This window comes from Anarhichas minor, unplaced genomic scaffold, assembly GCF_050575085.1.
Source record: "Anarhichas minor isolate MPS153535 unplaced genomic scaffold, ASM5057508v1 ptg000025l, whole genome shotgun sequence".
Taxonomy (NCBI): domain Eukaryota; kingdom Metazoa; phylum Chordata; class Actinopteri; order Perciformes; family Anarhichadidae; genus Anarhichas; species Anarhichas minor.
In genome coordinates, this window is record NW_027466471.1 from 3336575 (window position 1) to 3405794 (window position 69220).

Below are 69220 nucleotides of genomic sequence, written 5' to 3' on the forward strand. Positions count from 1 at the left end.
GCCTTCGTCCAAGATGGCAAACTCGAGGCTTCAAAACCTCTTCAAACACTTCCTGGTTTGAATCACGTCATCTAGGTTCTATGAATAATTTTAACCAAGAGGTAAGACACAGCGATATTGTAAAATAAATGCAATTCCATGTTATGAAATGTCTACCAGGTGCCTCGAAGTCAAGGCAGTTATGTTTCTTCAAAAATGTATTTAGTTTGGTTCAGATTATTGATCACGTGCTGCATCACCAGAGGAACTCATGGTGCTCGATCAATCCAATCTTGTAACCTGCATCAATACCTTGAAGTACAGAGAAGAGACAACAATGTCTTGTATTGACGTTCCACCGAGCACAGCCCATTCAATCTCACCAGAAAACTGAGAGAACGCGCCGTACCAGAGCCTCTTTTATTGAGTCATAACGGCGGCAAACAGCGATGAATACAGCATGAGACACTTTGGATTGCTTCTCATCGTCACGACAGGAGGAAGTTGGGTTCCCCAGGAGCACATGAAGCTTTAATTAAAAAGTTGGAGGGCACTGTAAAGATGCACAACAACCCAATCTGGTAGAACCTGAATCCCTATCCCTCAGCTTCATTTCAAATGCAACACATTGACTTGTGTTTTTTGTATTTTTATTTCAGGCGAAACTAGCCAATGGAGATCAATTGAAAAGGAAAAAAATGTCAAGTCAACATGACACTCAAGAAAGTTAACATATTAAAAACATCAGACAAAGACACACATAGAACATTAGTCAAAGAATATAAAAGCTTCTGTTGGGCAGATCAATATTATATACAATATCTTACAAGATCAAGAGACTCCAGAACATCAACATTCCGTATGTTTCGTCCTCGTTTAGGGCAAATCTAAAGGAGAGGATCACATCCACATGAAAGGAAAGATCTTATGCACATATTTCAATACATCATATAAACCGCCTCATCGTGAATTAAGTGGAAACTTGCGAAATAAAAAAGCGGTGTCTCGATGTTTCCTCCCACAAAAGCAGTTCAGCCAGCTGAAAACAGAAGCCGATTAGAGCAGCTGCATGAGAAGAGTCGACACCTTGACGATCGCGTCTTCTTCAACTTTTTACGATCCGAGTGGACTTTTATGGATCCTTGCGTACTGAAACCTGCTCCAACTATGAAAGAGCACATAAACCTTCAGCTCAGGTAAAGATGAGTAACTTAACAAAGTGGAAAATGGAAGATTTTAATATTTTATGCGAGGCCCGAGTCCGAACTAAATTAGTTTTAGTTGAAGACATTTGATACAGGTCGGAACAGGAGGGAAATCCTCCCACACAGAGCAGATTTAGGGATTTTTTCCTCTCAGGTAAAGGAATTTACAGCTTGCCCCCTCTCAAAACGTTCCTCAAGCAAAATAACTGGAAAACACACGGAATCCATCCTCAGCTCTGTGTTCCTGCTTGCTAGAGGATGAAATGTTCAATCAATCCAAGTACAGTTGGGACACGTTGAAGCGGCAGATGAAGCACAGAATGCGGAAGCCTACGATGACGACTCCATGTGGGGATATTTCTGAGACCGTTGCTCAGAGTTTTAACTGGAATGGAGGATTCTTTTTGAGTTACTATGTATGCCAACGATGACTGTATAACTAGGCTGTTACCACAAAAACTAGGAGTGCAGTAGCTGCAGAAAATGTGGATTCCAAGGTACATCGGGAGTTCATTGTATTTTCTATCATTGACTTTAATGAAATTCCCAAACTGGGACCGCAGACCATGTGCTTCACTTTCACACCTGTAGTTCAGCTCAGTTGGTCAGATCGAAGAGAAGAGAAGAGGAACATTGTTGCCTTTTAGTTGTGGTCGTGTTCACACTGGCTATTTTTATGACAGCAAGTCATGCTGCACTTCACTGAGCCTTGTGTGTTATCTGGTGTCCCAAAGAGCTCCTAAAGAAAAAACTGATAATGACTGACCAGTAAAGACTGAAACCGGACGGCGTACATCAGAGCTACAAACAAGTACAGAGGGAGAGCAGTGGGCTAAAATTACATATTTACTACCACTGGACCCTGTGGTTGGTTGTGCTTTCACATCACAAATTAACCACTCTCGAGTCCTCTTGGATCCTCTCTGGTGCGGACTAAACAACTGGACCAGGACCCTCCTTTTTTTCCAGACGGTCCGGTTCCAAGCAGTACAACCACCTGATGTTCTGATGCTGGACGTGTTCATTCAGCACACACTACCTATAGATCCATCTACTGATCGACATCTTAGAAGCATTGCATCTATGTATGTAGTGATTCCCCCCCCCCCCCCCATGTCCTCAGTCACACTCAGTAGTAGGTGCACCAGTTGCTGGAATCACTGGGCATCAGGCCGCCGGTGATGAGCAGAATCAAGTCCACGAACCACCAGATCCCCAGCCCTCCCAGGGTGAGCAGCTTCCCGACGGCGGTGCCGGTGTGGCCCAGGCAGAAGCGGTCGACCCCGAAACAGCCCAGGAAGAAGGAGTACAGCAGCGTGGTGATGAAGTAGTGGCCGGTGTATCTGTGCAAGAGGTCATTGTAACGATATTTAATACCACGAACCTCAATCATTGTGCCGATATTCAAAGATGATACAAACACATTTCAAATGAAGCTAGGAATGCAAAAGTGGGAGGGTGGTGGCTCCATACATTTGTAGACATTGCCCTCTAGTGGCGACGTCCCGATGCCACGGACGTTGGTCTGAATGAACCGGATCACTATTTGTAGATCTGGGAGCATGTACAGTAATACTGCATGTCTTTTCGAGGTAAATCTGTAATCTTGTCCGAGTTGCTCTACCAATACTTTGAGTGCGTGTATCAGTCAAAATATATATACTGTGTATCCTGTGTTCAGTCTCTGCTGCCAGCCATTTTTAACTCATTACCAAAACAGACACCTAAATCTAGCTAGCAGTTATTTGGACAGGCAGCTTTTAGAACTTTAAATGTATCTAGACTGGCCTAAAAAAAAAAAAGGATGTGTTTGCGGGACGTCTTGAAACATTGTTTATGCCTTTTGTGCGAGAAGACATTGTCATCATATAACTGTATGACATTATTGACATTTACCTTTACAGCGTCATTAAGTGGTGAAGCCAAAGAATATGACAAAAAGCAAACAATAATTTCGATTTTACCTGGGTATTAAATTGAAACATCAGCTGATTTAAAAGGTTGTATTCTAAAACGTGAGCATGCATTTCAAATATTCTATTAATTAAGAGAATAAATACTGTTGTGTGTTTTGGGTGCCAGTACAGCCACATGTCCCTTACTTTATGCAGGGCACGTTTCCTCTGAGGAACTCTCTGGATCCGGCACACTCGATACCGTCCAGGGCGAAGCAGAGAACCCGTGTGTGGTTCACCTCTTTCTGAGTCTGGCCCCCCCACTAAAAGACAGAAACAGTAAAAAAATAATTTTTAAAAATCAAGTGCTGGGTGATTAACAATATCACGTTCTTTAAAACAAAGAAAGAAAAAGCAACAACACTTACCCCGAAACAACCGTGGCCCATCTCCAGGAAGGCGCTGTGGTTCTGTGACTGATCGACCGGGTCCTGACAGTAGATGAACTCCTCTGGTCTTCATCATACATCATATGTGTGAAGGAAGATAAAGAGTGAGGGGTGTGAGCTGGTACGCCACTGCCATGAAAATGACACGACAATCATTTGAATTACAGATATCCACAATGAAAAACGCTGCCAGATGTCCGTTGTGTCATTTTGAATATCCACAAAACGTCATTGCAGATTTTCAGATATCCACAGTTGTCTTTTTGATAACTGCAATAGGAGCAACTTCTATATATCCAGTTATTACTACTCATAAGTGACGTGAGTCGTTTTGTCATATTATTATCTATTTTTGGGTGTATCCAGAAAAGATAATCTGTAGTCTGGATATCCTCCAAAAAGATAATATGACAAAACTGCTCACTTCAGTTATGAATAGTAATAACTGGATTGTAGATCTTATAAATATGGGAGTTTTTCCTATTCTATTGCAGTTATCAATAATACAATTGTGGATATCTGAAACTGACAGCCCAATACACATGAATGGAGAGAGTGACGTCATCATGGATATCTAAGCCGACAATTGTGGACAGTAAGAAATGACATTGTGGATGTCTGAAATGTTCTTATTGACCAAGAAGAAATTAAAAGACAGATATCTGCAGTATATATATTGACTCTTGCCATTAAATATTAAAACTAACATTTCAACTTTTCAAGGATTTAAAGACACAGTACAATCAAAGTGTTAGATATCTTGATTAACAATTTATACCAGTAAGAATGTTATTGTGGATATTTTTAATTACAAATTCTGACAGGAGAAATTGTATTCTCTCTATATATATATATATATATATATATATATATATATATATATATATATATATATATATATATATATATATATATATATATATATATATATATATATATATATAATATTAATACAGAAAGGGGTGTGGTTTTATTCAATGTTTAAACGGCCTTTGTAACATTAAAAACCTCTGGTTTTAGGCTCGACCTCTCTAATCTCGCTTCACACAGCATACATGACAGGCCCGCCGTTTATTATAAGACCTCACAGTACATTCTGCATACAACAAATCACCAATACAGGAACAGGGCCCTCTTTTCATACTAAAGAATGGTCCACAGCAACTCGCAGCTGTTTCACACTGGACAAAGCAAAAGATAATACTTATATCGTATTATGTGACATTATGAGTGTAGAGTTGATTTAAGAACAGTATACATTTTGGAAACAGCGCTGCTTTGGGGAACATAAGTGGATTGCTGATGGATACGTGAGCGCGATTTGACAGATCTCTGAAAGCTCTCGCAACAGCAGCCGCACGTAGCTAGCATTAGCATCAACATTAGCCTTAGCATCAACGTTAGCTAGCCTACCAGCGACAGCATCCTACCCAGACTACTGTGCCGCTTCCTGTTACTTACAGATAGCTACAGAGAACGACTGGAGACGGGGGTCTGTACTCGTAGCGCTCTGTATTATTCGTATTGTCCCCGGATATCTCATCTTTCCCGATTTCCGGCGGCTGCGAGCTGAATGGGACCGCGGTAGGAGAAGCAGCCGGAGTCTCCGCTGTCGAGTTTTCCGAGTGAATTCCTTCCAGACATTGTAAGAGAATCGACAGTAGCAGCAGCAGCTGTCCGCACAGCAGAATGTAGCTCACCGAAATCATTGTCACCCTCAAAACACTACAGTTATTCTAACGCCGTAGCCGTTCATGGTTAACAGTGACGTTTAGCTAGCTAGCTAACCTGCGACGGTTTGTTTTTGTCGCGTGTGTATGACGCGACAGAGTTACGTCATTTAAACCCGCCTGGATTGTTTTTTTCTGTTCTATTTTTTGTGCAACTTGATTTATTTATCTGTATTTATTTGATAACTACAGTGACAAAGTAAATCCTGTACAACTCAAGTGAGGCTTCCTGTTCAAACCAGAATCACAGCTCTTAACAACATCAATTTGCCTACTAATAGGACATAGTGATAAACTAGTTATTGTTGAACATAGAGAAAAACAAATAAACATTATTGAAATATATTAAATAAATACCATTGGAATGTTTTTTGTCACCTTACATTTTTTTAAAATTCAAGTTATGTCTATAATTAAACTCATTAACACAGGCAAAACCTTCGAAACCTTTGTGGATATAAAATGAAGACAGATGCAGCAACCTTATTTCTGGCCTCAAACGTTTTCAGAAACACATTTCGGTGAACTGTTTTCGTGATAGAAGAGTAGAGCTGTCATCCAAATCGCAAGCTTTTTCTTTTTTCTTTCATACTGCAGTTGCCCATACAAAGTAGCTAAGAATTGTTGCATGCAGTATGCATTCAATTGGGACATACTACTTCTTAACATTGCACCTTGAACTTTGACCCTCTTGCTCTGCTGTGCAGATTGTGGTCAAAATAGCATAAAGAAAGCATGCTGGCTTGTATACTGCAAAATGTGACCAGATGTAGAGGAACATCCTGGTATTTTTGGCAGACTGCATTTGATCTATGTATTGTGACATACTAATCTTTTTCTGGCACACTAAATAGTCTGGTAGTATGGGTATAGGAACACACAGACAGTTACGTTTAAGTTTTTTTTAAGTTACCCAGATCTTCCTGCGATCTTCCGCATCTATTTCCCATAAAGCACGTGCACTAGTGTTTCCTTTACTGCCGCCTCCCTGCCAGCTCATCAGGCTCGTTCACATTAACAGAGGATATGGGCTATTCAAGCGTTCGTATTAGGAAGTAGATTTACTTCCTTCCCAATGGAGGTCTATGGGAAAAGGTCTTTTTGGGCCCCATGGCATCACGTGACGGAAGGCAGGAGCATGAAGCGACGTTCACAGCGTTTACAAACGACAGCTGTGGCGATGTACAACTATATTACAACATCAAACGACAGGAAAAAAGAGATGAATAATGACCTCATCGGCTTTCCATAACTTCCATGAACTAATCAGGATTTGGCAAAATTTGAATCATAAGTCTGGTAACAGTTAGTGGGTTGTTGGTGACTTTCAATCCAATCTGATCGAACCAGCTTGACTCATAGACAGTATATGGTTTGACTGTTCAACTCTTAATAAATAAAAGATGTGTTTGACTTGTATTTAATGTTGTAAAAAATACTTGAATCCAAGTTTCCAGTGGATTTAAAATCAACTACACAATGGGACTTATCTGATGAATATCATTTTCCATCATTTATTGTATTGCAGTTTTTGAAAAAAAAAAACGCGACAGATAGATTGATTCTTTAAATGCAAAGAAAGCTGACATGTTTTACGATATTCATTTCAAATGTGTTTGTGTGTACTACAAAAGTTGGTTTGGAACATTTTGGGAACTTTCACAGGAGAAACGTGGACATATCTTATGAGGTTTTATAGTCAAATGTATTGAGTTATTTGTTTAATATTTATAATTTCATATTTTATATGCCAAAGGTCAGTTTCATGTTTCAAATTAAAGACATTTTCTGACTTTAGAAGAGCCGTTAATTCAGCACCTTTTATAATCCACTACGCAGCACCTCATTTCCATAAAATCACATCTGATTTTATTTAACAACTAAGTTACATTTGTAGGGATAAAATGCTCGTCCCCACACAGCCATTCAGTCTTCAGTCATGAAAGCAACAAGATGCAGGTGTAGACTTTACTATTACACAACTTTCATTTTGACACAAGTTCAGAGTCACTCCCAAGAGAGAACGGCATTCTGTTGCATCTGTTTGCATTCTGTAGGTGGGACCGCATGCAGGTGGGGATGGAGGGGGGGGACTTTAAATCAGAAAGGAACTGCTCTCAAGTCAGCATTATTTAAACAACGTCAATCAATTTCAGCTTCGTCCACCGAGTCCTTCTGGTCTGTTTTCTGTAGCAACTCGGGGCCGAAATATTTCGATCCCCCAACGCCCACAACAGGAACAGAGGACAACATCATGGGAGAGGGGAAGTAGTCCGGGCTGTGGACGCCTGGATACGCTCTGAAATCCACTCTGGACGGCGCTGGTGGGATAAAATACTGGGCTGATGCTGCGGAGAAGCTGGAGTAGGGATAAAACAGAAAGCCTCCAAAGTGGGAGAGGCTCACCAGGTCCTGTTAACAAGGGACGAAAATACAACATACAACACATTATCTGCTGTTAAGGAGTTAATTAAAGTGACAATCACCAGGCGTAAGTGTAATTTTAAGGTACTTTCAGAAGAAAATTAAATTAATTTGACAGCTGTGACTTTGCCAATTCAGATCATAAAAAATAATGAGTTTATAAAATACTTAACTGAGTTAAAATTGGCTCCCCGCCGACAGACTGTAACATTAAAATGCTGCTCAAGGATGGTTTCACAAGTTTTCCCATATGAGCATTTAAAAGGTTTTTTGTCTCGCTGTAATCGTTCCTCCTGCAACTGGATGAAGATCCGTTCCTGACGCACTTACAATGTCAGTAATGGAGGACAAAACCTACAGTACTCGTTCTGTGTAAAATAAGCAACATTAAACCTCGGTCGTACTTTCCACATGGACGGCCTTCACGGACACGAGCGAGGGAACGCTTGGATCTTTGCTACTCCGAGCGGGTTTCTCCTCACATCTATCCAACGTTCTCAGAGCTCCTCAGAGTTCTGCACCTTGTGTCAGTATAGTTAGAAGATGTTGGTTGAGCACGGAGAGGGCGAAAAGCTGCCACACAAAACCCCCCGCTGAGGGTCGTGTCGGCCATCGCGGATGCGGAAGGCATGAATCACCCTTTAGTATGAGGCTTCAGCGGACTGAGTTGGAAAATCGAGCTGAAGTCTTTTTCCTGCAAAATGTCATCCTTGAGTAACTATTACAAACACACATATACAGTTCTGCACTTGATTCGTGGAACTCAGACTGAAGCATCACACTAGCTTCAAATATCTCAAATAACAACGTAAAGTACTTCAACTTTACTTTTCTCCATTCCAGAGTTTTGTTCTTTTTACTCCTACTTTTACTAGCATTAGAAATTTAGATCATAAAAAACAATGATGTGTTCAGGAAATGGTTAATGGCAAAACATGAGAATGCTGTTTACATTTTATTATGGCAATAATAATAATGATCAATCAAGTATTAAAATATGGACCAAACCTGAAAGAATATTAAAGCTACTCCAAGCAACATTTTAATTTTGTGTCCCTTTTTTGACAAAAAGGGACCGTTTTGAACATTTACTTGAGTAATAGTGAAATGTAAAACACTGAGTTCTATAAGCACGTCATGTGTTTTTAAAGAAGCGTTCCGCTGGTCTGTGTACCTGTAGCGGCGCGTGCTGTCGAATGCCGATGGGGAACCCTGGAGCTCCCGGACTCCTGGCAGGTGCTGCCAGTCTCAGTCCGCACGGCGCTGCTCCGTCCACGGCGGCGCGGCCGTTGCAGCCGTTCACCTGGGTTGAGCCGAGAAGACCGTCGGGGACACTCGGATCCTGCAGATGTCGGTTCACTTCCGGTGGATAAACGAGGCTGTGTGCGACACCGCAGCGTAGTTTGCCCACTTGTTCCCTCTCCGAGTCTCGTCGCCCGTAGAAACCGCCTCCGCCAGTTAATATGCTGATGACGTGGCTTCGACTGGGGTCCGTTTCTTTCTGCCCCTCGACTGGAGTCTCCGCTGTGGAGACCTTAGGCTTAGTCTGCGTCCCGCTCACCGCTTGTCCAGGACCGTCCTCAACATCGTCAGCTCTGTCACTGTCACTTTCATGAGCATCTTGAAGAAGAAGAAAAAAAAAAGACGCATGGGAAAGTTAGTTTTGATTCATGTTCATGGACTCACCGAATGTATCCTATTGACAAAGTTAGCATGATAATGTTTCTTCTTTACCTGGAGATTTATAATCGTCTGAATGCCGTGGAGATGATTCCTTCACAGGTTCATATTTCACATCAGTCGTCCGCATCTCTTTAGACTTTTGTGATGGATGTTGTAGTTTCCTGATGTAACGAAGAAATAACTATCTGTGATGATACATAAAATAGCTGATGATTCTAATCATTGTTGTAGAACCATTCAGCGAGAATTCCTTCAATTAGAAGTGGATTATTTGTGCTGCATATTCACCATATCTTTCAAGGGGGAGTCAGTGATTCTGGAGGAAGATTGCTGATATTTGAACTCAACATCCCAACAAATACCTTACTCCAGATAAACCGTCTGTCTCGCTTTCTCTTTAAACATCCATGGCCTTGGTACGAAAGCCCTGAGGGGCAAGTAAGAAAAAGAAACGTTTTGCGGATCCATTTTCCAAGTTGTTTTCTCTCCTGTGTTCATGATTCGACAACAGGCGAGAGAGAAAAAAAGCTCTTGCTGTACATTTTCTAAGTTACTTTTTTTTATCTGTGAAAACAGGTAGGAGAAAAAGCTTTATGTGTTTTTTGTTGTTGTCATAATCACTTTTCTAAGTGTTTGTTGTAGAAATACACAAGAGGCTGAAGTGCAAAGTACCCTACAAACTAAATAGGAGTAAAAACGTTCATGTTTTCTTAGGTGAGTTTTTTCAGTCCTATTTAGAGTGTTGGTGCATTTCAGCCTCTTGTGGACAAAAAAAGTACAACAACAAACTTTTTCCCCCACCTGTTTCATGATGAAAAAAAATAGGAACACGATTATCGAAACCTTTTTTGCACCTGTTCTTAAATCATAAACACAGGAAAGAAAACAATTTGGATTAGACTCAGAAAATGGATTACCAGATTATTTTTTCTCACTTGCCTCTCAGGGCTTCCATACAGTTTTCAGCATACATAAAGAAGGAACAGTATAGGTGACCGTGAGGGTAAATCTGCTAAATTTGAATAAAAGTGTATTGTTTGTCCACTCAGTGTTGACCAGAGTGGCCGTTCCAGTGTAAAACTGACTTGGTAATACTGGAAGCTGCATGTTGACTTTAACAGGCTTGGACCGTGAGCTTCTCTCTGAGTGCTCCATTCTACCAAAGAGGAAAAAGCTTTTCTTCAGCTGCTCTGGCAAGTTTATGGTTTGACATGTTTCAATTTGCACTAACTTCGCTGCACCTTATAACTTTGGAGATATCTTTCTGTGGTTTTACCAGATAGCAGATGCAATGTATGTAAGCAATTCAAAATGTAATTGTTTTCGTGTTATTGCTGTCAACATCATGCAGGGGTGAAAATACCCTGAATGATTCTATAGTTGAATATTATTTCATGGATTCATCAAAAATAAAACAAAGTTGATCTTTTCCATATATCTGAAGTGATCTTCAGATATTTAGAAAAGGAAAAATAATATTAAATGAATTGCTACATTGATTATCAATTCATTGTTATGCCATTTTTCTCTGCAAAAAAATCCAACCAACGAATGTTTCAGTTTGTGTCTCTGGTTAAGTCAGGAGCTATTATTAAAGCCCACACACAAAGGGCACCAGATCAGCTTTCTTTCATTTAAGAAATGTTCCAAATGTTTTTCAAGCAGATTAGATTTCTGTCATGCTCTCTTCACCGGTCTTTTACAACGATTCATTGACAAACTACAATTCACTCTGAACTCTGATGCCAGGCTTTATAACTCTGGAGCGAGAAAGAGAGAGTATCCGTCCAGTTTTAGTTAACCAATGTCTTTTAGGATTGGTTTTTAACTTCTTTCACTTTTTTACAAGGCTCTTGATGCTTTGGGGCCGGCCTACATTACTAATCCATAATGGCCTCTTAGATCCTATGCTGCCCTTTCTTTTTCTTAATTTCCAACAATCACACAAATAAGAAAATCTGCAGCTCGGCGGTTTTTAACTATATGCACCAACACTGTGGATTTAAGGTGATAAGAGATGCGAGCTCTGTGAACATTTTAAAATGACAATTGAAAAGGTATTTATTCATCAACAACCTGCCACTCTTCTCTTGTTTGACACTAATCATATACATGTTGTATTGTTCTTATTGTTTCCTTTGTTTTAATCATTTACATGTTTTGTTTTGTTCTAATTCCTTTGTTTTATTGCTTGGTTTTATCGTGCAGTGTTTAGGGTCAATCTGTCTGTTTTGTTTTATTCTCTGGTTCCTTCACTTTGTTGTGGAGCACCTTATATGACTTCCATTGTATGGAATGTGCTATATGTATAAAGTATAAAGTTTAATATTACTACTACTATTATTATTATATAATTATTGTTATTATAACAAACAATACCAATATACTCACATACAGAAAGGGGCTATTCTGCATAATGTGTACTTTTATTTTGTAACATTTTGCATGATAACTGCACGTCAGCATTTAGATCTGTGGCACAGAGCTCAGGGAGCTGAACAATGATGATAATAATAAAATACCCTTTAATATGGCTTTTGCACACTGTAACCCAAATATGAAGGTCTCATTGAGTCATAAAGTGGATGATAACTTGCCTCTTCTCTCTCCTCCCGTTTCCCGTGTCTCGGAATCCCTTCGCGAAAGGATTGTTGTCTATTTTCAGCTGCGTTATCTGAAAGTTGGTGCAAAGGAGGGAAAGAGTTCTTCACTTTGTTGAATTTTGTGATATGCTTAACTAGCAATTGAAAACGCCTCTTTTTTCCCTCCACACCTCTCACCTTGTCGTTTTGGTAAGCCGTCACTGCGATGAACTCGGTCTCGCAGAAGACGTAAGTCCTGAAGGTGCTGTAAGGCAGTTTCAGGATGTCGTTTGTCTTGACGATGTGGAATCGTGGCTGATACTTGTGCATCGAGTTGAGAATTGTCTGCAAATTAAAAAATTATAATGAAGTCAAAACCATATATTTGGTAAATAATGTGGGGAAAAAAATCCTCAATTGTCTTGTTTTATGTCTTTAAAATGAATTAATAATGGTAACGATATAAGCAGGAACATAATATTAAATTCAATGATTACTTCATGCTTCACAGCAAATCTACAATTTAAATTATAAACACATATCTTGGTTATTATTATTATTGAAATTCACTACATTTTAAAAAGCAAAATCAAAACATACGAATCCGTGCTTATCGGACATGTTGTTGGTCAGTTTCAGCTTGTGGAAGTTGACCACTTTGGACATCCACTGCTCGCCCGTGGCCGGGCTGTCCGGGTGGATGTACATGCGTTTGGGCATCTCCGGGTCCGCCTTCCCGGCCACCATCCAGCGGGAGTTGTGGAACTTATATCTGCAGTCGTCGGCCGCCACAATGTCCATCAGAAAGACATACTTGGCTTTTCTGTCCATGCCGGCGCACCTGGTCCTGAGCGGCGGGAACATGCGTCTGTGTGGAGAGGACAGATAACGGCGTGAGGCGTTCATTAAAACTCAGTAAAGCTTTCCATCCCGTGCGTAAATATTAGACGTTTACTGTACCTCCCGGATTTCGTAATGACCATTTCAGTGCCGCATTTGTGGAACTGTGTCCAAAGGTCGCTGGCTTCCAAATAAACTTTCGGCTCGTCCTCCGTCATCTCCCCTTCCTCCAAAGTATCGGGAGGCCTGCGCAAAACCAAAGACTCGTGCTCCGGTGGTGACGTGTGAATCACCGGGTCCGTGCTGGCATCCAAACCGAGATCCGACGAGCCTCGGGAGGACAGGGCCGTGGCTGAGAACAGCGAGGGTCCGACCAAGATAGTCCCGTGCAGGGCTGAATCTCCGACTCTCGTGCACGGCACCGAGAAGCTGCGCATGATCTCCAATAGGGGAAAAAAGAGGAAACTTTTACGCACGACTCTCGTCAGGTTACACTTTTACGCCACTTTGATTCCTGCGGGATTCACGTATCTGCATAATTTAAAATTATTAAAACTCAGTAAAGGAAGCAGCTTTATTAATATTTGTTTTGCCTTGGATGTTTTGTCCGGTGCGGTCAGATGCCTCCCAGCCTGCGTGCAGCTGATTTGCTCCTTGACACGTTACTGGAGTAGTTCACCCAGCAGTGGGTGGAGTTCCCTGCTGTTGCACTTCATGTGCAAAAAAAAATGCTGCTTCAAGTTTCTTCACTGGCTGATGAAGCTGCTCGGGACAACTTGGAATGAAAATCCAGCTTTATTAATCATTAAATCCTCGCACCAAATCTGAACAATTACACGCATAGACCACTTTATCAGACACATAACTGAGCATCTCTAACTTTCTTCCCCTCAGTTCATCATATAATCACTCTATAATCACTTGTCTGTGTTTCTCCCCCATAAGCACCGCGATGAACACCATAAGTGCACTATCAACCCAATATTCTGGTAAACTGACTTTCTGTCTTCCCACATCGCTCCAGCGACCTGTGGTTTGATTAGCTCCACTAATGTGCTCTCTCCACCCCATGCAGCGGGTCTGCAGGGATTCATATCTGTGGAGGTGCAGACCCCTTGCCAGCGATTGTCCCCGGATGGATTAGGGCTCTGGGTTCAGGCTTTTTTATTGCTCAATGGTCCGTGACAGCGGAGGAACGTTCCCGCGGGGAGAACTGTCTGTGAGTGAGTGCGGCAGGACACGAGGAGGTGGTGCTCAATATGAAGTCGCACACAACCATAGTGTGAAAAAAAGACAATTACGCACACATAATTATTGAAATTAAAGCTCTTAAAATAATTGTGTTTGCTTTGTTGCGTCCTTTGTTGGCTTCTTCCACCTCCATCTAATGATGAAGGCCCCAGCATGTGACTGAAAAGCTCAGAGAGAAATCTAGTTTGTCACGATCAGGCTTTGCCCTGTGTGTTCTGTGTCTGTTTCTTTCTGTAGCTCCTCACTCACCTAATCAGTTCATTCAGTGCACCTGCCAGTCACACTCACCTCATCAGCTCATTACTCTCACCTGTTCACTCTGCCTAGTCACTATTTAAACCCCTGTCTTTCACTCACTCACTGCCAGATCATTGTGTTTGTTTTCCGTCCAACCCGCCCGTTTTGCTCGTCCTGTTCCCGGTTTTCCAGTCTGCCTGTTCTGCCTTTTCCTGCCGGATTTTCCCCCTCGTCTTTTGTCTTGTCCCTGAATTCCCTGTTTTGTTTTTGGTTGATTAAAAACCTTATTTTTTCACTACACCTGACTGTCTGCGTTTGAGTCCTCATCATGCCTCGTGACATAGTTAGTGGTCAGATTTTTGTTTTAGTCAAAGAAGAATATTTACTCATAACGTTAGGCTATATTATTGCACGTTATGTTACTTTACATTCAGGGGCGGAGCGGGGCTTTTGTTTTCTCACAAGCATTGGATCGGCAAATGAACGAAGCAATTTATTTGCATTGTATCAATATCACAAATCACAAGTTTGTCTCAGAGAGCTTTGCAATCTGTAGAACATACGACATCCTCTGTCCTTGCACCCTCACATCAGAAAAGGAAAACAAAACAAAAACCCTTTTAAAAAGTAGTAGAAAAGTAGAAACCTCAGCGCAATAGATGTGTATAACAGCATAATAGAATTACAACATGGTCCATATGACAGAAATGATACATACAATGACAGTAGTAACACTAATAACACAGTAAAAATCAAAAAATGATGACTGCTAATACACATCCATTCTGTGATCTCTACTCCAGCACAGTGACACAAAATGGGGTTTGAGATGAATGTTATGTAATTTAGAATAATAACATCAGACAATGATTTTAGGTTGCAGGAGTGAAAATGAGTCATCCTCAACATGTGTTCTGGTTTCAGAATAATGAAGACAGCTGATAAACAATTCCATACGAAATAGGATTGGGACTCTATGATTTATTTTCATCGCAAACTTTCGTGTTTTTCCCCAATGATGTAAAGAACTAAGAACTAAGAACTGCATCCATCTACATTGGGGTCGTCTGATATTTTCTACAACCCAAAACTTATGCCAGGACATATTGTGGAAGACATTAACAAAAAAAAAATCCCCACGAATGAGCTATGTTTTTATGACGCATCTCTGTACTCTCAGGGCGTTACGCTCACATTCATTTTCAGGGGGCACAGACAAAAATTTCGAGACACTGTTTTGAAAAAATAACATTAATAGGCCTACATCTTTTTTTAACCTAAGACATGCAGTATGAAAAAGACAGAAGGGCAAACAGAAATAAAGACATCTCTAAAGAACTTTGAAACAAAGGACGTAGTACTTGGAGTGGAACAGGGAGATCTTTTCCAGTAATGTATGAACAACTGAGAGAATGAAACCCCAGATTGTTTTCACTAGAAACGATTTGTCAAGTTGTTAGAACTACATAAACACTCAGTCCACTCACAGTTTTAAAGTGCAGCTTACTCTTTGGCAGAGTTTCCTTCTATGATATCGTTGACGCCACAGCTACGGTTATTATTTTTTTCGTGTAAAAATGAAGTTCAACACCTATAAATACATTAACTGCAGAGTGCAGATACATGAATACGCCGAGAGTGTGTCTCCTCTCTTCTCTGACTGCAGCTGGGACTGCTGTGCGAGGCTGCTGTGAGAGTGACCGCCTGTGAGTGCTTTGGGGCGGCTCACAGCAGCACCCGCTGCTCGTTCACGACAGTGTAGAACGGTACGTGCTTTCACGTCAGAGTCAAAACACCAGAAAACTCTCCAACAACACCAGAACAAGTCACTAGATTTGTCGCTAGTAGCTTTTGACAAAAAAGTCTCCATGAGGGTTTGGAAAGTCGCCAGATTTAGCGAGAAAGTCGCCAAGTTGGCAACACTGACACCGACTAAATGTGTCCCCAGAGCAACATTGGACGTAACAATAGTTCCTGTCACATATAAAACCAAAGAAAAATCCATCTTCATAAAAACAAGTTGTACAAATAATAATATATAAACAAGCATATTAAAGCTACTGCAGATGTAAAAACAAAAGCAGTTAACTTACCAAAGCTGTTGATCACTTAAAGACAAAGTCCATCCTCCTTTCTTTGTTAATAAAGAGTTTAATCCCACGGCTGTTCAGTACATCCGTGCGTTTTAGTTCCAGTAAGAAGTCCTTCTCGATTCATGGACGCCAGTGAAGACAGTCGAGTCTCCCCAGTTGTATTTCTTGAATACGTTTTAATGCGTTTGAGGGCTGAAAATGTCCTCTCGACAGAGGCAGCAGATATTGGGATTGTCACCACCCAACATGTCACGCTAGCCCACTGACCAATCACGTATGGCTAGGCCAGCTAGCAGGCTCTGACATGTCAAAGAATACGCCCAACATGTCAAACTAAAGATCTGATTGGTTGAAGACTATGACAATCAACAATATCATCCCCATTCACTTAAACTGCAAAGGGATTCACTTGTGAGTCTGCAGGCCTCGGGCCTCTCTTCTTACCTAGAGACACAGAGGTGAAATCTGATTGGATAAAAGCTCTACTTAAAACAAGCTGCACTGGAAGCAGAGCAACTGACGAAGACAGTAGCTGTGCAATGAAAAAATAAGATAATGGGGGAAAAAATTAGAATACATGTAGTGTATTTATGAAAAATTCTTAAATTATAAAATAGCTATAACTTTGTGATTCTGTCTAGGCCAGCATAGAAGGCCGTGCTTGCCCTGACGGCCCACCACTGCAGAGAAATTCTTTCACTGTAGAGCCTGTCGGTACCCAACGCAGTCTCACGACAGTTTGTGAAATAGTTGCAAAATGCAATTTCTAGGCTTCGCGAAGCCCTGTTCGCAAAATGTCCGGGTTTTTTTTCGTGTCTCTCGGCACAACTTTTTTTTTCAGAACATTACGTTAAAAACGAAAATGAGGTAAAGGCAACAAACCTTATGGTTAGGTTAAGGAACAACATCATGGTTGGGCTTAAAATACCTACATACAGTTACGTTGAAGAAAACTGACACAAACAGTTTGGGAAACCATAAAACGCGGTGTCGTACAAAGTTCTTCTGCTTGAAAGTCCTGTTTGTTGTCACTTGCTATGAATGTTGCTTAGTCACATGGCTGCATTTCATTTGTTTATATAAGGCTCCTTATTGACCTTCCATTGACATTATTTTCGAGCGACGCAAATAAAAAAATTGGAAAATTGGTGTCCCTGTACACAGAACCAATAAGACTGCATTTGGTGACTATTTCACGACGACGCATGATACTGGGCTGTGGTACCATGACTCAGCCCTGAACCCACACTGAGACCGATTTTTTTTCCACTCGCAATGTGCGTTCACTAGGTTGTACTTAACTATCATAAGTGGGATTGGGATGATTTCAATTGGCCGTCTTTGACCCGTTGTACATGTTTGTGGTGTTTTTTTAAAGCGGAAAATGTTGGTCGTACACCGGGCTAACAGTGACTTGCGGTAATGAAATTAGTTTATTCTCCTTGGAAAATAGAAGAGCAGCAGTCACTGTGCTTAAAGTCCGGTGTCAATGACTGTCCACTTATTTTTAGCGTGTCAGAACTTCTAAGTCGTGGCCTTAGATGAAACAATGGTAAGGGGTATCAGCAGTTTTTCTAAAAGCATCACACCGAGGCTTGTATTTCAGCAGGGACTTTGCTGTGAAATCGGGAAAGGCCTCACACTGGACCTTTTTGTTATAGCTTCCCAACGGCCCTCTGATCGGATGCCTAAGTAAGCACACGTCTTATTCGGTGGTCATTCAAGATATGCAGTGGGTGGCGGAGCTGTCGATGACCCAATCTTTTTCTGGCAGAGAAGCAGGGGAAAACCCTGCCTGTCCGTCAGCCAACTTCAAAGAGCCAGTCGGTAATCCGAAACAGGAACGAGGAGGATGGCAAACAAGACGCCTGGCTGTTATTTGTGGGTTTGGCCCACAAGCTGCGTGTGAAACCTGTCACTGAGGATAAACCCGCAGATCTCCACTGGGTCAGTGCCCAGTAACACACTCTCCCTGGTAAAACCCTCCCGTTGCTGGATGGTCCACTTTTGGTGTGGGGATATGGTCCATAAGACGACTGTCAGTCCCTGCTTGGTTTCTTTATATTTAATATAATTCTTTATTCCACCAATTTAGCATTGTCAGACTCACGATTGACATAAAAGAGAGATCAACATGAAGGCAGCAGGGCCAGAAATATCACCATTTTTATTCTTCCTCGTCAAAAGCTTGCGCCTACATTACCCACAATGCAACTCAGTCGTCTGATTTGGGTGGATAAGCTCACTTCTTTCAGCTTTTCAAAATTTTGTTAGGACAGAAACCATAATCAGATTTGTGTGTGCATACATTATGATTCATGGTGTAAGAAATAAAAGACACAAAATTGAGTAAAGTAGAAATCTCCCGTAGCAGAGAACAAGAAATGTAATTCAATACCCTATTTTCTTGGAATTAAATATGTGAAAGCGCAGGATGGATAAATATAATTGGACAGGGAATGAATTAATTAGGGATGAATATTTACTATGGATAAAGGAAAAACTAAGTTTGCTAGAATTTCACGAGGAATTGTGATTGATTTATAATTGTGATTGTGATTGTATGACAATTTTGTTTCTATTCAGTACTTTCTGATTGTTGGCTAAAATGTGTATGCGTGTGTTTGACTGTTAGTGTGTGGACCCCAGGAAGAGTAACGCTATGCTAGTGCTAATGGGATCCTAATAAAGAAAGTCTTCAAGTGACATACATACTTTTCATACAGGTTGAACATGTTTGTGATGCTTCTCTGACCATCCCACACAATATTTTCCCTGAAGTGGGATTTGTAGTACTCCGTTAAGCCTCAGTTATGCTTTTCCAAAGATCTCCGATTGTCTGGTATCGTGAGACTACACTGGGCCTCATGCCATGTATAAACATACCTCTTTATTGCGCATTGTGCTAAGCTATTCAAATAATACACAGGTTCATATATTCATGTTTTTATTTTAAACATGTGCAAGGTACAGTGAGTAGGGTGGCCCTGCCACTGCCATTTATAAACACACCTTGTCAACTGATACCAATGCCAATATCAACATTGTCTGTCAATTGCATGATAATCATGCATACAAGCTATTCAAATTGATGTTTTCATTTTAAACATAAATGTGGAAACAAAAATGAGTGATGGCCTATTAGTGCTGCCATGCATAAACATACATGTTATCTTGCATACAATACTGAACGATTCAAATAATGAACAGATTCATGTTTGGAAAAAATAAAAAAATGTCTAATCAACCAAACATTTCGCGGACCCCCTGCAGTCCGCGAAATATATATATATATATATATTCAAGAAGCCTAGTAACAACGTCTCTGTAAACAACTGTCAAATCAAATAAAGAAAGTACACATCAATTATATTTTAACAACTATTATTCTCAGTTTTCACATTTAACTGGATGGATTATAAATAATACATGGAAATACATAAATAAAAGTTATTCTCATTTCAAGTAAAATAAGAGCTGAGAATAACTGACATAACAGAAAGCTTTTGAAAAATGTGCATCTTAATATAAAGTACTTAATTTTAGAAAAATGTATTTCACTGAATTGTCCTGCAGCTTTAAATTCAGTTCATTCAGGTGTGAAGTGATGTCAATCAAAAAAGCCAACAATATTATATTTTTCTCATCTTTTAACAAGATAAATAGTGTGCATGGACTTTATCTGTGGTTATTAAACCACTTGTTTCAGCTCTATTCTCTCTGTTAACATCAATGTTGGACAGTGAACTAATGTGTTAAGATTCTGATCATATTGGGCTCTTATGCCGTGTTCACACCAAGCGAATTCATCGCGCTCGGATGGATCGGTGCAAGGCTATGCTAACATTGTAGCAGCTCCACCAACAGTCAGAATAACGTCATGTAGACGTAAATACGGCAGCGTCTATTCATTGTTTGTACCATATGGTTTACACACACACATTTATACACATAGTTTGGTCCGGTCTCTATTGATATGAGGTATCGTAGAGCTCTGGGTGACGCCGGGGCGTAACGCGAATATTTCGGCGAAGTTGAAAAATTTCAAGTCACGCATTTGAGGCGATTTGGCGTTTGAGGCGAATTCGCATCCATCGCGCCGCGAATTCGCGTCAATCGCGCCGCGCCATCGCAAATTCGCGCCGCGCCAGTCTCATCGCGTCTGTGCATAGACTTTGTATGTAATCTACTCACGCGAATAATTCGCGCAGCGTTTGGTTTGAACGCAGCATTCGGTTCATTTTCTGTGACTTCATTTCAGTTCATCTTCATCACAGAGAAAAGCTGCTCACACAGGTATGTGCTTCCAAACATGCAGAGCGTTTGAGCAGCATGTAGGCGGAGTTAAGGCATCGTTTCGGGGGTGAAGCTTGGAAACTGTGCAGCGTCCACAGAGTCATACTTTGCCTTGAGTGTCATTACACTGGAGGTCTATCAGCTCCACAGGTGCTCTTTCCACATCAACTGCAAACGGATTGCTGAGCAGTTCAAATTTACATTTCTGAGCTGCAAAGTCGGCAAATCGCCGAGTGAACTCTGTGCCAAGTGCACCCAGTTTATCAGCAAAATGCGCAGTCGGGAACACAGCGGTGGAGACTTTTACTGCCTCACACATGTCTCTGATCATACATCCCCGTCCCTGAAGCTGGAGGTTTAGCGCAGTGAGATGCTTCGTTATGTTGCACAAAAAGCCAGCTAACATCGCCACTTTTCGTCCCGGAGCTCTGTGGTGTGGCGGGCCATGTATGATGAACATATGATATTTTCTGGCGGGCCGTTGTACCGAGGGCCGGATATATGTCTCTAAATGTGTTGATCCTTATAGGCTTTTCATCTGGGTTATTTTGTCCAGGGCCCAGTTCAGAGTCTGCATTTTTCCTTTTCAAATATTTCTCCATCGCTGTTCGTCTTGTCACCTCAACCTCTCTCGTGCGTCATTTCATTCTACTGTCCTACATTAACAAGGTCATTATTGCGCTACCTAATGCCACCCACTGGCATGGAAGAGCATGTATTACTTAGCCAGCCACTATATTGCAGCTCAGACGCTCAACAATGGCAAAGTATTTGCAACAACTAAATAATATTTTATTGGACTCATTAAGTGAAATTGGACATTTTCCCACGGCACACCTGACGATCTCTCACGGCACACTGGTGTGCCGCGGCACAGCGGTTGAAAATCACTGCTCTACACCAACGACTGCACCTCAGAGGACCCATCTGTTAAACTCCTGAAGTTCGCAGACGACACAACGGTCATCGTCCTCATCAGGGACTGTGATGAGTCTGCGTACAGGCGGGAGGTTGGACAGCTGGTCCTCTGGTGTGGTCAGAACAACCTGGAGCTAAACAAGCTCAAAACTGTGGAGATGACATTGGACTTCAGGAGAAGCCCCCCAACACTGCCCCCCCCCCCCCCCTCACCATACTCAACAACACTGTGTCTGCTGTGGAGACTGTGAGGAATTTAGCTTTAAGAGCATTCTTAATATGATTAAAAGCACACCTTGTAGAAGATATTAAATGTCACAATATGTTTACTTATAGAGGATATTATATGTCTGCAATATGTTTACGTGTAGAAGCTTTAAACCAAAAAGACTGTAAGAATAATCACTGAATGTATTGAAGGAGATTAGATGAATGTTAGGTGAGTGAGGGGTTCACAGGTCGCAACCATACAAAGGAAAGGAGTGAAGACACCGTCAGCTGTGGGGGAAGAGAAAGCAGATTTCAGAGGAGGATTGAACAGGCCAATGGGTCAAAGGCCAGGAGGAGCTTATTGGATTTCAGCCAATCACTGAGCTGATACGGGACATCTCAGAGACGCTCAGAACACAAAAAAACTGTGACTGTCCGGAGAAGATCAGACCTAATGTGGAGTGCATTACAGCTAGACTGGGCAACGCCAGACTGTGGTGTGCGACATATTTGGTCTCTGCTCCATGGAACATTAGATTATTAATAGTGTGATTCAGTTTGTAATTGTTTTTTCGTTTGTTGGATAATAAATCCTTTTGATTTTGACTTGGACCAGCTGTTCTGTTTTGGAGGCGGATGAGAAGCACATGGCAAGGGGGAGGGGTGGTTTCTCTCTTCGATCAGAAGTTCTGTGCCCTAACAAGACCTTCAGGTTTCTGGGATCCACAATCTCCCAGGACCTGAAGTGGGCCCCCAACATCGACACCATCAGGAAAAAGGCCCAGCAGAGGTTGTACTTCCTGCACTAGCTCAGGAAGTTCAACTTGTCTCAGGAGCTGCTGATCCTTTTCTACTCCACCATCATCCAGTCTGTTCTCTGCTCCTCTATGTGTGGTTTGGATCGGCCACCAAACAGGACAGGAACAGACTACAACGGATTGTCAGGTCTGCAGAGAGAATCATTGGTTGCAGCCTGCCCCCCATCCTGGACTTGTTCACCTCCAGAGTCAGGAAACGGGCAGGAAAGATCACTGCAGACCCTTCACACCCTGGACACAAGTTGTTCCAACTCCTCCCCTCTGGTAGGCGCTACAGAGCACTGTACGCCAAAACCACCAGACACAGCAACAGCTTCTTTCCACTGGCCGTCACTCTGATGAACAATTAATCAGACATATTGCATCTTCATTTGCACTATTTGCACCACCTTCTGCACTAATATACCGAATCCATTGTCTATTGTCATTGTTCTTTATTTTCTTTATGCTCATATATATTCTTCGATATATATTTATATTGTATATAGTACTTAAATATTATATGTGAATGCTTAGTTTCTCTGTTCTACTTTGTTGTCTTTAATGTCCTTGAATTTGTATTTCTCTTGTTTATTGTATATTCTATGTGTGTATGTACGATGAAAGCAATGTGTAACCGGAGTCAAATTCCATGTATGCACACGCATACATGGCCAATAAAGCTGATTCTGATTCTGATAACAGAAGTCGAAAACAATCCTACACAGCCACCACTGGAATCGTATTCTACAAAAAGTACGATACTAATGATATTAATGAAGCCTGATGGGGAACTGCAACTGTGCAGAAATACTGGGTTTTAACACAATGAGTAGTCATGCAAAAAATAACAAATATTGCTGAAGAGTCTGTTAATTTAGAATTTTAATGTCAACCTTTATTAATGAAGCTTCCAAGCTTCCAACTATTCAGTACAGCTATATAATTGTATTATTTCGATGTGTTTCATATTTTCATATTCTGTTAGGAGGCTGTCCATTGACGGGGGTGCTGAATCCGGAGGCAAGGCAAGGCAAGGCAAGGCAAGTTTATTTGTATAGCACATTTCAACAACAAGGTAATTCAAAGTGCTTCACATAAAACCATTAAAAGCATCAAAACATAAGGCAAAAGAAAAGGAGATTTAAAAACAATTAAGAACATTCATTGAAACAATAAAAACAGTGTAAGAAATAAAATGCAGTAGTGAAATGCAGGAAATTTATTAACATATTAATTGAATCGGGTTCAATTAAAGGCAGCAGCAAACAGAAAAGTCTTCAATCTTGATTTAAAGGAGCTGAGGGTCTCAGCAGACCTGCAGCTTTCTGGGTCTTTGTTCCAGATATGTGGAGCAGAAAAACTGAACGCTGCTTCTCCATGTTTAGTTCTGACTCTGGGAACAGAAAGCAGACTAGTCCCAGACGACCTAAGGGGTCGGGATGGTTCATAAGGTAGCAGCAGATCAGAGATGTATTTTGGCCCTAAACCATTCAGTGCTTTGTAAACCAACAGCAGGATTTTAAAGTCAATTCTTTGTTTGACAGGAAGCCAGTGCAAAGACCTCAGAAGGAGGCTGCGTTATGTGGGGGTTTACAGCCGGGCACCGCCAGAGAGGCAGTGCGTAATGCCCAGAGACATCAACCTCAAAATGCCGCCATTTAGGGGAAGAAGGCCTGCTTACTTTGAAGTAGCTTATATCACACACAGAGTCATGAGGAGAGGAGACGCTGACCGTAGAGTCGAGTGTGCACCGTCCTAAAAAATCACCATGACCATTTTTGTTAAAAAACCTTTTGAGGATTTTGTGTTTTCCTTAACATCAATAAAAACCTGTCCACCATAAATTGGTGCATACAAATTCACCATAATTCAGGAAATGGAGTGTTTGACGGTAAAAAATTCCGTTGTGAACCCGCCTATGTGCAGCTTACTCTGTGAATATTGTGCCCCTTGAATAGCAGGAAAATACTGCAACATTGACTTAAGAGCAAGTTTCTGTTGGTTAATGGCAAAATCGCTAGTTTTGGAGATAACGAGATATCGGAACTAGATGGCACTCTGGTTGTGGTGCTCAAGGAGACAAAATAATACATTTTAAAAACTCAACAACATTGTCTCTTTGCAGAAATCATGACCGTATCACTGCGCAGAAGGAAGCGTGCATCTATGCTCAACATTGCTAGCTCACCCAGCACCACTGAGCTCTTTAACATTACAGCTCAGTAATATTTACATCTCCCGCTGTCACAAGTCTTTACACTACCTCACTGAGGGTAGTATCTGATTCCCATGAGTGTGTGACAGGACCATCTCCTGTCCACGTATGCTGGATGATTACGTTTTTTGTTTGGTCACAAAGCATTTGGGATTAATGCTCTTTATCATCATGAGTCCACCACATTGAGAACACTTCTGGGTATGAGAATATTAAAATAACAACTGGACCCCTGTTGACAATGAGGCTACCAAGACCAAAAGAAAAATAAAAGAGTAAAGATCAGGCGGCAACCTCATGTTCTGCCAAGTGAAGCCAATGCAGAAGTGTCTTAAAACTTGCATTCTCTCTACTGACCAGCAGGGGGGCGACTCTTCTTCAATACAGCATGATGTTCATTTAGTAAATGATGGTCCATTTAGAGTCAAATAGACCATAAAGCAGAGTATGCTTTAGGGCGGGCTTACTGTGATTGACAGGTCGCTGCCGTATACGGCATCACTACGTCACTCCTCCGCATTCAAATATGGTCACTTCCGTTCATTGGTTGCAAAAAACAACAACATGACGACGGCCGTATTCCAAGATGGTGACGGCGAAATTGCCAAACTCAAAACAGCAGTCCACAAACCAATGGGTTACATCACGATGACTACGTCCACTTCTTATAGACAGTCTATGGTACAGATAAGAGTAACGAGTAAATCATTATTTTGAAAGGTGAAAGAAACACTCAAAAAGACAAACTTTAGCAGACGTTTTAGTCTATCAAGAAGCCAGAGCCGGTGCGTTATGGTGTGCTGAAAACGTTTCCTCTTTTGATACCTTTACTGGAGTCAGTCATCTGTAGCATCAAGCATCATTTATTCTTTTACAATAATGTTCATGTGCGATCTAACACACCTCTGATCAAGTCTCCCTGTCGTCCTCCTGCAGACTTTATGTCCTCTGACTGGAAATCTTCTCCACGGCCAGGGTCACTGGAGAGCTTCCAAACCCGCTCTGGCAGCACTGTCTCCCTAACACCTCCCGTGTTTGGACAGTGGAATATTGATGAATGGCCTGACGGTAACAGGTTAGTGCGAGTGAACATAGTTGGGCTTCGGAGGTGGGAGGAATGTAGTTTAACAGCAGAGCGGAGGTGTTAAAAGAGACGGGGCCCGAGCTGATATCAAACACAAACACACACACACAAAGCGGCCCCATGTCTCGAGGTGGGGCGGACTGCAAGACAAGCCATGAGAAAGTCAAGTGTAGCCAGTCACCATCAGACTGCAGGGCATTGTATCAAAACTCCATTCATGTCATATTCAGTCTGACAAAGTGATGGAGACTTCTTCCTTTAGAGATATTTATAGTTTATGTAGAACTAAAGAAGCATTGTGGAGTATCATTGTAATACAAGTACTCATTGGAATTGTATTCATATATTTAAGGATTTTAAGAAGATATGATTAACTAATGAAATCAAAGTAGGCAATACTATGAACTCTGGTAGAAAATTTCACATAACTTAATTTGTCATATGTCTGTCAGCATGCACTCAAGTTTAGAGGAGCTGTATTTAACATTATGAACAATAATATATCAGCAAACAACGATAATCTATGTAAAGATATAGTGGAGTATTGTCGACCTGAGCAGAGAATAAAGTCACTCTCCTTCTGTGTGTTGTTAGCTAGCAGGTTGCTGTAACAGTAATTTGTTACAGTCCTGGGTCCAGTTATTAAAATCTACCCTTGTTTACCTCTAGTAGCGCTGTAGAGCAAAGTTTTCTCGAGCAGGTCCCCATTTAGTTTTTTACGGTCCGCCGTGATGATCCGGATGCACGTGTGCGAACCATAGCCTGGATAACAAATGAACGTAGTCACCGTGATGCCATCCATTGGTTTATGGACTACAGGTTTGAAGCCTCGAGTTCCGCATTTTGGCCATCGCCATCTTGGTTTATGGCTGTCGTCAGTAGACCTGAATGCTGAATGAGAGATTTTTCGGCCCAAAATGTTAGTTAACTTTCATGAAGAGAAAACACACTGTAAAAGGGTTGAAGTTCTGAGGCTAAAACACAGACAACTCCCAGACCGGACAACGCCGTGGTAGCGATCTGTCAATCACAAGGTAGCCCCGCCCTCAAGCCTATCCTGCTTTATGGTCCATCTGAATATCAATGGATCATAATTTACTAAATGAACATCATGCTGTATTGAAGAAGACTTGAAACTAGGGATTGAGAGCATAAACTCATGTTTACAATGTTTACTGAGGTAATAAATCAAGTAAGAAGTAGGGTCATTTTCTCATAGACCTCTATACAATCAGACATCTTTTTGCAACCAGATGTCCAGTAGAGAGAATGCAAGTTTAAGGCACTTCAGCATTGGCTTCACTTTTCAGAACCAGAGGTTGCTACCTTGGTGCGAGCGTTCCTTAAGTCAGTTTAGCACGATTCCACTGGTCAACAGTTGGTAGCAGAAAGAAACGTAGGAAACGTAGTGTACATCACGAAGGCAGCTAAGAGGAAGAGTGGAAGCTTACAAACATGGATGTAAACAATGCATGATATAAAAAAAAAAGTTTAAATCTCCTTTGTAAATTAGTAAGAAAATGCATTCAACACATTTGTTAGACCTTAAAGATACACATATATACAGTACATAGATAATTTGTAAATGATACTTCTAACACCATCTCATTGCACGTCATTCCCATCACAACCACTAAAGCTATTATAAACTGAAACGATAGAGAACTTCATGCAACACCTGCTCTGTTACATAATCTTGAGGCCCGGTGTAGAAGAGGAGCCTTGAATTAAAGGGTAGTTGTAAGGACATGATTACTCTATATTGTGCTGACGTGTTAATATAAATAGTGCACATATTTTTGCCCCAGGGTCCACTGCTCGGTCAATCTGGCTCTGGTTATAATCATGGGGTGCATGTGATGTCTTCTTATCATTAAATACAATATATTTAGCTGGATGTTCACAGCGTTCTGCTCTCACTATGAAGCTCTTTCAGTGGCAGATCATCTCCTCAATAGAAGCTACACTAAGTGACTGCAAACTCTACAAGCAGCCAGCAGTAAACAAAACGGAGGCTGCAGAGCCACAGCTCTATTTGAGATGTGGCTGTTGGACACGATTCACACCAGCACGGTTCGGTCACAAGTGTTTTTAGAATGAAACTGTGTATACAGACGAGATCGGCAGCAGATAACCTTTGGGCTGCAGATGAGTGGGGGGTTTGAAGCAGAGGATTCACAAGGTAGATGCTAAGCATTCCTCACATTTCCCAGATCCCCTCTGGAAGAAGTCGGACACAGTTAAGACATATTTGCGCGGTGGGTCCGAAGGTGAACAACCATACCCAGCAGCTCTGTAGCAGTGTGTCGTCTAAAGATTCAAATGTGGAAATAACAACCCATGTTTTCATGTCCAGATGCATTACATGCAAGCATTTTTAAAAACCCATCAAATCTGTTTTCACAAATTTCCTTCACAAATTCTCAGGTTAAAATTCCTGCTTGGTGTGAAATGGCATTAATTCTTCTCTGTACGTTCATCAAAACAAGTGACCCATTTCACACTGTCACATGGTTTTCACGTTATCATTTGATACATTATTGTTATGGAAAATATAGATTATAGCTGGATAAAAGTAGAAATTAAAACCCCAAGTTATAAAATCCATAAAACAATTGTGTAATATGGTACAGGCAAAACAAACTGTAGTACAAGAACACCATAAAAGGTCAAACTGCATTAAAAGTTGTTTTTTTTACAAGAGTTAGGAGAACATTTTATTTCAACTTCTGCTGCACTTCCTCTGGGCTTAGAGTGTTGTAGAGGAAGTGTCCTGACCGTTTTTAACAAAAACTTCAGATGTAGGTTGTATCGACAATAAGCCAAGTCTCAGCTTCAGACCTCTAAAATAACTGATCCAGAAGGGTCAGACAGGTTCTCATCGTATAAACATGATCATTTTTAATCTTTCATCGTAGAGTTTAAAGATGCTAATATCAAAATGTTGAGCATTGACAGAGCATTAAACAACACTCTAAAGATATGGTAGAGTGATGGCATCCTGAGCAGTGAATGAAAAATCTCTTCCTCTGTGTGTTGCTCTCTGTGGTCTGGCTGTGAGTCTCAGTGTGTGCGCACTGGCTAGCTGAAGATGCCTTTCAGACCCACAGCGTTGTCGTAGAAGCCTAGCGTCCAACCCCCCCCAAGGTTAACACTGTTAGCATTGTTTGTGCCGTTAGCCCCGTAAGCTGCAAGCCACCGGCTCAGCCATTGCCATGTTGAGAGTCGAGTGGAGGCAATCCCGCAAACATAGGTAGGCTATGAATTTTGAATTTACCACCTTAATTGTTGACTGTGCCATTTTGCTTGTTTACTTTTGTTTGTCTTAGAGTGTAATGGTAAATGGTAAATGGACTGTATTTGTATAGCGCTTTTCTAGTCTTCCGACCACTCAAAGCGCTTTAACGCTACATGTCATCATTCACCCATTCACAACCATTCCTACACTGATAACAGGGGCTACCATGCTACCTGCCCATCAGGACTACCTAACATCCACACCCATTCATACACCGCAGGCACAGCTAAGGGAGCAATTTGGGGTTAAGTGTCTTGCCCAAAGACACATCGACATGAACTAGCAGAGCCGGGGATCGAACCGCCAATCCACTGATTGAAGGACGACCCTGCTCTATCACAGTCGCCCTGAGTGACACAGAGACATTTAATAAAGACCTGAGCAAACAACCCAAAATAGATACAAATTTTCTTTTTTCTTAGGAAGCATGAATGTTTGTTTTCTCTCTTGTCATAAAACAGTTTCGTAGTTCTCAGGCTCACTATAAAACTGTTTACATCGTAAAGATTGATGTCAAGTTTAACCCACTTTAGCGCCGTCGATGACTGTCTGAGACTGCTATCTGCCAATTTGATTCAACTTTTATTCAAAAGAACTATTTCAAACTATCTCATTGAAGCGGGAATTTAGTTTTTACAGTTCATTCACAAAAAAGTTTTACGAAAAAAAAAGAAAAACGAAGAAACATCAATGTAGTTTTTCCAGCACTAACATGGCCATAAATCAGCTATATACGAAGGTGAGCAGAGAAAGGGGATGATAAAGAGCTGTGGGAGGAGGAGGCAGAAGGCCCCTAGAAATCAATTTTGACACATTAGACCTATTAGCTTATTGAGAGGTGAAAGATGGATTGAAGGCTGGACGTTAAAGAGAGCTGTAACTGTAAAACGGCTTCTCCACTGATGAGCTCTGTGGAAAGTAAAAAGCAACACTCAAGCGTCTCTCTCTCCATCATTATTGTATGTCCAAAGAAGAGGAGTCAGCCTGAAATATATAAAAATCCTTTACATTTGTGTTTAAGGCCACCATAAAACACTTTAATTGCTTAATAAAATTTCCATTATTTGAAAAACATGACTGACATAATAATTGATCATGAATTCAAAACAGATTCTGCCCTTAGAACAATTCTCAATATTTGATATGCTGTCACTGAGTGTAAGGCAGAACCCAAATGACAGGCTGATGGGTGAAAACGAGTCCTTTTATTCTCAGGCTGGTGACGGTTGAGGTGAGGAAAAAAGGGATTGGGGTCAGCTCAGCCCTATGTTCCCTCAGTACCAATGTTTTTTTTTGCCATCCAAGTTAGGCCCTTTGCTCCCTCAGCTCTATGTTCACTCAGCATCAACCTAGACTCATGTTAAAATCTGTTGATAACTATTTGAGTTATCACGCTAACAATATCCTACAACAGACAGACAGTCTGGCTAGTACTTGTTGTCTTCGTTGGTTGGATTTGTTAGCTTTAGGTATGAGGAGTGAGATTGATTCGGGTCAGGGAAAGAATATCAGGTTAAAAAAATCAGAGGCAGAGTGGGCGGGTCATGCCCTCACCATAGTAGGAAAAAAAGATTGCCATGGGGAAGGTCTGATAATGTAATTCTACATAATAATTAGCCATGTGCTGTGCATGTGTGTTTTTTGTATTTCCTTAGGAGGGGTAACATATTGAGTGAACATAGGGATGAGGGAACATATAGGGCTGAGGGAACAGGGTTGAGGGAACAGGGCTGAGGTTACCATTGGGGTGACCGTGGCTAAGTGGAGAGCAGGGCCGTCCTTCAATCAGAGGATTGGCGGTTTGATCTGTAGCTGTGTAGCTTGTAGCTGTGCTAGATAGAAGATAGAATCTAAATTGTAAGTTGTCTAAATTGTAAGTTGCTTTGGATAAAAGCGTCTGCTAAATGACTGTAATGTTGTATAGGGCTGAAGTAACATAGGTGACATAGGGCTGAGGGAACATAGAGCTGAGCTGAGGCTGAGGAAACATATGGGTCAGCCCTATTCTCGTTTCTACCACTTTGGATTTAATCTAATAAGCAAACTCATGTACGGACCCTGTACCTTCAAAAGGATGGACAGCTCTCCTTCTTTGTCCTCTCATGTTGGATTGAGCAATAGGTGCAAGTGGTATTACAAGACAGGAGGCCAGCTGGTTAGCATGCTAATTATATCTCTTCAACTCAATACACAGACAAATTTGATATAACCTCAACCAGTGGCGGGCCATGCATTTTATACCTGGACCTTCACTGGTGTCCTCATTATGACGCCACAGCTACGGTTATTATTTGTTTCGTGTAAAAATGAAGCTCAACACCTATAAATACACTAACTGCAGAGTGCAGATGCATGAATACGCCGGGAGTGTGTCTCCTCTCTTCTCTGACTGCAGCTGGGACTGCTGCGCGAGGCTGCTGTAAGAGTGACCGCCTGTGAGTGCTTTGGGGCGGCTCACGGCAGCACCCGCTGCTCGTTCACCACAGTGTAGAACGATATGTGCTTTCACGTCAGAGTCAAAACACCAGAAAAGTCTCCAACAACACCAGAACAAGTCGCTAGATTTGTCACAAGTAGCTTTTAACAAAAAAAGTCGCCAGATTTAGCGAGAAAGTCGCCAAGTTAGCAACACTGGCACCGACTATATGTGTCCCCAGGGCAACATTGGACCTAACAATGGTTCCTATCACATATAAACCCAAACAAAAATCCATCTTCATAAAAACAAGTTGTACAAATAATAATATATAAACAAGCATATTAAAGCTATGCAGATGTAAAAACAAAAGCAATTAACTTACCAAAGCTGCTGTTCACTATTTAAAGACAAAGTCCATCCTCCTTTCTTTGTTAATAAAGAGTTTAATTGACAGAGGCAGCAGATATTGGGATTGTCACCGCCCAACATGTCAAGCTAGCCCACTGACCAATCATGTATGGCTAGGCCAGCTAGAAGGCTCTGACATGTCAAAGAATACGCCCAACATGTCAAACTAAAGATCTGATTGGTTGAAGACTATGACAATCAACAATATCGTCCCCATTCACTTAAACTGCAAAGGGATTCACTTGTGAGTCTGCAGGCCTCGGGCCTCTCTTCTTACCTAGAGACACAGAGGTGAAATCTGATTGGATAAAAGCTCTACTTAAAACAAGCTGCACTGGAAGCAGAGCAACTGAGGAAGACTGTAGCTGTGCAATGAGAAAATAAGAAAATGGAGAAAAAAATTAGAATACATGTAGTGTATTTATGAAAAATTATTAAATTATAAAATAGCTATAACTTTGTGATTCTGTCTAGGCCAGCAGAGAAGGCCTTGCTGGCCCTGACGGCCCACCACTGACTTCAACACTGTAACCTCTACACATTCTGTTGATAATGTTAGTTCGTTTTTTCAATGTTTTAAACAAAAATTATTTCCAGATTTTTCACACTGCACCTATCAGTGATTGACACCTCTCAGCACTTTATCCCCCATGACAATTGAATCTCCTGTCTTCTCTTTTAGCTTGCATTGACGTTCAATGCCCTAAACTGAGTGCCAGTGCATTTTTCAGTATAATTTACAGAAGCTGGCAGACTGTCGCTAATTTTCCGGAGTAGCTTTTCACTGCATGAGGAAGTCAATCTTTTTAAGAGGAAGTGTTGAAGTGTAGAAATTTGCTCAAAATGCAGACAACTTCTTGCTCTCCATCTTACTCTTGCTCCCCACTCATTTCTTCTGCCATTGTAATATATATGCAAACAGTATAGAGTGATTGGAATGTTTGTTTAAGTAACACTCTATTTGTGTTTATCATAATGTCATAAATCTTAATATAATACATAAAATAACCCTCTGCCTGTCGACACCACGGCTGTGAAATATTGACATGTGTCTGGCCAACGCATCCTGAAGAGAAAATAGTTCGGAAATAAGCGTTTCAATTAAGAAGATGTGTTTTCCTTTCTGTCAGCACAAAGAGGACGTAAAGCTCATTAAAGTGCATCTGAAACGGGCCTGCAACCATATTTCACCCCGCTTAGCGCCCTTGCGTTATTCTCTCAGGCCCGTTGATTTGAATAGTGTGAATATTTATGTCCAGAGGTGTTGGCCTGTTCTTAACGTCTGTTCTCTTTAAGCAGACAAAGAGGACAGTTATTGTCTGCCGTAAGTGCTCGTATATAACCAGACGCATGTCCTGCCAGAAGAAGCATTAAGGTCTCCTCATTATTTAATCATTCACTTCCTCACACTGTGGGCTTGTCAGAAGGCTGGACACTCCGGGTTAGCAGTGCTGTGAAAACTCAACCCACACAGTGACCATCCATCGAAGAAGCTGGTGTATGATTAATGCTAATAGCTCACATCCAGGTGATGTCATTGTAACAAACCATCAACACGGTCTTCAGTACGCTCTTTCTACTACATAGTTGCCATTACGGCTACAAGTGACAATCATGCCCCTTTCCCACTGGACAAAAAAACAAAACACAAGCATCTGGCTTTTGTCTTTAGTGGGAAAGGTTACAATCGGAATTCATTCCCGGGATAAACTAATCTGCAGTGGTCACAGATATTTATCGGCTACATCTCCGATCTACAGAGGTGGAAACCTGATACCCCTTTCCCCGGCACGATGCAATGACGCGTCCAAAGAGTCCGTCTCTCTCCGTCCGTCCAAGCACCGAGTTTGAAGAGAGACTTTGTCGCCATTTATACCACGTTACCTGACTTCCTTAGAAGCAGTCCTGCACGTCCTGCCTCACAATTACGTTGATTATAAATGGAAATTCTTTATTTGGAGTAACCCCTTGAGATGCACCATCTCGTTTTCAAGGGGGGTCCTCAACGACAATTATACAATACAGGCACAATTAGACAAAAAAATTAACAAAAATAACAAGATAATTAAATGATACCAAATATGACAAAAAAAAACTAACTAAAATAAATAAAATAAGTAAAAATAAAATGAAATAATAAGGAGGTCAAACTCAAACAGAGCATGAAAATGGATCATTCTTTCAGTAGGTTATAGAAAAGCATCAAATATATATGAATTATCAGTGCATTACTTTTCACAGCCTTAGGTACAAACAGTGAATAAAAAAACAGCAGGTGCATGTGCTAAGCTAGCACTACTCAACACCAGATGTCAACAATCCATCCAACTCCCAGACAGCAAACAAGTCGAACCCCAAAATGTTGAAGAGCGTAACTTTTAGTAATTGGGATGTAATTACTGAATCTCAAATTGTAATCGAATCCCAAATTGTAATCCCTAAGGGATTACAATTTGAGATTCAGTAATTACTAAAAAAACATTACTGCCTAACACAGCCGTGGTCATCATAATTATAACGGCTGTAGCTGATACATACTGTAATACATAATAATATATGATTATGCAGCTCAGACATTTTCTATCAAAATAAATGCTCTATTGCAAGTAGGGCAGTCACGATATCAGATTTTCACTACATGTTGATTCTGGCCAAAAGAGTTGCATGGCTGAGGCTCAACACCACTTGCATCCTGCACGCGTATTTTTGATGACACCAGCTGTGAAAGGGTAGTGGCGGGCCGTGCATTTTATACCTGGGCCTTCTGTGCTGTCCTACTGAGCTACGGTTATTTGTTGGTGTAATAATACACGTATTCGTATTAAACCGTTTGGTACGAGGCTTACGAACCGAACAATACGTTTGAATAATACTAGTGCATTTGGAAAATGCAGAAGCTTAAATTGTGGGAAATATAATGTTTTCGATGGACTGCGCTCATGTAACAGACAACGGGATGTGTGACAAATCAATCCGCCGGCGCTGTGCAATGAAAAAATAAGATAAAGGGAAAAAAAATCTTAAATTATAAAATAGCTATAACTTTGTGATTCTGTTTAGGCCAGCAGAGAAGGCTTAGCTGGCCCTGACGGCCCACCACTGATGTATATATATTCCCTTCATTTCCAAACCCGTATACTCCACATGGGCTGCATTGATGAAAACACAGAGCATGTGCTCCTGTAAAAGTGATGCCTTCGCTTCTCCTGGGAAACATTTCACATTTCATTGTTTACAGTAGAACAGGTGTGGACGGCTTTAATAAAGATTAGCGCCGAATCTGACTGTGTGACTAACGGATATTAAAATATCTCTTGACCTTGCAAACAGGAGGATTACGGTGCAAGTCTGCCACAGCGGGAGGGCGACGGCATGCAGCATGCCCCGCGATCCTCTCCACTCAATAAACTGGGGCAGAATGTATGGCCCGGGCAGACAGCCCCCCCGCGCTCTATGTGTTAGTCTCCCTTACGGATTACGGGAGACACAAATGGTGATGCGTGGGTGTCAGGAGAGGTGCTAGACGCTGATGTTTCAGGTTTCAGCTGGATTTCTGCAGCCTTCTCAATGGAAGTGAACGATATCTACCCAGGGGACGTATACAGGAAATACTAAGGGCCCCCCCAAGTCACCGCTGGATCGTAAACACCTTCACGTTTGCTCTCTTATTCCCACTCTTGTCTCTTTGTCTGTCTCCGAGGAGCAATAGCATCACCCTGGAGTTGACTGCATTACTGTAATTCCTCGTAGGATCCTGACTTGAGCCTGGCATCCACCATGACAGGTCAATACTTGGCTCCGTCCGTTAATCGAACCAGAGTGCCGTTCTTTTATGAGACACAACAAGGGGTGAGCGAGCGAGCTGACTCGGCAAAGGCCTGAGTCAAATTGAATTCACCATTGATCTGGACGCCGTCATGAGATGTTTTCTGTGATGAGGTGAATCATTTTTTAAAATGCAGGGTTTGGGAAGCGCAAGCCCAAGAATTATCAGTCATCTCACTCTCACTATCCACTGTTTACTCATCACCCCCCCCCCCCCCCCCCCCCCCCCCCCCCCCCCCAACCCTGCATGTGATAGCTAACTTCCTGTAGGCCTTCCTGTGTTTTAATGAAGAAATAACCGTTCGATGTGACAGAGATCACTCATAGCGACAGGTTCCCCAGAGAATTATGCAGCTTGCTCGAGAGTTTTTGGGTCTTTTGGTGTCTTCTCACTGCTTTGGTTTTTAAAACCATCATGGTTCGTTCTCACCACTTTCATCAACCTCATTTCCAGCAACATTAGACATCTGTTTTCAGGCTTTTTTTTTCAAGAAAAACCATGCTGGCTGCACCAATTGGCAGCACATACTAATGCTGGGGAGCAGCTACTAGCTCAGCTAAATTCTCCGGTAGCGGCTAGCATTCCTATTTACAACATCATGTACAAGTCCCAGTAGCAAGCTAGTTTATGTACAGTCTGTGGTAGCAAGCAACATGTTCTGCTAAATAGCGGGGCCGTGGGACCAAACGCTACATGGCTAAAGATAATAAAAAGCTCTGAATTGATGTAGCTCTGCTACATCAAATCTCCGCGTAGATTTTCCATCTTGTGACTCAGGAGGTAATCAAACGAGCGGCCTGGTTGGGCGTATGTACGGAGCTGAGGGAGGGAGAGCGGGACGACACAACCGAGCCGTGCAGAAAGCCGCAGCCAGCTCTGTATGTAGAGCTGGTCCCCTTTAACTTTCACATCTGCAAAAAAAATAAAAATTTAAATACTAAAGAAAAAAGAAATAAGCAGTCTGAAGGCTGTGATGCGATGTCCACCAGGCCCTGCCCTCCCTCCTGGACCGGCAGGTACAGCACCGCAGATTTCAGCCAGTGAAGCCCTGACCAGAAGAAGTTCACAACTGCCCTCTGGATTTCTTCAATCAGGCCCTGTGGTGGAGGTAGGACTACCAGTCTGTGCCAAAGGGTCGAGGCAACCAAGTTATTGACAATTAGGACCCTCCCCCTGTAAGAGAGCTGAGGTAGCAGCCATTTCCATTTAGACAGTCAGGTACACACTCTCTCCATAGCACCCTCCCAGTTCTGTCTTTGAAACTCCTCTGTAAAGAGGATGCAACTGTGTTCCATAGTGAGTCTCTGAGGCCTACATGTACTTGTTTTTTAGAGTCATAAGTGACATGCTTTTTTTGTTTACTAAAATTACTTAACAGTTGAATAACATTATGAATAATAATAACAATAATAATAAAGGTGATTAATAATAAGCTATAACAAACAGGCAAAACATGGTAACCTCTGGCTGGAATGTCCCTGTCCTATTTTACCTCAGACTGTGTTGACTCTGCTCCATGTTGGAGTTAGATTACTTTGAACATGCAGATAGAAGCCTCTTAGACTCCATGATTCAACATAAGAAACCTGTATAATTAGACTACATAATCATCCAATATGGATTCATTGTTGATAAATTCCTGCTGTTCAAATAAGAAACAGGCTCCTAATGTGGTCACAAGAGCATAATGGCAAGCACAGTACCTGCATTTCTATTGAATTTAAATAATAATCTGGTTCTGTTCATCAAGCTGTACAGGTCAATTTGACTTTGTAGAATTTGGCTTTTTGACATTTTTTCAAGGCCTTTAGTTCAGCCAGTTCTGTAAAGTTCATGTAAGTGCCACCAAAGATGGCTAGAACTGTGTCAGGTGGTGAAGAAATCCATTATTTGAACATGTGAAAAAAATATTAAATAATATATCTGTTATAACATGCATGCACACACGTGCAAATAATCGTCTCACTTACCAGAACAAAATGTATGCAGTTGAAGTGCTAGAATAGTTGAGAATAGATTTTTCCTGGAATCTCCTATCATTAGAATATTGAAATGTTGAAAGAAATGCATGCAATTCTCATCTTAATATTTAAGCTTGCTTTATTTTGTTTGCACAAACCATTGCATCAGCCTCCCAATTTGTTTTCTGTAATGGTATCCCAAGACATAACCATTTCTGTCCTCCATAAAAAGTCTTCGTGGGAACTGAGTGTAGGATCATTGGATATATCATCTTCAAAACTTAAAAAGGTTTCCTTAAACTTAGAACTCTACAAATGCTGCTATATATCTATTCAACTGTTATGGTAATAGTGTTCTTAATAGAGCCAAATCTGAGTGCCAGCCAATAGGAAAATAAATATCAGTGGTGGGATTCTTTTTTATCCAGATTATAATAAGAAAATTGACTGTGCCTGAAAGTAAAAGCAGCAAGCATACACATTACTCAGATACATTACTCCACACGTGATAATGAACCCAGTTTAAAATCATGTATAGTCATATCCTTAAAGTATTGTATGGTTTCAGCATGTTGAGGTGAGTAATGTCAATGTGAGGCCCCACTGCCAGAAGATGGAGCTGTTTTCCACCAAATAGCTCAGAGATCAGGAGAAATAACCACCTCCACTCTGGCTCATAATCACGTCATTAGACCTGGGTAATCATCATCATACCTTGCGTTCTGGGAATTTATTGTGGTTATACTAAATATGTGTGTCCATGTTTCAATAAAGACTGGGCTATTTTGATTTTTTATGGCATTTACATTTCAAGTCTGAGATGCTTCAAACAGGAATGTACTGTCGACAGGACTTTCACGGTGGATTTGCATGGTTGACCTGGATAGTTGTGAAAATGTTTTAAGAAAGGATTGCAAAAACATTATAATTCTACTCCACTACACTTAACGCCAATAATTTACTACACACACACACAGATTTTTTATTTTTAATATTTTACATATGATAGCCTATAAAACATGATGCACTGCTTTAGGTTTAAAGCCAAATACATATTAATTTCTGATTCTGTGTTTGGGTATCAGTTATAATGAAACAATAATACAAGTTTTGATAACATCCTGATAGAGGTGAATACTTTTACCTTGATTATTCTATCTCTGATGATATGTAGCCGACTAAATACTTACATGTGGTGTTGCTACTTTTCAGCAAAATATATGATAATTGATGATAATCATGAGTGGTCTTAAAATATAGTTTATTCTGTTTTATTTAAACGCATTGAAACGCGTTCGTGAGAGTGGTTTTAATTTGGAAAGTAATAACCGGAAGTATAGTTGCTTCCTGCTCGCTTGCGTGAAACCACGTGACTGGTTTGGTTGGAAGTGGGAGTGTAAAGATGGTTGCTACTGTAACCAAGACAAATCTGGATGGATTCAGAAGTTTGTGGTTTTTATGTCCAATGTTTCATCTGAAAAACATCCGTGAATCAACATGTTTGTTTATTACCGTTTGTATTTTGACGAGCCAGTCGTTGGCAGACGAACAGGACTTTATAGAAGACTTTTTGAAGCGGGAATATTCTCTGGTGAAGCCATACCGTGGTAAGTTTGCTGTCAACTAGGCTAGCGCTTACGTTAACGCAGACGTTTAGCTAACAAGTGTGACTGAGCTAAACGGAGTTAGCTAACGTTAGCTAATATTAGTTAACTAACGAGCAGTTCCTGTCGTAAATGAGCATTTGACTCCACGTAGCGACATTCTTCGATAGCTAATGCGGCATTAGCTTAGTCGCAGAGGATAATAATTAGCTTAACTAAGACGAACTGTTTGCCCCTCGGGCGCTAATGTCAAAATACGTGATCTATGAGCTACTATTGGCCCACAACGATGGTTGTGTAGTACCAATCATATGCCGAATTTACCATAATAACCCAATGTTTAAACAAAAGTCTGTAGTTTGAGTTTAGTTCATGTGTATTTTGCCAGTAAGTACAATTTAATTTAATTCATGAAATTCTGTGTTTCGTTGTCCATTAACAGACCAGCTGCTCTTGGAATCCCATAGAGTGTATAGATACTACCGTGAATGCTGTATCTCACAGGTACTCTACTGTTTTGCAGGGTTGGGTCTCTCTAGTTCTTCACAGTGGGATCTGATGGGCACTGCCATGGTGACACCTGACTACGTGAGGCTGACCCCAGACCTGCAGAGCAGACAGGGGGCAGTGTGGAGTCGAATTGTAAGTCCACTGTCCAATATCTTTTTCGTTTTTACATAATAACGCCAATGCAACATTATTATTGGTGCTTTCACAAAGTGTTTTTGTTTTTGATAAATTGTTCTCAGTAATGTGAATGTAATGAATAAGTTGGTAAAGCCAAATAATAAAATGGTCTTAGATGTTAAGAAAATTTCTAAATGTGACTGTACTGTAGACTTTAAAAGCAGTAAAAGATATTAGTTCACACATTTATTTTAAAATTGTCCATAAATTACACATCAGCATGCCCACATAACATGACCTTGATATGAAAGTTAGATATATTTTAAGCATTTTATGAATATAATACAGGCCCCTTATTTACTGACGCTATAACATTACACTAGTTCAGCCTGTTTTAAGTTCTGTCTGTTACTCAATTCTGTTCACAAATACTTACTACATATAACACATAGCACCAAAATAACCTCTTCAAAATAATGTCTTCATTTCATTCATTCTGTTGCTTTCCAGCCACTCTCCGTGCAGGATTGGGAGCTTCAGGTGCACTTTAAAATCCACGGCCAGGGAAAGAAGAATTTGAATGGGGACGGCATGGCTATCTGGTTAACCAAAGATCGCATGCAGAATGGTAGGTAGAAGCTGGACCGCCCTGGAGTTGTCACGTCCCGTACTATGACGAGGAACCGGTGCTACAAAACAACAGACCCCAGTACTCCATGAGCATATTTTACAAAGCCTAGTGTTAGGAGCTGGCTCATGTTTGTGCTCAACAAAGCTGTTAAGTTTTTAAATGATAAACAAAACATACACAAACAATAAAGAAACATTGTGGGGAATGTGCTTCTGCAAAGTCGGATGATATGACTTATGCATTTCATCTCTGTATATCCTGTACAAAGACTCCAGAGAGGGGTTAAGAAAGAAACAAATTGTAATTTTACATAACTGTGGACTATTATTATTTCTATAGATAATGCCCAAAACGCTTGAAGACAACTTTCTATAGTTGAATAATTATTATACTATTTACACATATCACAGTCTTTGTCTGAATTATTTTGGCAATGTTTGTTCTGTAAAATAATGTTCTGTAAATCTAAAGAGCAGCTTTTAAATGACGTTTCATTAATTTTATGTATTCGCAAATTTAAAGAAGTCACAATAATAATAAAAGAGATGTGTTTGAGCGGCGTAAAAACATACAAATTACAAAGTCACTAAAACCGCTTCATTAACCGGGCTAAACCAACTAGCATGCTACATGACAACAACTGGTGCGCTGCCAAAACATTCCCGGTAAAACTCGCACTCTAGAATTTCTGTTCCGCATGGGCGAGTAGTGGACATAAACGGCTGCTTGCTTGACAGGGCGTACCAGAAAGATGTCGCATACTCAACCGAATGTCTTGTACCGAACAGTTTAATGCCAATACACATCCCACACGCACACACTGTTAAAGCCTAAATGAGCCTTGTGTTTGTGGTGAAACTACAACCATTCTGTACTGTTTGTTGTGAGGAAACGCCCTGATGCCCCTCACTCTGTCTTCACAGGTCCTGTATTTGGCAACATGAACCAGTTCACTGGACTTGGAATATTCGTGGACACGTACCCGAATGCTGATAAGAACCTTGATGTGAGTGACAGTCGGTAGCTTCAGTCGTGAGTGAGCCTCTTATTGTTAGTATGAAATGATATCAAAAGTGTGTCATATTTCTCTCTCTACAACCCTCTCGAATGTGCAGAAGACACAGTCTGGAACTCAGGTTTGTCCCATGAGCAGGGAATGTTCTTCCGTTACCTTCATACCTTCGCCATCCCGTGCTGTCTCTTCACCTGCATGCATTTTAAATTCACATGCTGTCTGGTACAAACAGAAATAACCATAATGGTGCACTTTATGGTTCAGAAGATGGACGTGTCTGTGTTGCAGCCACGGCGTTGTGTGTTCACCTCCCTCGTCTTCCTCACAGAGGCTGTTCCCGTTTGTGTCGGTGATGCTGGGGAACGGGACTCTGTCCTACGACCACGATTACGATGGGCGCACCACTGAGCTCGGAGGATGTGCGGCCATGACGCGCAACGCAGTCTACGACACGCTTCTCCTCGTCAGATACTCCAAAAACAGACTCACGGTATGAAACCCTCCGGTTAAGGTGGGATTGATGCAGTTCATTTACATCATTTTAGTCATGTCTGAAAGGGTAAAAATGACTGAGTGTCTTATACGATGAAAAGGCTTCAAGGAAGGATTTAAAACCCAGGATGATGATGATTGTATTAAATGTTGGAAAAACCTTCCCATTTAATCATTAAAAAGTATGAAAAAAGAAGTCATCAGTGACTCATCCCGAGCCTTCCTCCTCCTTCAGCTCATGGTGGACGTAGATGGCAAGCAGGAATGGAAAGACTGCGCTGACGTCACAGGACTGCGGCTCCCTTCAGGATACTTCTTCGGCGCCTCCTCGGCCACCGGAGACCTGTCAGGTATGGAATCTCAAGAATCATCTGAATGCTGCTCGACCACCAGGGAACCTCTTCTTTTTTTGATTCTGTTAAGTAAATATTCAACTTCATTGATATCTTTTGACAAACAGACCCTTCGCTATGTCCCGCCCTCGAACGCAGACTGACCAATCATAGCGTAGCATCTGCCAGCTCTGACCAGGGTCCGACAACTACCGGCTCTTCTCCATAGACTCTCATTTAATTTTTTCAGTTGCTTCATCTTCAGGCGGGTTTTGTAAATTTTAAAAACAGCAACAACAGTTCCATGGAGTTGGCAGATAAGATGCAAGACTTTCAATCATGAGATCGGCGGTTCGATCCCCGGCTCCTCCAGTCTGTGTCGATGGGCAAGACACTTAACCCCAAAATTGCTCTCGTAGGCTGTGCCTGAGGTGTATTAATGGGTGAATGACATGTAGTGTTAAAGCAGAACACTGGAAAGCTATACAAGTCAATTTAACATTTACCATTGGTGTTAAAATGACTGAAGAAACACTGAATTCTTTCTTCCAGTTTTAATCCCCCACTTCTACTCCTTGCTCTAGATAACCATGACCTCATCTCCATGAAGCTGTACCAGCTGACCGTAGAGAGGACTCCTGAGGAGGAGGAAGAGGAAGAGGTCACCATCCCCAGAGTTGACAACATGGAGCAGTTCCAAGGTAGATGCCTAATGGCCCTCAGGTCATCAGTTCTTTCTCACAGTATTGACTTACTTTAGGATTCAACACTGTTGCAATTGAATATTACCGTCACTCATAATTCCCACCAAGATTGGGTTTGATATTAGTAGACTTCGCAGCTTCCTGCTGCTGCTCAAAAAAATAATTCTCAGATTTGATTTTAATGTGTGAAGATATAGTGGTTGTTGTCTGACTGCCTCATCTTTTCTGTGCAATATAATATTAATAATCAAAGCAGAGGCTAAGATAACTTTTGAATCCCTTGAAAGGGTCCAAACATTACCCATAATGCAACTGGGTAGCATCTTTCAATAGGCTTCCCCTTCTTTGTAAATGATTACATGTTTTAAAGAAGACTTATTCAAGACATAAAACTGTAAATGTTGCTCAGTTACAAATGTGTCTTTGTGTCAGTCCTTCTAAAGATCAGATGTTGCCCGTGTTAGGGCACTGTGATGATAGATCTGTAAGTATGGATCCCAGTCACAGGGAAGAATTAAGTTTAACTGTTCTGCTCCCGTACATCGAAAGCATTATTTACTCAAAAATACACGCCGCTGACAAATAACATGAGATTAAAGATTGACATCAGGAGGGTGTTTGCTCAGACTTTAGAAAGCTGGAACCACAGCATCCATCACACAGGAGAAGTAGTGCTCCCAGCACCACTAAACTCAATTTGATTGATTGAATTTATTTGATGATAAAACACACACACATATATAACAGTTAAAGATGTCTAGTCGTTTAAATGCGCTGCCCTCGCTTGTCTGCACCAGTAATACTAGTCGGTTAACCTTAATATTATTTCAGTAATGTACACATTTAAATGACATAATGACATATGCAGTCTCAGCTGTGGAGAGCCTTTGATCTGAACTCATCAGCTTCTCGTGACCCACGTCCACCTCTTTCTGAAACAGCATGTTAGTTCAGCAGTACGTCTGGTTCAGCTAACTGAAATTAGCCAGCTAGCACGTAAGCTACAGACTAAAGCTAGCAACCTTGCACGCTATGAGCCAACAAAGCCACTCACTGAATCAAACGTATGTATAGATACTAACGGTAGAAGCCATTCCAAACCATGACACTTCTTCGCCCACAGTCCCCGCTGGTGTTTTTATCAACGGGCTTGTGAGGCACATTTCTAACCGGACAACCGGATTTCAAATACGATTTGGTTCCTGAAAAATGGGATTAACGGTTTCAAATGGCTTTTATATAATATATGCAATATTTTTTCGGACAATATTTAACCTTATAGATTAGAAATGTAAATTTCAGGGAAATCATTTGTCGGGAACACCCCTAATAACACTGCACTTACATTCTCATACTCATTACATACGTTAAATAACCCACAGAGGATGAGAACCCAACAAAGCCGAGAAGGACTGGTTGCATTGTGGTCATCTAACGTCATGTGTAAATTCGGTGCAGCCTTCCTTTAACTTTGGATTCAAAAACACTTCTTCATCGGTCTGTAATCAGGTAACGGTGTTTCCACAGGAAGTTAGCCCTTTGTCCAGTCGGACACTCTCAAGATATGCAGTTTCTTTCTCAGCAATGATGCCCACGGAATAACACAACCAAATGTTATTGTCTGAGCCTTGGTGTAAAATACATCCCTCTTCATGAAGCGGTTGTTGCGTAACGTAAACACTGCCGGGGACCTCCAATGTGTCTGCTAACGACCCCTCCTCTTGCTTTGCAGTGGAAGTCCAGGAGGAAGAGATGAGCGGAGTGCAGTTCTTCTTCACCCTCCTCTTCTCCGTCCTGGGCCTGGGTGTGCTGGCCGTGGTGGGGCTGAGCGTTTACGGCCGCTGGAAGGAAAACAAACGCAAACGTTTCTATTGACGAGAGTGCGACTCGATCGCGTGTAGATGATATTTTTTTTTTTAGAATGTGTTGTTTCCTAATCAACATACGTCAAAGCAATGCAAAGACTGCTGTGGCTTTACTGAACCATACAATCGAACAAACAACCTTATGGGTCTGAAGCCCAGAGCCACAAGAACATAATCAGCCGAGATGAATAGGTGAGCCAGATGTGAAACGTTCGTGTGTGTGTGTTTGTTTAATGGAAGGTAGATGAGCTAAACCTGATTTAATGTGATTTCTTATGTTCAAATGCGCTTATCAACTGAAAGCACAGTGGGTCTGCACTAACTGAGACACTGTAGATATCAAATATTCACCAACAGGAAGAGACCGACTAAAAGCCTCTGAGTCTATTCAAAAAGATCCCAGATGCTGTGTGTAGTTTACTGACGTCACGTCATGGATGTTGTGGTACTGCTGCGTAACGTGTGGTTACCTTTTACTGCCACTCGGTGCCGCCATTGTGCAGCTTTATTTCTCTGTGAAGCTGTGAAGACCAATCAACCTGTGGATCGTCGAAGACTTCTTGCTGTATTGGAAAAAAAAGTTGCGCTGTATTTGAGAGCACCTTATAAGCCAGGTAAACATTTCCATCAGCTAAGATGGATTCCTGTCAGCCGGTTTGTAATGCACGGCTAAAGAAACGCGGTGCTCTATGCTATAACCAATAAAGACGAGCTCTCACTGCGTTCCAGTTCTGCAGACTTGAGCTCCTCTTTTATTTCCTGTTTGTCGTCACTAGTTGTTTGGTTTATTTACTTCCTGGAGTAGCTCACAGCTCTCAGTTGTGATAAGTTGTTGCCTCTTAGCAGTAGTTTTTTTGTTATGTTAACAAAATCCAAACTTTTTCTGTGCCACTGAATTTTAACCAGACCTGTTGATAGAAAACATCTTGTTATTTCATTAATGAATTCATCTGTGGTCATGTGACCTTAGCCTTTAGCACTAGCATGCACTGTTGTCTAATAGCCATAAGCATTGTGCAGTCAAGCTGGCACTGAGTGTTAGAGCCCTCCATCTGTGTAGAATCAACAGAGAGGAGTCTGCTCTGTGCCGACAGGCCCCACCTCATAACTTCTAGGTTACATATTGGTTCAATATGCCAACATTACCCACAATGCAACTTGGATGCAGCCGATGGCTAATGTAGCCCGGAGCCTCTAGCGGTGTGTTTTCTGATGACGGGCCTCTCTGATGTGAGATTTTATTTTATTTTTTTTAACAAAAACTCATTAATTATTTGATTAATTAATGTTATTAGTGGGTAGGCCATTGCCCCAAAAGAGCGCTCCACTTTTACTTTCAGTAAAGTCCAACACAATCACAGCTCTGCTGTAGTGAAATATTTGTATGAGTGTTAACCACTGGGGAGATTTTCTGTCTTATTGTTGCAGATCTCGTTTTATGGACATAGTTAGAGTCGAGACGCTGTGGTCCTCCTGAAAGGTTTACTGGTGTTTCTCTTTTCCTGTAATTGTCTCTTCTCTTTACTGTATGTCAAGCTCCTTGTTGTAATCGATCATTTCACCATCATGTCAGTTCATTATTTAAATACTAAGTCAATTAAAATGTTCTGATCGAAACCCCTTTTGTGAAAAAGTAGGAGTGAAGAGCTTACGTTGTGATCATTCTCTTTTCCTCTTTTCAGTAAAACATTCTAATTTGGTTTCACTCATATAGTAATGTATTTATTTAGTTTTTCTCATAAATGCTGTTATTATATGTTAAAAATCAAGATTGTTAAAGCATGAGCCAGGATCTTTAGACTTGTGGTTTCATATTTAGGGTGCTTCTTTCTTGCTGTGATTATTATTTCAAGTCTCTCTCTCTGTCTCTCCCTCTCTTTCTGTCTGTCTTTCTCTCTGTGTCCCTGTCTCTTTCTTTCTCTCTCTCTCTGTCCCTCTTTCTTTATCTCTCTCTTTCTCGAGAACAAAGGAAAAGAAGCACTAGAAACTGGTATAAAGAGGGAACAGTGGTTGTGATGTGCGAAGTAAACTATGGAGCTATTAATATGAAAAACAGGAATATGTGTCCTCACATGTCTGTGTGCACTTTCTTTTCTTTTGAGCGAGGAGTCCACAGGTGTCGGTGTCCGGGGCTGCCAGTCTGACTCTATAGACCTGTCAATGATGCCTCCTGAAGAGACTTCTCTCTCAGCAGCTCCTAGTTACAGCGGAGGCTCCTCCTCTTTAGAGTCGATCATCTACATATTTCTAAAAGCCAGTGCGTAGACAGAAGCCTCCGTCGTCTCTCCTCCTCCTCCAACCTATGTCTCTTCCTCATACCTGTCTGTCGTCACATGACACCGGGAAGACCAACATACCGCTCACTGCATCTCCCACTGGAAATACTGCTGGATACAGTGTAGTTCAAGGTAAGAACTCAGGTAATGAATCTTTTTTGTTATGACGGATGAGTCAATCCCACTAATTACACAATAACTCTGTACATGTTTGTTTAAAAAAATAGCTTGATTTGTGAAGAACACAAAAAACCTCAATAAATTCAGTAATAAAGGTATATACAATATCCCTATTGTTATACAAGTAGTGATGTAGAGAAAATATTAAAGTATACATTGACAGCCTATAATAAATGTATGTCACTGGTGGTTGTGCTAACCCGCCCTAATGAAACCCGTTCTCAGATATTTAGGTACAAACTTGCAACAAATGGTTAACGTGGAGATAAGAGCAGGTCACAATGATTAAGTGGAGCCTGAATAGGTCACTGGTGTCCATTGTGCCCGATGGCTCAGTGTTGCCATATCAAACAGTGGTGTCCTGTAAACACTCCGCCACCGCGAGGAGCAGCAACATCACTTGTTTTCCTTGACAAGTATTGCAGGATAGCATTCGCTCTAAAATATGTAATTCTGTATGTTACTGTAACTAGTAGTTTTAATCGACCAATTTGTGGACTCTTACAGATTTGATTTTTTGTGAGGAAGACTGTCGGGAAGGATGAACCGCTCGTGTGTGAACTACTTGAAAACTATGGTGATAAGTCTCAACTTCCTGTGCTGGGTAGGTGGTTTAAACAGTGGTGTAAGGTAGTTGCAAAGGGTCCCAGATCAATTCAATTTATTTGTATAGCATAAATCACAAATTTGCCTCAGAAGTCTTTACAATCTGTACAACATACAACACCCTCTGTCTCAGGACCCTCGCGTCGGAATAGAAAAAAAACCTCCTGGGAGAGCAACAAAGGAGGGATCCCTCTCCCAGGATGCACAGAAGTGCAATAGATGTCATGTGTAGAGAATGGAGTTCAATTCATAAAATATAAATGATTCATATAATGATGGAAAAAATAATGGCAACAGTGGATATAATAGAATAAAAGTATTAATGGTACCCCACAGTCTAGGCCTATAGCAGCTTATCTAGGGGCTGGACTAAGGCAAACCTGAGCCAGCCCCAACTATAAACCTAAGCCAGCCCCAACTATAAACCTGAGCCAGCCCTAACTATAAGCAGTTATGACCGCTCGCTCGGCTCTGTGTATTGTATCGTCACATGAGCAAATAGGGGCTCGATAGTTGACAATGTACATATTTCCCAGCAATCTTTGCATATCTGTATATGGCAACAAAAAAAAGAAATCAAAGAAATATAAGTGATTCATTGAATTGGTTGTTTTTTAATGTGTAGTCATGGTTTTTCTAGTTCAGGTATTTTACACAAAAAAAGGTACAAAAACCATGACGGAGATGAGTTTGCCTTTTCGAGGGCATAACTAGAACCATTTCTAGCTCGTTGAGTTCTTTAAACACAAACAAGCGTATTTTCGAGGTGCCGATCTGAATCGCACGTAGGGGTCCGTTCTCCATCCAAATGCATGGATAACTAAATAAACAAAATATAGTTTAGTGGTTCCCAACAGGAAGAAAATAATGTTTTGTTGTTGTACTTCTTAGGTCTTACAGTTATTCATGAAAAACATGTGAGCCGTACATTTGGTGGAACTGCTAACAACTAAGAATTATTTTTAGGGATCTAAAGCCATAAAGGTTTTGAACCACAGGTTTAATATTGATGATATATTTTAGAGGCTTATGTTTTTATTTAGAGTCTTTTGTGAAAGGTATTTAGTACCTACAGCTGTAAAATATATATAAAGGAGTAACTGGTACAATATTTCCCTCTGAAATTATGTGTAGAAGTATAAAGTAGCAGAAAATGAAAACACATTAGTACAAGTGCCTCAAATGTGTACTGAAGTACAGTACTTGAGTACTTTCCACCAATGAAAATGGATCAATATTCCAGAGGTTTTCTATGCAAAGAATTATCGGACACAGGCATATTTTGCTGTTGGCTGCACATTCTGTATACAACTGTCCACATTGCACAATTTCTTTGAGGTAAGAAGGCAGTTTTAAAGACAGTAATTCAATTAAATGTATCTTCTATTATTATGAAGTTATTTAGTAGATTTGATCCTGACTTAATGTGTGACATTGGTCGAGTGATTTTCCAATAGAAAATGTCTCAAAGAGGTTGTCTCGTGGGAATAAAATGATTTAATCTGGAGGTGTGAATGTTTCATTGTTATGCTGGCTGCATGCTGTGCAGTCGAACCACATTTCATATGGAGAATATTAACGTGAGGTGTCTCTCCTGTGCGCGTTGGAGCTGTGCGGCGCCTTTGTGGTGGCCTTAGGAGAGTTCCAGGTGATTCACTCCAGGTTCGCCTCCCTCGTCACCACCTTCTGGCCCATCTTCCCCGCCAACACCCTGGTGGTCACCGGCACCATCGTTACCTGCGTGTGTTACCTGGGAGTGTTCGGAGGCATGAAGGAGAACCGCTGCATGCTCATTAATGTGAGTACGAGACAGGATTAAATAGTAACGGTGGCTGTTTAGTTTATGCTGTTCATGTTAGTTTGATTATTCTAAAAACATTAGCCTATATGCACATACGTGGCAAACTGAAGCACAGATCATACAAACCAGAGATTTTCTGATAACGTTTTTGCCATCCCGATACCTGAACCTTTGCCGATACCTAGTACCGATCCAATAAAAAAATGTATACTGTAAACTAAGTGTCTTAAAACTTGCACTCTCTCTAATGTCCATCAGGGGGCGACGCTTCTGGTTGCAAAAATAAGTCTGATTGTATAGAAGTCTATGAGAAGTCTACTTCTCTCTTGATATATTACCTCAGTAAACATTGTGAACATGAGTTTATGGTCTCAATCTCTAGTTTCAAGTCTTCTTCAATACAGCATGATGTTCATTTAGTAAATAATGGTCCATTTAGAGTCAAATAGACCATAAGATGTATGTAGGCTTTAGGGCGGGGCTACCATGGGGTTGTCCGGTCTGGGAGTTGTCTGTGTTTTCGTTTTAGAATTTTAACCCTTTCACAGTGTGTTTTCAGTTCATGAAGATGAATTGTAACATTTTGGTCTCGTTCAGCGTTCGGTTGTACTTAGCTCCAACTTCTTGGGTCACTTCTGGTTCCAATAAAACAAGATGGCAACTGACAAAACGCCGAACTCGAGGCTTCAAATTCAAATTCATCTTGTATACAGTCTATCGTAGCAGGTGACACGTGTTGTTGTTGCTTCTCCTGTGTAGCATAAATGAGCTGATGCATGATATGATAAGGTGATATAGGATCGGCGCATAGACTCACATACTCACCGATACCCGATCCAGCATTTTTCGGCTGTACCGACTCTTACTGCAAACTCACTCATATTTGAATCTGATTTGCACCGACTCCAGTTCTTCGTCCTGTTGTTCATCCTGATGCTGGTGGAGTTAGCCATGGGCTGTGTGTTCCTGGTCTACAGCAGAGAGGTAGGAGACTTTATGCACAATCCATTTGTAGAAGCTGATTTATACTGTAGGTGTTGATTTGATTGATATGTCACTATTGGGAACATTTCAGAATTTTGCAAAGTGAAACTCTCCAAATGAACATGGACTGGTAGAGGGACAACCACCGCTGGTCTCTCCGCCAGCACATGCTGCCATGAAACTAGAGGCCGTTGTCTTTACTGTCCATCGGGCAGCAGTATATTGCAGATAGTGTATCTTGCCTTGTCTGTCGTGCAGATTGACACATACTTTGAGAGAGACCTGATGAGAAGCCTGGAGCTCTACAGACAGTCCGGTCCAGAAAGCAACACGACCATTAAAGATAACTTTGATGCTGTCCAGCACCTGGTAAACGATCTGCTACTCTGCTTCATCAACTTAAAATGAACCCCATCGCTAGTAATAAGTCATTCACTTTTCCCCGCTCATTCCACTGAAGTAGGGTGTTTTTTTTGGTACAGTTTAGGTGCTGTGGAGTTCATGGTGTGGCAGACTGGAAGGGTAACATCCCAATCTCCTGTTGTAGGGAGGACCCCTGTAACACCCTAATTCACACAAACTGGCAAGAGGTATTAAGAGAATTAATAACGTGCCGTCAAACATTCTTTTTAATAATTGTCCTCCACGTGTCTGTGACTTTTGTACTCGACCCTCCATCCCGTTCATTATTCTGTTCTCTTCATGACTCTTGTCTATTCTCGATGTTTTATTTTTTGCTGTAACTCTAAACAGTTGCTTTGCTGTAAACGTGCACATATGCTCAGCTAATTCACTCGGTATGAATAAAGGATCACCATAGAGATTTTGTCTTTCAGGGTTGTCTCGTGAAACTGACGGACTGGTTTTCCAGAAACTATCGTAGCACAGGCGCAGGCGTTGTCACGATGTTTATCCTACAGGTACGTACATCTTATTTTCCTCATTGTGAGGCTCAAAGGGATAATTCAACCCCTTGGCTCAGTTGTTACGATGGGACCATTGTATGGAAAACAAAAACAAAAAAATGACCCTGCCTGGGGAGGGGGGTAATGCTCAGAGAAAAAAACGAATTTAAGTTGTAAATTCATGAGAAGAAAACGTGGCTATTCTCTAAATTTAAAGTGGTGAATCTCCAACAAAAACTCACAAAGTCAGGAGAAAAGAATTTGGATATTCTCTGAGATTATAAACTCTCAACTTCAGAAAGTCACCAATGAATTCTGACATGTATGGTAAATGTATTCAACGGCCCAGATCAAGCTGACAGGGAGATAGCGCCGGACTTGGCAAAATTATCTGTATCTACATAATATATGGAAATAAGATTAATTGGATTATATTTGTATTCAGTATAAAACATGTTACATGTGTCCCTAATATATAAAACAAATAAAATAAAGCTAAATTGTGAGGGGAAATGTCTAAAAAAATATAAATAATTCCTGACAATGTGTTACATTGTTACATTTGAGACGCACAATCAGGCATTTTCAGTCTTAATGAATTTCAGATTGTTTTTCTTAGGAATACTGCACCCTTCCCCAGGCTAAGTAATTATTATATATATATATTTACAGACAATCTCCCTAATAGGCTGTTTTGGTCTCCAGCAACTCCTGGGAAATATGTCTCTTTAGCTGCTAAATGCTCCACTGTGCACATCAGCTAGTTTCTAACTGTGTCTGTCTGCTATTTGCTATTTGATCTAGGCAGGAAGTGTACAGAGGGTTCATCGAAGCTTTTAGTTTTGTGTCTTTGAAAATCATTATTTCATAGATGTTTAACTTTATTTTGTTCTTGTTTTCTTTCTTTTCAGTTTATTTGTCTGTCCATCACCGTCCCTCTCTTTTGCCACTTCAGTCGACAAGGACTGGGTTACCAGTGAACCAGGGCCAATAAAACTTGTAAATACTCCAGCACGCATGCTGATTAAAACACAGCTATTTCCATTTGTCCGTTTTTTTGTGTGTTCAGTCTTTGGTCTCTAAGTCCAAGCTTGGGCGACATGTTACCTTAATGTAAGAAGGTGTTGTTTATTATTTGGCAGAGCTGAATTTGTAGTTGCAGAGAACTGCTTCCCTGTTTTATATTACCTGTAAGAAATTCCGAACACTCTAAATCAAATCAACCTAAAAGATGCGCTTGCAACTCCATTTGATTGTTTTTCAAATTTCAAATTGCTTCCCTTTTAAATTATTAGCTTTGTTTCGGTTGATTCTGATTCTTAGAAAATAATGCCCCAGTCCTGATACTATGCAAAGAAACTACAACTATAATCCTTGATATTGTGTGTAACATGGCTGTTTTAAGAATTCACATGATAGACCAGTTATTAATCAGTTATATGCTATTGTGTGAGGTAACTTCACTAGCATTTGTTCTGGCCACTGCTGCTGTTGTAGGACTTTTTTTGTTGTTTTGTCTGATGGAAACATTAGTTATTAGATTTTCACAATTTCTAATAGAACAGCAATAGTCAATGAGCTGCTGGCACATGTTCTGTATCTGGTTCAGAGTGAAACATAATGGAAAACCCAGTGTCACCAAGCCTTTTAGTGCATGGATGATAAACAGGCTTATGAAATGTTGTATATTTACATAGAGGTGAACAGTTAAAACCCAATATCTTTTTCAAAATAATGAAAATTAGGTGTTTGCTAAACAAGATTTTAGTTATCATGTAACTTTAAGGCTATGATGCCATCAAGTGCATATATTTTACACCAATGGGCTTAATAGGTTTGCAGCGGTAATGCTTGATGCCCAAATGTAGTCACGGTTTTTAAGGTAAGATACCCACCATATTATCTGCCCAGAAAATTCACCAGTTTCCTTGTTGCTGCTGTTTATATTCCTCCTGATGCAAATAAAATAAAATGCACAACTGTTTTTGTTCACCTTGTGTAGCACATGTAGCATAAAGGGACTACAACTGCATTTTGTGGTGCAGGCCTGTGTTACACATCAGCAATGTAAATGAACCTTGAACATGACTTGAACATTAAAATGAGTTAGCTGGAACATTAAAGGTACCATATTGTAAAAAGTTTATATATTTGTTTGTTTTAAATCAGGTCTAAGTGCTATAAAAATGCTGTAAAAGTATTGACACGCTCAATCCATGGAGAAACACACAGCCTATGTTCAGAAACTGGTCCGGTCCGTCTGTGACCGGGCGGTCGATTCATCCATGAGAAGGACTTCTTACTGGAACTGAAACAATGTACTGGGATTCAACTCTTTGACTCTTTAAGTGAACATTATTCGGTAAGTGACAAACTGCGTTTGTTTTATTTACATCTGCAGTAACTGTTCATTTATCTATAGTGTCGTTTTTATGAATAATATGAATGGCTCCTGCCAAATTTCAGCTGCTAAATTGATGGTCACCAGCTAGAAATGGGATGCTTGCTTTTGTCTACCTCGGTCTGAAGTCAAGGACCCATTGTTTCAAAAAGAGTTGTGATGGTAAATGGGCCACAGTTTTAGGTTATCATTAAATGCCTGAATGGAAAGCATGACAGGCGTAGCAACAGTAACCAAGGAGGGCAGGGAACAGTCTTGAAAACATAACGTTGGATACCAAAACATTGAGCACGTTTGAATAAAATTGCTTTCACTTAAGTAGGCCTGAAGGTAATGGCTAGCTAAATTATCTGACACAATTAATTAATTAATTCCTCTGACATTACAAAGATGAATGATTCAAGGACTCCAACTCTGCGTCAAATCAAAACCGCAGGTATTTAAAGTTAGTTAGCACAGATAGCATAACTGCACCAGCTTGGTTTTTCGCTATTATTCTTTGTAAGACTCCACTGTGAAATATAATTAATAAATTTAAATAAGTATTTGAGCTAGCTAGATTAGCGTTGACTTGGTTAACCTTGCTAGTTAACCTAACCTATCACAAAACATCAGAAACAAGCCCCTCTTTGTTACTGTCTAATGTTACTGTAGCTAGCTATATTACAGATAAAGTCACTGTAGCTAACCAAACTTATAGGTTCATGTTATCAAAATAGGACAATAGTGACATATTAGCCTAATGTTAGCTAATCTTCCATGAGGTCAGTCATTGCAGAAAATGTCTGCACTAACGTTAAGTATAAAACTACCCTCTTAAAACTACCATCAAGTAAAATAATGTCCGACATAAAATATATGTTGAGACGAGGGACACAAACGTTAAGTCTAGCTAATAGTTGGCAAATTGTAGCAATACGTTTTATAAAAGCACTAAATAGCATTAATATTCAATAGAGCTCCATTTACATTTCCAGAGAAACGGGCAGAGGAAAGTGGAGCAAAGCAGGTCTGGGACAGCTATGACAAACCTACTACAAGACAAAGGCCATCGTCCACGCCTGGACTTCCTCTGGAGGTACAGCTTGCTTAGTTGTCTACCTTTTTTTTGTTGCTAAACGACACTGCAAACTGCACTTATCTCCACTAGCAAAGAAGAGTTTTAAAAATGGGAAACATGGACGTTGAAAATAATGTATTCTGTTTGTTATTTTCCCGTCATTCAGAAACAATGTGAACATGAGAAGCGGAGGGGGCACATCCTGATCAACGAGTACAACCGCCTAACATTTGCTGTGACTGATCGGGAAGCTAAGCTGAAGGAGCTGCAGGAGTCATTGAAAGCGATGAACTTCGAGCCAACAAATTACTACAATGAAGACGTAAGCAAGCAGGTAAGATTGCATCTGAGGACATGCTGCTGAAAACTCATTTGACAAGTGACATACTTGACACACGGTCTTTTGGTCCATCATTAATATAAAACAATGTTGATTAGTTTTGCTTTTTGCCACACACACTCCCTTTGAGGCAAGAGTTGCTGCAAATGTGCGTGAGATGCTCAATTCAGTTCATGTATGTTCACCGTAGTGCCAGTGTTATTTACCAGTTACCAGTGTACTTATAAATGGTACTGATGCACTGGATGCCAGTTTAAATGGCAGTGCATTTAAAAGTAGATGGGGCTTAAAGCTGGAGTGCAGGACTTTAACTCATAAATGAATGTTCGTTATATATTAATAACCCTTGCCAAATGAGTCCACACAATGCTGATTAAACATATCGCCGCCAGGGAGAGCTCTCTGTATTTCGCAGTAGACTGGAGTTTGCGGTGTCTGTGGCAACTTTCCCGCACTGAAACACGTGCCTGCAGGTGAGATTGCCGCATCTCTTGGCAGTTTTCCCGCGCAAACGGTTTGTCTTTGATTCTTCCTCTGAGTTTCTTTTTCTATCTGGAGCATCCGCTCCAGATGGCTGCTACATTGTCGCTGTTGGTCTCTGCCATATGGTAATTACCCTCACTGCCTGAGGGCGGAGACAAATATTCCGCACTCCAGCTTTAAGTTAAAGTAAATCTTTTTTTTTTTTCTCCAGTTTGGCAACCCTCGATCTGTTAACAACCGACTTTGTCACCTATTTTTGTAAAAATGGACTTTCCACTAAAACTGCTGAGTACAACTCATGTCTCTGGGAATATGAGCGCGCTCACCATGGACAGGAACCACTGATGCTGGATGTATTTATTTACATTTCAAGTTGTCTCATATCTTCTATCATCCTATCACATCATTGATCGCATACTGTACCCTTTATCCTTCATTGTCTAATGTCAGCGCATACGGCAGCTAGAGAACAACAATGACAAGATGAAGATTAAGATCATGGAGTCCAAGGAAATCGCGACAGCCTATCAACTCATTCGTGAACACCTGCAGCAGGTGAGCTATGCTGTTTGAGACACTGTGAACCACTTTATGAAAACAGGAGGTTTAAGAAGGATTCTATCAATAGCAGCGTATCAATACAGATACTTTTTCAATGCTTAAGAGAGGGGACATCATGTTGTTAAAGAAATTACCATTATTTTTCTTATTTTCGGCAGCAATAATGAGAATAAACGTCTGGGAGTTCTATTGCTGCTTCACTACAAGTGCACTAAACTGAAATCAGATTGCATTCGAGCTAACAAGAATACATAATTGAAAACTATCATTCAAAAAGGGCAAAAACATGTAAACGAAACAATGCAAAGAATGAATATGTATCACTCCTACGCACATTAAAAATACATTAAGCGTGCAGTCTTAAACGCCACAAATGTTTGCATGCTGTCTTGTTGGCAGGGTAACATTTAACTTCTATGCACATGCACATTAGTTGTTAGTTTTTATCCTAGTAGTAACAAGCTAAGAGATACAGGGGGTACGTGATTGGCTGAAAAGCGAGGGGGTTATTTCATGTTTTTTTTTTTTTTAAACAATCTAATGTTAAAATGAAAAATAACTCAATGTAAAATAACTCAATGTCCCTTCATTAGGAAACCAGAGAAGCTTTCAGAAAGACACATGTATGGGACACAACTAACATAAACTACTATAAGCACAGCCATCAGTCCGTCTCATTCAGCCGAGGCTTCTCGTTTGTAATGTGATCAGGAGGTCCGTGGTATGGACAAGAATTTGGACCAGAAGGAGCACGCCATTGCTATTGGACAGGCAGAGGTGGACAGAGCAACTAAACAGTTCCAGTCAGCAGCAGCAGCTGCAGACGGCACACTGGTAAGACTTCACCACCACGAGACCCAGCTTAACCTTCCTACAGCAAGGCTGATGGGAGTTCCAGACTGCTGGCGGGAGTCTTTCAGAAGCTCCACTGGGGGAAGCAGTTTGTTTTTACTGTATTTTTATGTGAATGATCCTGATTTGGATTGAAAGTGGCCACACAAATCATGGCTTTCCTTTTCGGCATCATCGTCACCAAGTCAACTGTATCTTGTTTTATTCGGGTGTGTGTTGAAATGGATTACAATTGATAGCCTGTCAGGAAAACCGCCTCCTAAAGCCCCAGGAAAAACAAAAGAAACCATACTCTATAGCGCTGAACAAATACTGGTTTATTTTGCAGTCTGACACCTCTTTCAGTCACGTTTTCACAAATAAACCATTATTTATCCCAAGCAATCTATCTAACCTGTTAGGACTGATGTTGTCCGAACAAAAGAGATATTTATCAACGAAGGTTTTTTATTGTAGGAATTGGATCAAGAATGCAACGGATCAATTCACCAATTCAATTTTAGGAAAAACAAGAAAAACATTTTCTTTTACTGGGATCCTCTCTTTCCTACTTCCAAAACTCTGCCACTTTGACCAGCTGACAGTTCGTAACTGACTTGACCAGCTGACTTCGCTACGAGCTGATTGGCTGTTGAAACAGGGGATGTTCCTTAAGGAGGAACATCACCTATATACAGTATGTATATATATATATATATATATATATATATATATATATACAGTATGTATATATGTATATATATATATATATATATATATATATATATACAGTATGTATATATATATATATATATATATATATATGCTGTGTGGGATTAACTAAAATATCGAGCAGAAATGTTGTTGAAAATACTCACAAAATACTCACTCAAATGTGATTGTCTTTGTTCTTATCTTTCTCTCCAACCCACCAGGGCAGGATGGTTCAGATGGAAGATGAGACAATGATGAGGAACAGAGAAATGGATATTGAGCTTGGCCAACTGAGTGCAGAAAGAAAGGCCCTGAAAAGGCAAATTAGGACACTCGATATCGAGCATCGCAGCCCCACGGGGCAGAGCAGGCAGAAAGAGCGGGTAGGAAGGGAAAGGGAACTAATATGATACTTTGATGAGAACAAATTAGATGAATCAATTTCTGAAAAATAAGTCATTGTTTCTGGTTCTTTTGTTGTCGTGCCATTTTTCCCATGCAGGAAATTGAAGGAGAAGAGGAAGAAGAAGAAGCACACTCAGTTCAAGTCACAGGTACTGTGCTGTATAGCAGCAAAAACAACTGTAGTCACGCTCTGCTGTTGTGGGTGGTGCAATCCCTACACACCAGTCGTCTGCCGAAGTTTTATCATAAACTTTAATGGTCTCTGGAATTGAGGAGTATCTTTATTCACGGTGTGTACATACAAGGCAAACTAATTCCAACTGATTCTGTCCTTACTTTTCACAATAAAAGACCTGTACATAAACCCTGTATCACTGCTTACCAGAGGGACCTTACACGGGGTTACAATGGTTAAAAGGTGTTTTTTTTCGTCAATGTACGACAGGGTTGCACAACGCCATTTAGATTGTAGTCCCAAAGAAAAAACAAAACAAAAAAAAAAAGACATACATTATATATACAGTGGGTAAAATAAGTATTGAACACGTCACCATTTTTCTCAGTAAATATATTTCTAAAGGTGCTATTGACATGACATTTTCACCAGATGTCGGTACCAACCCAAGTAATCCATACATACAAAGAAATCCTAACAAATATGTTCAGAAATTAAGTTATGTGTAATAAAATGGAATGACACAGGGAAAATGTATTGAACACGCTTACTGAAATGTATTTAATACTTCGTACAAAAGCCTTTGTTGGTAATGATGCTTCCTGTATGGAGAAACTAGTCGCATGCATTGCTCAGGTGTGATTTTGGCCCATTCTTCCACACAAACAGTCTTCAAATCTTCAAGGTTCTGTGGGCCTCTTCTATGAACTCTGATCTTGAGTTCTTTTCATAGATTTTCTATTGGGTTCAAGTCAGCTGATCGTCTGGGCCATTCTAGCAGCTTTATTTTATTTCTCTGAAACCAATTGAGAGTTTCCTTGGCTGTGTGTTTGGGTTCATTGTCTTGCTGAAATGTCCACCCTCGTTTCATCTTCATCATCCTGGTAGATGGGAGCAGATTTTTATCAAGAAAATTTTTCCATTCATCCTTCCTTCAATTATATGAAGTTTGCCAGTGCTGTCTGCTGAAAAACAGCCCCACACCATGATGTTCCCACCTCCAAACTTCACTGTTGGTATGGTGTTTTTGGGGTGATGTGCAGTGCCATTTGACCCAAATATGGTGTGTATTATGGCATCCAAAGAGTTCAATTTTGGTCTCATCTGACCAGACTATATTCTCCGTATATTTCACAGGCTTGTCTAAATGTTGTGCAGCAAACTTTAAACGAGCTTCAACATGCTTTTTCTTCAGCAATTGAGTCTTGCGTGGTGAGCGTGCATACAGGCCACGGCAGTTGAGTGCATTACTTATTGTTTTCTTTGAAACTATTGTACCTGCTCATTCCAGGTCTTTCTGAAGCTCTCCACAAGTGGTCATTGGCTCTTGGACGACTCTTCTGATAATTATTTTCACTCCTCCGTCAGAAATCTTGCGAGGAGAACCTGGTCGTGGCCGGTTTATGGTAAAATGATGTTCTTTCCACTCCCGGATTATGGCCCCAACAGTGCTCAATTGGTTTCAGAGAAATAAAATAAAGCTGCTAGAATGGCCCAGACGATCAGCTGACTTGAATTCAATAGAAAATCTATGGAAAGAACTCAAGATCAGAGTTCATAGAAGAGGCCCACGGAACCTTGAAGATTTGAAGACTGTTTGTGTGGAAGAATGGGCCAAAATCACACCTGAGCAATGCATGCGACTAGTTTACATACAGGAAGCATCATTACCAACAAAGGCTTTTGTACGAAGTATTAAATATATTTCAGTAAGCGTGTTCAATACTTTTTCCCTGTGTCATTCCATTTTATTACACATAACTTAATTTCTGAACATATTTGTTAGGATTTCTTTGTATGTATGGATTACTTGGGTTGGTACCGACATCTGGTGAAGATTTCATGTCAATAGCGCCTTTAGAAATATATTTACTGAGAAAAATGGTGACGTGTTCAATACTTATTTTACCCGCTGTATGTGATGTAGAGACGCCGTATATGGCTCTGGTAGTGGCAGCGACCTGTCAATCAAAAGGTGGCCCGCCCTAAAGCATACCCTGCTTTATGGTCTATTTGACTCTAAATGGACCATCATTTACTAAATGAACATCATGCTGTTTTGAAGAAGACTTGAAACTAGAGATTGAGACCATAAACTCATGTTTACAATGTTTACTGAGGGAATACATCAAGAGAGAAGTAGTCATTTTCTCATAGACTTCCATACAGAAGACTTCTTTTTGCAACCAGAGGAGTCGCCCCCTGCTGGTCAGTATAGGGAATGTAAGTTTGCATCGGCAGAACTGGAGGTTGCTGTCTGATATGAATACATTGTCAATACTAATACTTGTCCTTCATTGTAATGGAGCGATGTGAGCTTCTGTGTCTCACAATACTGTGAGCATAAATAAGTAATGTAATTGAGTAGCTAAAGTGTTGACGTGTGCTCTCTGTGCCTCCACAGATCATCAGTGTTATGACGTCTGTGGTGCTTCCCAGTCTGACGTTAAGCTGGTGGAGGATATGGAGGCTCTGGGAGAAGCTCTGGGCGACGCTGAAGTGCAGGTAGACAATTAAATTCAAGTCACATTCACATGCGTTATTAAAGAAGCAGGTTTCGCAGTCAAAGTGCTCTACACTGAACACTGGCCCTTTAAAACGTTGTCGTTTGTGTGTAATAACACCAGGTTACAGTTGTATGGGTTACTAGGAAACTATTTCTTGGTTTGGTTTTGCCAGAGTCACTGTGAAGTGACAAAATGAATAAACATGTTGCACATTTATTATTCATTTTTCCTCATTTGCGTTGTGTGACAAGGTGCAAATATGCCCTTGGCTCCATTCACATACACAAAAAAAACATACCGGAAAGATTTTTGACAGCAAGCCAAGCTCATTACTATTGCAACAGCGTGTAGGATTTAAGGAGATTTATTGGCACAAATGGAATATACTGTATTATGTCTTCATTTATGTATAATGAGCTGAAATTAAGAATGGTTGTGTTTTTTTTTGGAATGAGCTGTTTTTATCTACATAGTCCTTTTCAGGAAGTCGGCCATGTTGCACCGCCATGTTTCTACGGTAGCCCAGAAAGCATAAAAACCAAACACTGACTCTGGGTAGAGCCATTTGCTTTTTTTTTTAACATTTCCTGAAGGCCACCGTAGTTCTCCGACACGTTTGTGGAAGGGCGGTGTGAGCGTCGGGGCATTCAGTTGGATGCAATCTGCAAGCTTACCACTAGGTGCCACTGATTTCTACACACGTCTGCTTTAATAGGAACTAGCTGACAAAGCGATGTCGCAGAGAGCCGGCAAGGAGCAGCTCCTCGCTGAGGTAAGCCTGTCCGAGGACGGGATCAGGCAGGAGGCCAAAGCCCTGGCTGATGTGGAGCTCCAGTACACCGAACTCAAGTTCAGTGCCAAACCTGCAGCTACAAGGTACAGTCCCTGATGATGAACTACCCCCTGTTCAAACGGCCCTTAGTGTCATTTTCAATCTTCAATCACCAATTGTAAGATATGTGTTGGTTGAGAGACAAAAATGTGAAGCCCAGTTGGGTCATCTCAGATGGCCACCTAATATACATCAGGCTGTTATTTGGAACACCACCTTCCATTTCATTACAGTGCAATTTAAATAGAGCTGAATCAGTTAGTCGACTGACTAAATTGATTGAATATCGGATTGGTTGAAAATGAATCTGCATATTCAAGCAATTGGTAGTGGATGTGATTTGGTAGTGAACTTGTGATTTGATTTGGAAGTGGATTCATTGTTAAGCTAATTCTTTAAACAAAAATTCAGCGGATGCAGCTTCGAAAATGTTTTCTATTTTGCATTTTTCCCGATTTAATGTGGGAGCTTATCCTGAGAGAAATCTCTGTTAAATACTTCTGTGTGATCGGGCCTGATAGATGTGTCTGTCCTGAGGTGCTGTCACGATCCCCTCTCCCCTTCACCTCGGGCCATTCTCAACGCCTGCTGTTGCACAGTGACATGTTCAATATCTGATCCGCTTGTTTGCACTTATCACTTAATCTTCTTAAACAGCTGTGACAGGAACAGTTTAAACGGAGTGAGGACAGCATCGCCTTCGGATGGGGCCATTAAAAAGTTTAATCATATACTGCACAGTGAGACATTTTACTGCCAGGTTTTTGCTATTGTGATGGGCCTGCTGCCTTAAAGACCTCCACCTATTTTTTTTGGTTTGTTAAGGTTTGACAAGCTGAAGGGAAAAATGCAGGCAAAGCTGAATCAGGACGTGGTCCGTGTTGAGCGACTGCAGGCTGAGCTGAAGCGGTTTCAGGACCCGTTTGACACTGTGGAGCGGGGGGTCAGCAACATCTACTTCAGGATGAGCTGCGTCCCTGTGGAGGTCTGGACCAAAACTCAGCCCATCATTGTCCTGTTTTAGCACGTCTCTTTGTTCACTACTGTCTTTTAAAGGATGGATTCAGATGGTTCTCTGCTAAAACAATGCTCACATGGCACATGCTCTAGTCATGAAGCAATGCCTTCATACAGCGACTGGACTATTACAAGCCAAAAGCTGTGTCCCAAATCCATGCAACATATAATACACACTAATCATCATAGTAAACTTAAGAATTGTAAAAAAAAAACCTTACTGGAATGATTCAATATGTGATATACAAACTGCCATTTATACATCACAAATACAAACTCTTTTTCTTCAAAATGAATACTTGTGCCGTTATTCACCAAGATCTTTCTGGAGCTGTCTCACTATTATGTATTGCATTTCATTGTGGGTGAATAATTTCCGCCGACACACACTGTACACAATGTCTGGTTAGAGAATGCTTTATTTAACAGACCACAAACTCAAAAACGGCTTACGATGCCCGTGTCGTGTGGAATTGGGACACGCTGTCTACAGCCAAGCTAGCAGCAGTGAAATGAGCTAAATGCTAACATGTTCACAATGACAACACGCTGATGCCTAGCAGGTTTCATGTTCACCGAAGCCCGATACTCGCCGGCTTCTTGTCAGCTCTTGTCAGTGTCGGAGCACTCTGGTTCGTTGACTTGTTGTTCACAGATCTGCTTCACACTCCTTCAGGGTCTGTCCAGTGCTTCCAGCTCTGACAACACAGACCAGCTGAGGGACGTCAGAGCCCGTGTGCCAACATTACTGCAGAGAGTGTCAGAGCAGACACCTGAGATCAGCGGCCTGGACCCAGAGATGGTGCTACAGCTCTCTGAAACCTTACATATGCTTTCCATTTAGGTCTGACCTAAACCATTTTAAAGGATGGGGCAGGTTACTGTGTTGTGTATGATATTTTGTGCTGATGTTATTATTATGTTTTTTAACAAGTTGGTCCTTTAACACTAAGATACCGCAGATTTTTTTTTATCTGAACCATAGTTACACGAGAATATTTATTTACAGCATTTATAAAAGTGTGTTTTTCTGAAGTTCTCAAATGTATGTTACGTTGTAAGTATCTCTCCCATGAAATGGAAATCAAATTTGGCTTAAATTCCCTGTCCAATTTAAAAAAAACACACGCTTAAATAGTTTTTCTTCATGTAACGTACATTGTTGCCTCATGCAGCTCGAATTTCAGCTGCCAGTGCCAGTCTTTTGCGTAAAAGTTTTTGATAGGTCTGACCATAAGCCTGTTTTCTGCTTAATCTGTTAACACCCCCCCGACCTTTGCCTCTGCGTCTTCTTCTTCCTCAGGTCTACAGTTTCCACGAAGAGCTCAACAGCATGGAGTCAAGGAACGTCAAGAGACTGACTACCCCTATACGTGAGTTGCAACAAATACCCTTTACCCACCCAAAATAGTACATATATGCTAAAAACCGGCTAAAAATATGCAATAGACTCCTTCTCCATTGCCGGTAGACAAGTTTTTCACTGGAAAACAGGTTTAGTAAACAAATGTAGAAAACAGTGAATACTCCTCTTTTATATCTGTGACTTATTCAGTCTCTCTTTCAAACTCTCAAACTGGAATTGGTGATTGTTGGAACAGTTGAAAGACTAACTAAGATGGTTTTGTTGAGTTTTATTTTGTGTCTGTCGAGTTTGAATGAAGTGCGTTTCACAATGATCGGTGATCATATTACTGCTGTTTATTTTCACATCCAACTCTGTGAATGAAGAGTTTATTTTAAGTCAGACCAGCGTTGGTGATTTTGGAACAGTGGAAAGACCAACGAAGACGATTTTGATGACTCTTATTCTGATTCAATTTACATTTCTGGTTTGAGTTCTGTCCCATATGTTTTCTCTTTTCTATGCTTAAAAGTGCTGAATTTCACACACTCAAACATTCTCCCAAAAGCTAATATGTGGAAACTTTATTGGAGAGAAACATTAACAGGAAGACAAAAAACAACCGGTGTACGCGAGTGAGTGGATACGTATGAGACACCAGTGATGTGACTGGCTGGAGAGAGTATCAAATAATCATAACGCCCTCTGATCTATATTCACCTCCACCCGGCTGTTTTCTGCACGTCGCGCTGCTGCACACATGGACCCATATAGAATGTGCACATGTAGATGCCCACAGTCTGTGCGCCTACCACCTCGCCTTTATTACTTAGATTTGACCTGTGGGGAACAAATGTTACACTGACGGTCGAGTGATCCTTCTGTGCCCTTGTATGTAGAACCGTGACTGCAAGTGTTAGAACCAGAATAGCCATTTGCACCCCCCCCCCCTGTGACGGCCCTGGCAATGCTTTAGAAGCTGATGGAACACAGTGTACTCAGTGGTAACATAGGGGGGGTTACTAACATGTTTTTCATTGTTGACTGATTACATTTGGAGCAGGTGTGAAAACTGAAAATGCCTTTAGAAATCACGTTTTTAGAGAAGAAGTAGTGTATATATATCTCGATGTATATATATATATGTATATATATAACAGTATATATAAAACAGTATATATATATATATATATGTATATCAGGAAAGGCATTCAACGCTTCAATTTCTAAGGCTATCTGTCATTTTGTTCAGATGTCTTGACTGAGTATCTCCGTCTTACAGACACTCCCCAGCTCAGCGATGAAGAAGAGGAGTGCTCTCCATCCCACGAGGAGATGAAGCGCTGCAGCAGTAGGCTGATCGAGTCGGAGCAGGAGAAGTCCTCGAAGGCCATGAGGAAGCAGTAGAGACGCAGACCACACAGCGGGAACCATACGGCTATAATGAAATAAACGAGAGCGCAGCAGGACGTCTTTGCTTCTGTTCACTGATCCAAATGTGCAACCCACTTTCAACCGGTGATGATGAAAGAGAGATTTGGGAATTCATTTTCTACACTATATTCTAGACTGAATAACTGTCACAGTATTTTCCTTGAAGAGAGAATTTAAGTGAATTCAATCAAACTGAAATCAATGTGAGTTATTTAGTTTTTATTTGAATTTGTATCACAATAAACTGTAAGCAAGGCACAAAGACAACCTTTGGTGAGAACGTAAAGCTGCACTGCAGATGTTGAACCACTAGGTAGTAGCATTGTGTTGCTAATAAAGCCAGGTTGATCTAACTGGGGGAAGACTGGACTCGCTCCCAGCTGGACTGGAAGTGACGGAGCGAGCCAGTGTGACTATATGTGTAGTATATGCTGAACAGATGGATAAGCAGACCTGTTGTACAGTAGATTAAGTGTTACAATAGTTCACTAATGCTTCGGCTCAGTTTTCTCGACAGAATTTGCAGAACTCAAATGTCACAAACACAAAGATTTGAGACACACGTGTCAAACATCTGCATATAAACTGTAACTATAACAAACTATAACAGTTATTTTATGTTTTATTGCATGTGTTTCATTTTTTAGCAAGTGTCTGCTCGTCACTCTGCTGTCAACAGACGTGGGGGTCGAGCCGATGTCCTCAGTCATAAGGTACTGCAGAGAGACCAAGACAAAGGAGCCTGTGAGCTGTCCAGCTGTCATCAGGAGTTACAATGCCAACAGGGGGGGCATTGACAAGAGTGACATGTTGGTCCACCTCTACCGCACCCCCATGAAGTCCAAGAGGTGGTACTTGCGACTCTTTGCGTACTCCATTGACGTCAGCCTCACAAATGCCTGGATTATGTACTGTACATCCGGGACTGCAAGGCCCTTGGTGTCAAAGGCGTGTCTCTGAAGTATTTCAGAATCAAGGTGTTTGGGGCTGCCAGCAGCCAGAGACCAGCCACATCTAGCTCCAGAAGGAGCTCATTGGCCTCTGTTGACAGCCTGACCCGCATTACTGAGATCCCTAAGCCTGTCCGGGGACACCGCAGCCACACCCCAAATGATGCTGAGCGGTTCAATCTGTCCCTCTTCTATGCCCCCGTCTATGCCAAACGCCAGACCTGCAAGTACTGCAGCCGGAAAGGCAACATAATAAGATCAAATGTGGTTTGCAGGGTCTGCAAGGTCCACCTCTGCATGAACAGTGAGCGCAACTGCTTCATCAGTTACCATGAAGAAGTGGCCTAATGTTGTGGCCTAATGTTGTTGATAATGTTGATGTGTATGTTGACTGTTCCAGTACCAGCATGTGTTTTAATGTTCTAAAAGTGATGTTATAATGTTAATAAATACATGTTCCTTTCACCTTGTATGTGTATTTCTTGTATTTTTTTATATACACTTCTTGTATTTTTTTTTACACCACAAACGGGCAAGGAACCAAATATGATAACTTCGTTGATGTTGATTTTCTACCTGAAAATAATTTTTTTTTTAAATATCACAACAGTAAAATAGTATTGTTATGTCCTCCAATAGCACTCTAGGGTTGACATTTTGAATTTCAAAATATTTCAATGAGTGCCCTGTAAAGGGTTAAGCTAAGGAAAATAAGGCATCCCACTGCCAAGATTTCAGTTGATTCAAGGGTCTCCTTCATGAACTTATGATGGAAAATACAGTACTGACGTCAAATAGCCTGACTTTAATGAAGAGTGGCCTGGAACAAGATTAAACAATACATATGAGATACTGTCAGATGGAGTGAATATTTTTAGTATTGAATGCACAATAACAAGACCCCTGCTTTAGAGAAATAATGTTTTGAGGCTGGTTAACAGACACTTTTTGCAGTGTGTGCCTCGGTCATCAGTGTGGATCTGGGGCACGATGTGACTTCTTTTCTGTGGAGAGGTGTTGCCAGGAGAGATGCTGTGAAGTGGAAGGCAGTGGTGGGTCAGGGCCAGCTAAGCCTTCTCTGCTGGCCTAAACAGAATCACAAAGTTATAGCTATATTATCATTTAATAATTTTTCATAAATACATTACATGTATTATAAATTTTTTTTTTTATATATAGTTTTCCCATTAGCTTATTTTCTCATTGCACAGCTGTCTGGCTGACAGCGTCACACATTTTATGGCTGGGAATGTGTTTCATTTTAACTGAGCATCTTGATGTTTGGAGCTATGCTACGCTAACCTGAGGACGCCATAGCATGGAAGGACACTACGGTGCTTTTGAAAACTTTTGGAGAAACCCGAGTGGATCTACAGATCAACGAACACGTTCGCAGGGAAACGGAGCTCCACAACCGCGGCCGGTCGCGCCTGGCGACGGTCGGGGCCGGTCGGTGGTCGCACCGGTATTTCGCATATATGATGTGTGTGTGTGTTTGTGTGTGTGTGGAAAGAAAAGGGGGGGGGGGCCTACTCAACAGTGATGGTGGGTAATCTCAATAGGGGCGTGTGAGCCTACAGGCCAAGATGGCGGAGTCTAGAGACCGGCGACCAAAATGGCGCAGAGGTGGCTACTATAACCACGTGGGACGGTGTACCATGTGGGTTGGGGTCAGAGATTACGTAATCACGAGTCTGAGAGGTTCACCCAAAACCAGTAGCTCTAACTACGTGTGTGTGCGGGTTAGTAGAGGGAGAGAGAGAGAAAATCGAGCTCTGAGCGCGGTGCGGTGCTCTGCGCAGTAGTGAGGCAGTGAGGAACAGCACGCTTTTACGGTGATAGTTGCGGTTCTAGATCTCACTCGCAGAGTCGATTTAAAGAGGAGAGAATAAAACCAAAAACAAAATTCCCACCACGGGTCCTTTTCCCGTGGTGGGAATCATTCAGTCCTCGGGAGATGAGGGCTCCCGGTGGCGCGGCTAGTGGAGCTAGCGCAGACTCAATCCCCTCGCTGCAGAGAGGGGTTTTCTTAACGTCGGAGGCGTGCGGGAGTCGCTCGTCTTTGGCCGGAAATCTTCGGCTCTGTAGGGGCTCAGTTGCCCTCTTTTGCCGGCAAGGTGTGCACTAAAGGGTGGGAGGACGGGTCGTAGAGATTATCCGTTCTCGCACTACGGGATCCAAAACTCAAAATAAAACACAGTCTGTAGGTTCGACCAGCGAATGTGACATGTGACCTGATAGGGTTTGATGAGGCCGCGGCTCCTCGTGAATCTTCTTGTTGCCAGGACGAGGTCCGGAGGGAAGAGAGCGAATGGCGTTTCCTGCTCGCTTATAAGCCAG

General features: G+C 41.1%; 3 protein-coding genes across 3 annotated transcripts; 2 read left to right on the forward strand and 1 right to left on the reverse strand.

Moving 5' to 3' along the window:
- Positions 1 to 385: 385 nt before the first annotated feature.
- On the reverse strand, positions 386 to 5340 carry tm2d2 (TM2 domain containing 2). The gene is made up of 4 exons (XM_076099407.1): positions 4990 to 5340; positions 3508 to 3595; positions 3287 to 3402; positions 386 to 2527 (listed from the first exon to the last, which is right to left on the reverse strand). The coding sequence occupies exons 1-4, from the start codon at positions 5235 to 5237 to the stop codon at positions 2314 to 2316; spliced, it is 666 nt and encodes a 221-aa protein (XP_075955522.1). The 5' UTR covers positions 5238 to 5340; the 3' UTR covers positions 386 to 2313.
- Positions 5341 to 39170: 33830 nt separating this feature from the next.
- lman2lb (lectin, mannose-binding 2-like b) lies at positions 39171 to 45835 on the forward strand. The gene is made up of 8 exons (XM_076099328.1): positions 39171 to 39410; positions 39931 to 40049; positions 40545 to 40662; positions 41589 to 41671; positions 42009 to 42170; positions 42408 to 42522; positions 43089 to 43205; positions 44941 to 45835. The coding sequence occupies exons 1-8, from the start codon at positions 39206 to 39208 to the stop codon at positions 45081 to 45083; spliced, it is 1062 nt and encodes a 353-aa protein (XP_075955443.1). The 5' UTR covers positions 39171 to 39205; the 3' UTR covers positions 45084 to 45835.
- Positions 45836 to 45975: 140 nt separating this feature from the next.
- LOC142957474 (leukocyte surface antigen CD53) lies at positions 45976 to 53971 on the forward strand. The gene is made up of 8 exons (XM_076099329.1): positions 45976 to 47481; positions 48037 to 48133; positions 49745 to 49933; positions 50846 to 50920; positions 51179 to 51289; positions 51403 to 51510; positions 51757 to 51840; positions 52737 to 53971. The coding sequence occupies exons 2-8, from the start codon at positions 48071 to 48073 to the stop codon at positions 52803 to 52805; spliced, it is 699 nt and encodes a 232-aa protein (XP_075955444.1). The 5' UTR covers positions 45976 to 47481; positions 48037 to 48070; the 3' UTR covers positions 52806 to 53971.
- Positions 53972 to 69220: the final 15249 nt, after the last annotated feature.

Excerpts from the sequence above, each read along its gene's own strand:
- tm2d2 (XM_076099407.1), bottom strand. The coding sequence starts at position 5,237 with ATGATTTCGGTGAGCTACATTCTGCTGTGCGGACAGCTGCTGCTGCTA. Across the intron at positions 3,403-3,507 it reads TGGGCCACGGTTGTTTCGGG|TGGGGGGGCCAGACTCAGAA; the intron begins GTAAGTGTTGTT and ends TCTGTCTTTTAG. Across the intron at positions 2,528-3,286 it reads GGAAACGTGCCCTGCATAAA|ATACACCGGCCACTACTTCA; the intron begins GTAAGGGACATG and ends CCTCTTGCACAG.
- lman2lb (XM_076099328.1), top strand. The coding sequence starts at position 39,206 with ATGGTTGCTACTGTAACCAAGACAAATCTGGATGGATTCAGAAGTTTG. Across the intron at positions 41,672-42,008 it reads ATGCTGATAAGAACCTTGAT|AGGCTGTTCCCGTTTGTGTC; the intron begins GTGAGTGACAGT and ends TCTTCCTCACAG. Across the intron at positions 42,171-42,407 it reads ACTCCAAAAACAGACTCACG|CTCATGGTGGACGTAGATGG; the intron begins GTATGAAACCCT and ends CTCCTCCTTCAG.
- LOC142957474 (XM_076099329.1), top strand. The coding sequence starts at position 48,071 with ATGAACCGCTCGTGTGTGAACTACTTGAAAACTATGGTGATAAGTCTC. Across the intron at positions 49,934-50,845 it reads ACCGCTGCATGCTCATTAAT|TTCTTCGTCCTGTTGTTCAT; the intron begins GTGAGTACGAGA and ends CACCGACTCCAG. Across the intron at positions 51,841-52,736 it reads TCACGATGTTTATCCTACAG|TTTATTTGTCTGTCCATCAC; the intron begins GTACGTACATCT and ends CTTTCTTTTCAG.